This window comes from Prorops nasuta, unplaced genomic scaffold (assembly GCF_024137725.1).
Source record: "Prorops nasuta isolate Cenicafe-Biocafe unplaced genomic scaffold, Cenicafe_Pnas_1.2 PNAS00042, whole genome shotgun sequence".
NCBI lineage: Eukaryota > Metazoa > Arthropoda > Insecta > Hymenoptera > Bethylidae > Prorops > Prorops nasuta.
In genome coordinates, this window is record NW_027116839.1 from 594400 (window position 1) to 666488 (window position 72089).

Genomic DNA, 72089 nt, shown 5'->3' on the forward strand with positions numbered 1-72089 from the left:
TATGGGACGAGGGTAACTCACATGGGGATCAGTGTGTACTTTTATGGGACTTGGGTATCTCACTCGGAATCAGGGAGTACTTATATGGGACGAGGGTAACACACTTGGAGTCGGGGAGTACTTATATGGGACGAGGGTAACTCACTTGGGGTCAGGGAGTACTTATATGGGACGAGGGTAACTCACTTGGGGTCAGGGAGTACTTATATGGGACTAGTGTAACTCACTTGGAGATCAGTGAGTACTTATATGGGACGAGGATATCTCAATTAGGGTCAGGGAGTACTTATTTCGGACTAGGGTAATTCATACGGGGACAGGGAGTACTTATATGGGACGAGGGTAACTCACTTGGGGACCAGTGAATACTTATATGGGACGAGGGTAACTCACTTGGGGGTCAGGGAGTACTTATATGGGACGAGGGTAACTCACTTGGGGACAGGCAGTACTTATATGGGACGAGGGTAACGCACTTGGGGATCAGTGAGTACTTATATGGGACGAGGGTAACTCACTTGGGGTTAGGGAGTACTTATATGGGAAGAGGGTAACTCACACGGGGTCAGGGAGTACTTATATGGGACGAGGGTAACTCACTTGGGGATCAGTAAGTACTTATATGGGACTTGGGTAACTCACTCGGATTCAGGGAGTACTTATATGGGACGAGGGTAACACACTTGGAGATGGGGAGTACTTATATGGGACGAGGGTAACTCACTTGGGGTCAGGGAGTACTTATATGGGAAGAGGGTAACTCACACGGGGTCAGGGAGTACTTATATGGGACGAGGGTAACTCACTTGGGGATCAGTAAGTACTTATATGGGACTTGGGTAACTCACTCGGACTCAGGGAGTACTTATTAGGGACGAGGGTAACACACTTGGTGTCAGGGAGTACTTATATGGGACTAGGGTAACTCACTTGGGGATCAGTGAGTACTTATATGGGACGAGGGTAACTCACTTGGGGTTCAGTGAGTACTTATATGGGACGAGGGTAACTGACTTGTGGTCAGGGAGTACTTATATGGGACTAGTGTAACTCACTTGGGGATCAGTGAGTACTTATATGGGACGAGGGTATCTCAATTAGGGTCAGGGAGTACTTATTTCGGACTAGGGTAATTCACACGGGGACAGGGAGTGCTTATATGGGACGAGGGTATCTCAATTAGGGTCAGGGAGTACTTATTTCGGACTAGGGTAATTCACACGGGGACAGGGAGTGCTTATATGGGACGAGGGTAACTCACTTGGGGGTCACGGAGTACTTATATGGGACGAGGGTAACTCACTTGGGATCAGGGAGTACTGATATGGGACGAGGGTATCTCACATGGGGATCAGTGTGTACTTTTATGGGACTTGGGTAACTCACTCGGATTCAGGGAGTACTTATATGGGACGAGGGTAACACACTTGGAGTCGGGGAGTACTTATATGGGACGAGGGTAACTAACTTGGGGTCAGGGAGTACTTATATGGGAAGAGGGTAACTCACACGGGGTCAGGGAGTACTTATATGGGACTAGGGTAACTCACTTGGGGATCAGTAAGTACTTATATGGGACGAGGGTAACTCACTTGGGGTCAGGGAGTACTTATATGGGACGAGGGTAATTCGCACTGGGTCAGGGAGTACTTATATGGGACGAGGGTAACTCACTTGGGAATCAGTGAGTACTTATATGGGACGAGGGTAACTGACTTGTGGTCAGGGAGTACTTATATGGGACGAGGGTAACTCACTTGGGGATCAGTGAGTACTTATATGGGACTTGGGTAACTCACTCGGACTCAGGGAGTACTTATATGGGACGAGGGTAACACACTTGGAGTCGGGGAGTACTTATATGGGTCGAGGGTGAGTACTTATATGGGACGAGGGTAACACACTTGGAGTCGGGGAGTACTTATATGGGACGAGGGTAACTCACACGGGGTCAGGGAGTACTTATATGAGACGAGGGTAACTCACTTGGGGATCAGTGAGTACTTATATGGGACGAGGGTAACTCACTTGGGGTCAGGGAGTACTTATATGGGACGAGAGTAACTCACTTGGGGGCCAGGGAGTACTTATATGGGACGAGGGTAACTCACTTGGGGACAGGCAGTACTTATATGGGACGAGGGTAACTCACTTGGGGTCAGGGAGTACTTATATGGGACGAGGGTAACTGACTTGGGGTCAGGGAGTACTTATATGGGACGAGGTAACTCACTTGGTGACAGGGAGTACTTATATGGGACAAGGGTAACTAACACGGGGTCCGGGAGTACGTATATGGGAAGAGGGTAACTGACTTGGGGTCAGGGAGTACTTATATGGGACGAGGTAACTCACTTGGTGTCAGGGAGTACTTATATGGGACTAGTGTAACTCACTTGGGGATCAGTGAGTACTTATATGGGACGAGGGTATCTCAATTAGGGTCAGGGAGTACTTATTTCGGACTAGGGTAATTCACACGGGGACAGGGAGTGCTTATATGGGACGAGGGTAACTCACTTGGGGGCCAGTGAATACTTATATGGGACGAGGGTAACTCACTTGGGGGCCAGGGAGTACTTATATGGGACGAGGGTAACTCACTTGGGGACAGGCAGTACTTATATGGGACGAGGGTAACTCACTTGGGGTCAGGGAGTACTTATATGGGACGAGGGTAACTGACTTGGGGTCAGGGAGTACTTATATGGGACGAGGTAACTCACTTGGTGACAGGGAGTACTTATATGGGACGAGGGTAACTCACGCGGGGTCAGGGAGTATTTATATGGGACGAGGGTAACTCACTTGGGGATCAGTGAGTACTTATATGGGACTTGGGTAACTCAATCGGACTCAGGGAGTACTTATATGGGACGAGGGTAACACACTTGGGGTCGGGGAGTACTTATATGGGACGAGGGTAACTCACTTGGGAATCAGTGAGTACTTATATGGGACGAGGGTAACTCACTTGGGGTCAGGGAGCACTTATATGGGACGAGGGTAACTCACTTGGGGGTCAGGGAGTACTTATATGGGACGAGGGTAACTCACAAGGGGATCAGTGAGTACTTATATGGGACTTGGGTAACTCACTCGGACTCAGGGAGTACTTATATTGGACGAGGGTAACACACTTGGAGTCGGGGAGTACTTATATGGGACGAAGGTAATTCACTCGGAGTCAGGGAGTACTTATATGGGACGAGGGTAACACACTTGGAGTCGGGGAGTACTTATATGGGACGAGGGTAACTCACAAGGGGTCAGGGAGTACTTATATGGTACGAGGGTAACTCACTTAGGGTAAGGGAGTACTTATTTGGGACTAGGGTAATTCACGCGGGGTCAGGGAGTACTTATATGGGACAAGGGTAACTCACTTGAGGGTCAGGGAGTACTTATATGGGACGAGGGTAACTCACGCGGGGTCAGGGAGTATTTATATGGGACGAGGGTAACTCACTTGGGGAACAGTGAGTACTTATATGGGACATGGGTAACTCACTCGGACTCAGGTAGTACTTATATGGGACGAGGGTAACACACTTGGTGTCAGGGAGTACTTATATGGGACGAGGGTAACTCACGCGGGGTCAGGGAGTATTTATATGGGACGAGGGTAACTCACTTGGGGATCAGTGAGTACTTATATGGGACGAGGGTAACTCACTTAGGGTTAGGGAGTACTTATTTGGGACTAGGGTAATTCACGCGGGGTCAGGGAGTACTTATATGGGACAAGGGTAACTCACTTGAGGGTCAGGGAGTACTTATATGGGACGAGGGTAACTCAATTGGGATCAGGGAATACTGATATGGGACGAGGGTAACTCACATGGGAATCAGTGTGTACTTTTATGGGACTTGGGTAACTCACTCGGATTCAGGGAGTACTTATATGGGACGAGGGTAACACACTTGGAGTCGGGGAGTACTTATATGGGACGAGGGTAACTCACTTGGGGTCAGGGAGTACTTATATGGGAAGAGGGTAACTCACACGGGGTCAGGGTGTACTTATATGGGACGAGGGTAACTCACTTGGGCTCAGGGAGTACTTAAATGGGACGAGGGTAACTCACTTGGGGGTCAGGGAGTACTTATATGGGACGAGGGTAACTCACTTGGGGCAGGCAGTACTTATATGGGACGAGGGTAACTCACTTGGGGTCAGGGAGTACTTATATGGGACGAGGGTAACTCACTTGGGGATCAGTGAGTACTTATATGGGACGAGGGTAAATCACTTGGGGTCAGGGAGTACTTATATGGGACGAGGGTAACTGACACTGGGTCAGGGAGTACTTATATGGGACGAGGGTAACTGACTTGGGGTCAGGGAGTACTTATATAGGACGAGGTAACTCACTTGGTGTCAGGGAGTACTTATATGGGACGAGGGTAACTCACGCGTGGTCAGGGAGTATTTATATGGGACGAGGGTAACTCACTTGGGGATCAGTGAGTACTTATATGGGACGAGGGTAACTGACTTGTGGTCAGGGAGTACTTATATGGGACGAGGGTAACTCACTTGGGGATCAGTGAGTACTTATATGGGACTTGGGTAACTCACTCGGACTCAGGGAGTACTTATATGGGACGAGGGTAACACACTTGGAGTCGGGGAGTACTTATATGGGACGAGGGTAACTCACACGGGGTCAGGGAGTACTTATATGAGACGAGGGTAACTCACTTGGGGATCAGTGAGTACTTATATGGGACGAGGGTAACTCACTTGGGGTCAGGGAGTACTTATATGGGACGAGAGTAACTCACTAGGGGTCAGGGAGTACTTATATGGGACAAGGGTAACTAACACGGGGTCCGGGAGTACGTATATGGGAAGAGGGTAACTGACTTGGGGTCAGGGAGTACTTATATGGGACGAGGTAACTCACTTGGTGTCAGGGAGTACTTATATGGGACTAGTGTAACTCACTTGGGGATCAGTGAGTACTTATATGGGACGAGGGTATCTCAATTAGGGTCAGGGAGTACTTATTTCGGACTAGGGTAATTCACACGGGGACAGGGAGTGCTTATATGGGACGAGGGTAACTCACTTGGGGGCCAGTGAATACTTATATGGGACGAGGGTAACTCACTTGGGGGCCAGGGAGTACTTATATGGGACGAGGGTAACTCACTTGGGGACAGGCAGTACTTATATGGGACGAGGGTAACTCACTTGGGGTCAGGGAGTACTTATATGGGACGAGGGTAACTGACTTGGGGTCAGGGAGTACTTATATGGGACGAGGTAACTCACTTGGTGACAGGGAGTACTTATATGGGACGAGGGTAACTCACGCGGGGTCAGGGAGTATTTATATGGGACGAGGGTAACTCACTTGGGGATCAGTGAGTACTTATATGGGACTTGGGTGACTCAATCGGACTCAGGGAGTAATTATATGGGACGAGGGTAACACACTTGGGGTCGGGGAGTACTTATATGGGACGAGGGTAACTCACTTGGGAATCAGTGAGTACTTATATGGGACGAGGGTAACTCACTTGGGGTCAGGGAGCACTTATATGGGACGAGGGTAACTCACTTGTGGGTCAGGGAGTACTTATATGGGACGAGGGTAACTCACAAGGGGATCAGTGAGTACTTATATGGGACTTGGGTAACTCACAAGGGGTCAGGGAGTACTTATATGGGACGAGGGTAACTCACACGGGATCAGGGAGTACTTATATGGGACAAGTGTAACTCACTTGGGGTCAGGGAGTACTTATATGGGACGAGGGTAACTCACTTGGGGGTCAGTGTGTACTTATATGGGACAAGGGTAACTCACTTGGGGGCAGGAAGTACTTATATGGGACGAGGGTAACTCACTTGGGGAAAGGCAGTACTTATATGAGACGAGGGTAACTCACTTGGGGAACAGTGAGTACATATATGGGACATGGGTAACTCACTCGGACTCAGGTAGTACTTATATGGGACGAGGGTAACACACTTGGTGTCAGGGAGTACTTATATGGGACGAGGGTAACTCACTTGGGGGTCAGGGAGTACTTATATGGGTCGAGGGTAACTCACTTGGGGCAGGCAGTACTTATATGGGACGAGGGTAACTCACTTGGGGTCAGGGAGTACTTATATGGGACGAGGGTAACTCACTTGGGGATCAGTGAGTACTTATATGGGACGAGGGTAAATCACTTGGGGTCAGGGAGTACTTATATGGGACGAGGGTAACTGACACTGGGTCAGGGAGTACTTATATGGGACGAGGGTAACTGACTTGGGGTCAGGGAGTACTTATATGGGACGAGGTAACTCACTTGGTGTCAGGGAGTACTTATATGGGACGAGGGTAACTCACGCGTGGTCAGGGAGTATTTATATGGGACGAGGGTGACTCACTTGGGGATCAGTGAGTACTTATATGGGACGAGGGTAACTGACTTGTGGTCAGGGAGTACTTATATGGGACGAGGGTAACTCACTTGGGGATCAGTGAGTACTTATATGGGACTTGGGTAACTCACTCGGACTCAGGGAGTACTTATATGGGACGAGGGTAACACACTTGGAGTCGGGGAGTACTTATATGGGACGAGGGTAACTCACACGGGGTCAGGGAGTACTTATATGAGACGAGGGTAACTCACTTGGGGATCAGTGAGTACTTATATGGGACGAGGGTAACTCACTTGGGGTCAGGGAGTACTTATATGGGACGAGAGTAACTCACTAGGGGTCAGGGAGTACTTATATGGGACAAGGGTAACTAACACGGGGTCCGGGAGTACGTATATGGGAAGAGGGTAACTGACTTGGGGTCAGGGAGTACTTATATGGGACGAGGTAACTCACTTGGTGTCAGGGAGTACTTATATGGGACTAGTGTAACTCACTTGGGGATCAGTGAGTACTTATATGGGACGAGGGTATCTCAATTAGGGTCAGGGAGTACTTATTTCGGACTAGGGTAATTCACACGGGGACAGGGAGTGCTTATATGGGACGAGGGTAACTCACTTGGGGGCCAGTGAATACTTATATGGGACGAGGGTAACTCACTTGGGGGCCAGGGAGTACTTATATGGGACGAGGGTAACTCACTTGGGGTCAGGGAGCACTTATATGGGACGAGGGTAACTCACTTGTGGGTCAGGGAGTACTTATATGGGACGAGGGTAACTCACAAGGGGATCAGTGAGTACTTATATGGGACTTGGGTAACTCACTCGGACTCAGGGAGTACTTATATTGGACGAGGGTAACACACTTGGAGTCGGGGAGTACTTATATGGGACGAAGGTAATTCACTTGGAGTCGGGGAGTACTTATATGGGACGAGGGTAACTCACTTAGGGTTAGGGAGTACTTATTTGGGACTAGGGTAATTCACGCGGGGTCAGGGAGTACTTATATGGGAAAAGGGTAACTCACTTGAGGGTCAGGGAGTACTTATATGGGACAAGGGTAACTCACTTGGGGTCAGGGATTACTTATATGGGACGAGGTTAACTGACTTGTGGTCAGGGAGTATTTATATGGGACGAGGGTAACTCACTTGGGGATCAGTGAGTACTTATATGGGACTTGGGTAACTCAATCGGACTCAGGGAGTAATTATATGGGACGAGGGTAACACACTTGGGGTCGGGGAGTACTTATATGGGACGAGGGTAACTCACTTGGGAATCAGTGAGTACTTATATGGGACGAGGGTAACTCACTTGGGGTCAGGGAGCACTTATATGGGACGAGGGTAACTCACTTGTGGGTCAGGGAGTACTTATATGGGACGAGGGTAACTCACAAGGGGATCAGTGAGTACTTATATGGGACTTGGGTAACTCACTCGGACTCAGGGAGTACTTATATTGGACGAGGGTAACACACTTGGAGTCGGGGAGTACTTATATGGGACGAAGGTAATTCACTTGGAGTCGGGGAGTACTTATATGGGACGAGGGTAACTCACTTAGGGTTAGGGAGTACTTATTTGGGACTAGGGTAATTCACGCGGGGTCAGGGAGTACTTATATGGGAAAAGGGTAACTCACTTGAGGGTCAGGGAGTACTTATATGGGACAAGGGTAACTCACTTGGGGTCAGGGATTACTTATATGGGACGAGGTTAACTGACTTGTGGTCAGGGAGTACTTATATAGGACGAGGGTAACTCACTTGGGGATCAGTGAGTACTTATATGGGACGAGGGTAAATCACTTGGGGTCAGGGAGTACTTATATGGGACGAGGGTAACTGACACTGGGTTAGGGAGTACTTATATGGGACGAGGGTAACTCACTTGGGGTCAGGGAGTACTTATATGAGACGAGGGTAACTCACACGGGGTCAGGGAGTACTTATATGGGACGAGGGTAACTCACACGGGGTCAGGGAATACTTATATGGGACGAGGGTAACTCACTTGGGGATCAGTGAGTACTTATATGGGACGAGGGTAACACACTTGGGGTCGGGGAGTACTTATATGGGACGAGGGTAACTCACTTGGGAATCAGTGAGTACTTATATGGGACAAGGGTAACTGTCTTGGGGTCAGGGAGTACTTATATGGGACGAGTGTAACTCACTTGGGGGTCAGGGAGTACTTATATGGGACGAGGGTAACTCACTTGGGGATCAGTGAGTACTTATATGGGACTTGGGTAACTCACTCGGACCCAGGGAGTACTTATATGGGACGAGGGTAACACACTTGGAGTCGGGGAGTACTTATTTGGGACGAGGGTAACTCACTCGGACTCAGGGAGTACTTATATGGGACGAGGGTAACACACTTAGAGTCGGGGAGTACTTATATGGGACGAGGGTAACTCACACGGGGTCAGGGAGTACTTATATGGGACGAGGGTAACTCACTTGGGGATCAGTGAGTACTTATATGGGACGAGGGTAACTCACTTGGGGTCAGGGAGTACTTATATGGGACGAGGGTAACTCACTTGGGGTCAGGGAGTACTTATATGGGACAAGGGTAACTCACACGGGGTCAGGGAGTACTTATATGGGAAGAGGGTAACTGACTTGGGGTCAGGGAGTACTTATATGGGACGAGGTAACTAACTTGGTGTCAGGGAGTACTTATATGGGACTAGTGTAACTCACTTGGGGATCAGTGAGTACTTATATGGGACGAGGGTATCTCAATTAGGGTCAGGGAGTACTTATTTCGGACTAGGGTAATTCACACGGGGACAGGGAGTACTTATATGGGACGAGGGTAACTCACTTGGGGACCAGTGAATACTTATATGGGACGAGGGTAACTCACTTGGGGGTCAGGGAGCACTTATATGGGACGAGGGTAACTCACTTGGGGACAGGCAGTACTTACATGGGACGAGGGTAACTCACTTGGGGATCAGTGAGTACTTATATGGGACGAGGGTAACTCACTTGGGGTCAGGGAGTACTTATATGGGACGAGGGTAACTCACTAGGTGATCAGTGAGTACTTATATGGGACGAGGGTAAATCACTTGGGGTCAGGGAGTACTTATATGGGACGAGGGTAACTGACACTGGGTCAGGGAGTACTTATATGGGACGAGGGTAACTCACTTGGGGATCAGTGAGTATTTATATGGGACGAGGGTAAATCACTTGGGGTCAGGGAGTACTTATATGGGACGAGGGTAACTGACACTGGGTTAGGGAGTACTTATATGGGACGAGGGTAAATCACTTGGGGTCAGGGAGTACTTATATGGGACGAGGGTAACTCACACGGGGTCAGGGAGTACTTATATGGGACGAGGGTAACACACTTGGGGTCGGGGAGTACTTATATGGGACGAGGGAAACTCACTTGGGAATCAGTGAGTACTTATATGGGACGAGGGTAACTGACTTGGGGTCAGGGAGTACTTATATGGGACGAGTGTAACTCACTTGGGGGTCAGGGAGTACTTATATGGGACGAGGGTAACTCACTTGGGGATCAGTGAGTACTTATATGGGACTTGGGTAACTCACTCGGACTCAGGGAGTACTTATATGGTACGAGGGTAACACACTTGGAGTCGGGGAGTACTTATATGGGACGAGGGTAACTCACTCGGACTCAGGGAGTAATTATATGGGACGAGGATAACACACTTAGAGTTGGGGAGTACTTATATGGGACGAGGGTAACTCACACGTGGTCAGGGAGTACTTATATGGGACAAGGGTAACTCACACGGGGTCAGGGAGTACTTATATGGGAAGAGGGTAACTGACTTGGGGTCAGGGAGTACTTATTTGGGACGAGGTAACTCACTTGGTGTCAGGGAGTACTTATATGGGACTAGTGTAACTCACTTGGGGATCAGTGAGTACTTATATGGGACGAGGGTATCTCAATTAGGGTCAGGGAGTACTTATTTCGGACTAGGGTAATTCACACGGGGACAGGGAGTACTTATATGGGACGAGGGTAACTCACTTGGGGACCAGTGAATACTTATATGGGACGAGGGTAACTCACTTGGGGGTCAGGGAGCACTTATATGGGACGAGGGTAACTCACTTGGGGACAGGCAGTACTTACATGGGACGAGGGTAACTCACTTGGGGATCAGTGAGTACTTATATGGGACGAGGGTAACTCACTTGGGGTCAGGGAGTACTTATATGGGACGAGGGTAACTCACTTGGGGATCAGTGAGTACTTATATGGGACGAGGGTAAATCACTTGGGGTCAGGGAGTACTTATATGGGACGAGGTAACTCACTTGGTGTCAGGGAGTATTTATATGGGACTAGTGTAACTCACTTGGGGATCAGTGAGTACTTATATGGGACGAGGGTATCTCAATTAGGGTCAGGGAGTACTTATTTCGGACTAGGGTAATTCACACGGGGACAGGGAGTACTTATATGGGACGAGGGTAACTCACTTGGGGACCAGTGAATACTTATATGGGACGAGGGTAACTCACTTGGGGGTCAGGGAGCACTTATATGGGACGAGGGTAACTCACTTGGGGACAGGCAGTACTTACATGGGACGAGGGTAACTCACTTGGGGATCAGTGAGTACTTATATGGGACGAGGGTAACTCACTTGGGGTCAGGGAGTACTTATATGGGACGAGGGTAACTCACTTGGGGATCAGTGAGTACTTATATGGGACGAGGGTAAATCACTTGGGGTCAGGGAGTACTTATATGGGACGAGGGTAACTCACTTGGGGATCAGTGAGTACTTATATGGGACGAGGGTAAATCACTTGGGGTCAGGGAGTACTTATATGGGACGAGGGTAACTCACTTGGGGACAGGCAGTACTTACATGGGACGAGGGTAACTCACTTGGGGATCAGTGAGTACTTATATGGGACGAGGGTAACTCACTTGGGGTCAGGGAGTACTTATATGGGACGAGGGTAACTCACTTGGGGATCACTGAGTACTTATATGGGACGAGGGTAAATCACTTGGGGTCAGGGAGTACTTATATGGGACGAGGTAACTCACTTGGTGTCAGGGAGTACTTATATGGGACTAGTGTAACTCACTTGGGGATCAGTGAGTACTTATATGGGACGAGGGTATCTCAATTAGGGTCAGGGAGTACTTATTTCGGACTAGGGTAATTCACACGGGGACAGGGAGTACTTATATGGGACGAGGGTAACTCACTTGGGGTCAGGGAGTACTTATATGGCACAAGGGTAACTCACACGGGGTCAGGGAGTACTTATATGGGAAGAGGGTAACTGACTTGGGGTCAGGGAGTACTTATATGGGACGAGGTAACTAACTTGGTGTCAGGGAGTACTTATATGGGACTAGTGTAACTCACTTGGGGATCAGTGAGTACTTATATGGGACGAGGGTATCTCAATTAGGGTCAGGGAGTACTTATTTCGGACTAGGGTAATTCACACGGGGACAGGGAGTACTTATATGGGACGAGGGTAACTCACTTGGGGACCAGTGAATACTTATATGGGACGAGGGTAACTCACTTGGGGTCAGGGAGTACTTATATGGGACGAGGGTAACTCACTTGGTGATCAGTGAGTACTTATATGGGACGAGGGTAAATCACTTGGGGTCAGGGAGTACTTATATGGGACGAGGGTAACTGACACTGGGTCAGGGAGTACTTATATGGGACGAGGGTAACTCACTTGGGGATCAGTGAGTATTTATATGGGACGAGGGTAAATCACTTGGGGTCAGGGAGTACTTATATGGGACGAGGGTAACTGACACTGGGTTAGGGAGTACTTATATGGGACGAGGGTAAATCACTTGGGGTCAGGGAGTACTTATATGGGACGAGGGTAACTCACACGGGGTCAGGGAGTACTTATATGGGACGAGGGTAACTCACTTGGGGATCATTGAGTACTTATATGGGACGAGGGTAACACACTTGGGGTCGGGGAGTACTTATATGGGACGAGGGTAACTCACTTGGGAATCAGTGAGTACTTATATGGGACGAGGGTAACTGACTTGGGGTCAGGGAGTACTTATATGGGACGAGTGTAACTCACTTGGGGGTCAGGGAGTACTTATATGGGACGAGGGTAACTCACTTGGGGATCAGTGAGTACTTATATGGGACTTGGGTAACTCACTCGGACTCAGGGAGTACTTATATGGGACGAGGGTAACTCACACGGGGTCAGGGAGTACTTATATGGGACGAGGGTAACTCACTTGGGGATCATTGAGTACTTATATGGGACGAGGGTAACACACTTGGGGTCGGGGAGTACTTATATGGGACGAGGGTAACTCACTTGGGAATCAGTGAGTACTTATATGGGACGAGGGTAACTGACTTGGGAATCAGTGAGTACTTATATGGGACGAGGGTAACTGACTTGGGGTCAGGGAGTTCTTATATGGGACGAGTGTAACTCACTTGGGGGTCAGGGAGTACTTATATGGGACGAGGGTAACTGACACTGGGTCAGGGAGTACTTATATGGGACGAGGGTAAATCACTTGGGGTCAGGGAGTACTTATATGGGACGAGGGTAACTGACACTGGGTTATAGAGTACTTATATGGGACGAGGGTAAATCACTTGGGGTCAGGGAGTACTTATATGGGACGAGGGTAACTCACACGGGGTCAGGGAGTAGTTATATGGGACGAGGGTAACTCACTTGGGGTCGGAGAGTACTTATATGGGACGAGGGTAACTGACACTGGGTCAGGGAGTACTTATATGGGACGAGGGTAACTCACTTGGGAATCAGTGAGTACTTATATGGGACGAGGGTAACTGACTTGGGGTCAGGGAGTTCTTATATGGGACGAGTGTAACTCACTTGGGGGTCAGGGAGTACTTATATGGGACGAGGGTAACTGACACTGGGTCAGGGAGTACTTATATGGGACGAGGGTAACTCACTTGGGGATCAGTGAGTATTTATATGGGACGAGGGTAAATCACTTGGGGTCAGGGAGTACTTATATGGGACGAGGGTAACTGACACTGGGTTATGGAGTACTTATATGGGACGAGGGTAAATCACTTGGGGTCAGGGAGTACTTATATGGGACGAGGGTAACTCACACGGGGTCAGGGAGTAGTTATATGGGACGAGGGTAACTCACTTGGGGTCGGGGAGTACTTATATGGGACGAGGGTAACTCACTTGGGAATCAGTGAGTACTTATATGGGACGAGGGTAACTGACTTGGGGTCAGGGAGTACTTATATGGGACGAGTGTAACTCACTTGGGGGTCAGGGAGTACTTATATGGGACGAGGGTACCTCACTTGGGCATCAGTGAGTACTTATATGGGACTTGGGTAACTCACTCGGACTCAGGGAGTACTTATATGGGACGAGGGTAACTCACACGGGGTCAGGGAGTAGTTATATGGGACGAGGGTAACTCACTTGGGGTCGGGGAGTACTTATATGGGACGAGGGTAACTCACTTGGGAATCAGTGAGTACTTATATGGGACGAGGGTAACTGACTTGGGGTCAGGGAGTACTTATATGGGACGAGGGTAACTCACTTGGGGATCAGTGAGTACTTATATGGGACGAGGGTAAATCACTTGGGGTCAGGGAGTACTTATATGGGACGAGGGTAACTCACTTGGGGACAGGCAGTACTTACATGGGACGAGGGTAACTCACTTGGGGATCAGTGAGTACTTATATGGGACGAGGGTAACTCACTTGGGGTCAGGGAGTACTTATATGGGACGAGGGTAACTCACTTGGGGATCACTGAGTACTTATATGGGACGAGGGTAAATCACTTGGGGTCAGGGAGTACTTATATGGGACGAGGTAACTCACTTGGTGTCAGGGAGTACTTATATGGGACTAGTGTAACTCACTTGGGGATCAGTGAGTACTTATATGGGACGAGGGTATCTCAATTAGGGTCAGGGAGTACTTATTTCGGACTAGGGTAATTCACACGGGGACAGGGAGTACTTATATGGGACGAGGGTAACTCACTTGGGGTCAGGGAGTACTTATATGGCACAAGGGTAACTCACACGGGGTCAGGGAGTACTTATATGGGAAGAGGGTAACTGACTTGGGGTCAGGGAGTACTTATATGGGACGAGGTAACTAACTTGGTGTCAGGGAGTACTTATATGGGACTAGTGTAACTCACTTGGGGATCAGTGAGTACTTATATGGGACGAGGGTATCTCAATTAGGGTCAGGGAGTACTTATTTCGGACTAGGGTAATTCACACGGGGACAGGGAGTACTTATATGGGACGAGGGTAACTCACTTGGGGACCAGTGAATACTTATATGGGACGAGGGTAACTCACTTGGGGTCAGGGAGTACTTATATGGGACGAGGGTAACTCACTTGGTGATCAGTGAGTACTTATATGGGACGAGGGTAAATCACTTGGGGTCAGGGAGTACTTATATGGGACGAGGGTAACTGACACTGGGTCAGGGAGTACTTATATGGGACGAGGGTAACTCACTTGGGGATCAGTGAGTATTTATATGGGACGAGGGTAAATCACTTGGGGTCAGGGAGTACTTATATGGGACGAGGGTAACTGACACTGGGTTAGGGAGTACTTATATGGGACGAGGGTAAATCACTTGGGGTCAGGGAGTACTTATATGGGACGAGGGTAACTCACACGGGGTCAGGGAGTACTTATATGGGACGAGGGTAACTCACTTGGGGATCATTGAGTACTTATATGGGACGAGGGTAACACACTTGGGGTCGGGGAGTACTTATATGGGACGAGGGTAACTCACTTGGGAATCAGTGAGTACTTATATGGGACGAGGGTAACTGACTTGGGGTCAGGGAGTACTTATATGGGACGAGTGTAACTCACTTGGGGGTCAGGGAGTACTTATATGGGACGAGGGTAACTCACTTGGGGATCAGTGAGTACTTATATGGGACTTGGGTAACTCACTCGGACTCAGGGAGTACTTATATGGGACGAGGGTAACTCACACGGGGTCAGGGAGTACTTATATGGGACGAGGGTAACTCACTTGGGGATCATTGAGTACTTATATGGGACGAGGGTAACACACTTGGGGTCGGGGAGTACTTATATGGGACGAGGGTAACTCACTTGGGAATCAGTGAGTACTTATATGGGACGAGGGTAACTGACTTGGGAATCAGTGAGTACTTATATGGGACGAGGGTAACTGACTTGGGGTCAGGGAGTTCTTATATGGGACGAGTGTAACTCACTTGGGGGTCAGGGAGTACTTATATGGGACGAGGGTAACTGACACTGGGTCAGGGAGTACTTATATGGGACGAGGGTAAATCACTTGGGGTCAGGGAGTACTTATATGGGACGAGGGTAACTGACACTGGGTTATGGAGTACTTATATGGGACGAGGGTAAATCACTTGGGGTCAGGGAGTACTTATATGGGACGAGGGTAACTCACACGGGGTCAGGGAGTAGTTATATGGGACGAGGGTAACTCACTTGGGGTCGGAGAGTACTTATATGGGACGAGGGTAACTGACACTGGGTCAGGGAGTACTTATATGGGACGAGGGTAACTCACTTGGGAATCAGTGAGTACTTATATGGGACGAGGGTAACTGACTTGGGGTCAGGGAGTTCTTATATGGGACGAGTGTAACTCACTTGGGGGTCAGGGAGTACTTATATGGGACGAGGGTAACTGACACTGGGTCAGGGAGTACTTATATGGGACGAGGGTAACTCACTTGGGGATCAGTGAGTATTTATATGGGACGAGGGTAAATCACTTGGGGTCAGGGAGTACTTATATGGGACGAGGGTAACTGACACTGGGTTATGGAGTACTTATATGGGACGAGGGTAAATCACTTGGGGTCAGGGAGTACTTATATGGGACGAGGGTAACTCACACGGGGTCAGGGAGTAGTTATATGGGACGAGGGTAACTCACTTGGGGTCGGGGAGTACTTATATGGGACGAGGGTAACTCACTTGGGAATCAGTGAGTACTTATATGGGACGAGGGTAACTGACTTGGGGTCAGGGAGTACTTATATGGGACGAGTGTAACTCACTTGGGGGTCAGGGAGTACTTATATGGGACGAGGGTACCTCACTTGGGCATCAGTGAGTACTTATATGGGACTTGGGTAACTCACTCGGACTCAGGGAGTACTTATATGGGACGAGGGTAACTCACACGGGGTCAGGGAGTACTTATATGGGACGAGGGTAACTCACTTGGGGATCATTGAGTACTTATATGGGACGAGGGTAACACACTTGGGGTCGGGGAGTACTTATATGGGACGAGGGTAACTCACTTGGGAATCAGTGAGTACTTATATGGGACGAGGGTAACTGACTTGGGGTCAGGGAGTTCTTATATGGGACGAGTGTAACTCACTTGGGGGTCAGGGAGTACTTATATGGGACGAGGGTAACTGACACTGGGTCAGGGAGTACTTATATGGGACGAGGGTAACTCACTTGGGGATCAGTGAGTATTTATATGGGAAGAGGGTAAATCACTTGGGGTCAGGGAGTACTTATATGGGACGAGGGTAACTGACACTGGGTTATGGAGTACTTATATGGGACGAGGGTAAATCACTTGGGGTCAGGGAGTACTTATATGGGACGAGGGTAACTCACACGGGGTCAGGGAGTAGTTATATGGGACGAGGGTAACTCACTTGGGGTCGGGGAGTACTTATATGGGACGAGGGTAACTCACTTGGGAATCAGTGAGTACTTATATGGGACGAGGGTAACTGACTTGGGGTCAGGGAATACTTATATGGGACGAGTGTAACTCACTTGGGGGTCAGGGAGTACTTATATGGGACGAGGGTAACTCACTTGGGGATCAGTGAGTATTTATATGGGACGAGGGTAAATCACTTGGGGTCAGGGAGTACTTATATGGGACGAGGGTAACTGACACTGGGTTAGGGAGTACTTATATGGGACGAGGGTAACTGACACTGGGTTAGGGAGTACTTATATGGGACGAGGGTAACTCACTTGGGGTCAGGGAGTACTTATATGGGACGAGGGTAACTGACACTGGGTTAGGGAGTACTTATATGGGACGAGGGTAACTGACACTGGGTTAGGGAGTACTTATATGGGACGAGGGTAACTGACACTGGGTTAGGGAGTACTTATGTGGGACGAGGGTAACTCACTTGGGAATCAGTGAGTACTTATATGGGACGAGGGTAACTGACTTGGGGTCAGGGAATACTTATATGGGACGAGTGTAACTCACTTGGGGGTCAGGGAGTACTTATATGGGACGAGGGTAACTCACTTGGGGATCAGTGAGTATTTATATGGGACGAGGGTAAATCACTTGGGGTCAGGGAGTACTTATATGGGACGAGGGTAACTGACACTGGGTTAGGGAGTACTTATATGGGACGAGGGTAACTGACACTGGGTTAGGGAGTACTTATATGGGACGAGGGTAACTCACTTGGGGTCAGGGAGTACTTATATGGGACGAGGGTAACTGACACTGGGTTAGGGAGTACTTATATGGGACGAGGGTAACTGACACTGGGTTAGGGAGTACTTATATGGGACGAGGGTAACTGACACTGGGTTAGGGAGTACTTATATGGGACGAGGGTAACTGACACTGGGTTAGGGAGTACTTATATGGGACGAGGGTAACTGACACTGGGTTAGGGAGTACTTATGTGGGACAAGGGTAACTCACTTGGGAATCAGTGAGTACTTATATGGGACGAGGGTAACTGACTTGGGGTCAGGGAATACTTATATGGGACGAGTGTAACTCACTTGGGGGTCAGGGAGTACTTATATGGGACGAGGGTAACTCACTTGGGGATCAGTGAGTATTTATATGGGACGAGGGTAAATCACTTGGGGTCAGGGAGTACTTATATGGGACGAGGGTAACTGACACTGGGTTAGGGAGTACTTATATGGGACGAGGGTAACTGACACTGGGTTAGGGAGTACTTATATGGGACGAGGGTAACTCACTTGGGGTCAGGGAGTACTTATATGGGACGAGGGTAACTGACACTGGGTTAGGGAATACTTATATGGGACGAGGGTAACACACTTGGGGTCGGGGAGTACTTATATGGGACGAGGGTAACTCACTTGGGAATCAGTGAGTACTTATATGGGACGAGGGTAACTGACTTGGGGTCAGGGAGTTCTTATATGGGACGAGTGTAACTCACTTGGGGGTCAGGGAGTACTTATATGGGACGAGGGTAACTGACACTGGGTCAGGGAGTACTTATATGGGACGAGGGTAACTCACTTGGGGATCAGTGAGTATTTATATGGGAAGAGGGTAAATCACTTGGGGTCAGGGAGTACTTATATGGGACGAGGGTAACTGACACTGGGTTATGGAGTACTTATATGGGACGAGGGTAAATCACTTGGGGTCAGGGAGTACTTATATGGGACGAGGGTAACTCACACGGGGTCAGGGAGTAGTTATATGGGACGAGGGTAACTCACTTGGGGTCGGGGAGTACTTATATGGGACGAGGGTAACTCACTTGGGAATCAGTGAGTACTTATATGGGACGAGGGTAACTGACTTGGGGTCAGGGAATACTTATATGGGACGAGTGTAACTCACTTGGGGGTCAGGGAGTACTTATATGGGACGAGGGTAACTCACTTGGGGATCAGTGAGTATTTATATGGGACGAGGGTAAATCACTTGGGGTCAGGGAGTACTTATATGGGACGAGGGTAACTGACACTGGGTTAGGGAGTACTTATATGGGACGAGGGTAACTGACACTGGGTTAGGGAGTACTTATATGGGACGAGGGTAACTCACTTGGGGTCAGGGAGTACTTATATGGGACGAGGGTAACTGACACTGGGTTAGGGAGTACTTATATGGGACGAGGGTAACTGACACTGGGTTAGGGAGTACTTATATGGGACGAGGGTAACTGACACTGGGTTAGGGAGTACTTATGTGGGACGAGGGTAACTCACTTGGGAATCAGTGAGTACTTATATGGGACGAGGGTAACTGACTTGGGGTCAGGGAATACTTATATGGGACGAGTGTAACTCACTTGGGGGTCAGGGAGTACTTATATGGGACGAGGGTAACTCACTTGGGGATCAGTGAGTATTTATATGGGACGAGGGTAAATCACTTGGGGTCAGGGAGTACTTATATGGGACGAGGGTAACTGACACTGGGTTAGGGAGTACTTATATGGGACGAGGGTAACTGACACTGGGTTAGGGAGTACTTATATGGGACGAGGGTAACTCACTTGGGGTCAGGGAGTACTTATATGGGACGAGGGTAACTGACACTGGGTTAGGGAGTACTTATATGGGACGAGGGTAACTGACACTGGGTTAGGGAGTACTTATATGGGACGAGGGTAACTGACACTGGGTTAGGGAGTACTTATATGGGACGAGGGTAACTCACTTGGGGTCAGGGAGTACTTATATGAGACGAGGGTAATTCACACGGGGTCAGCGAGTACTTATATGGGACGAGGGTAACTCACACGGGGTCAGGGAATACTTATATGGGACGAGGGTAACTCACTTGGGGATCAGTGAGTACTTATATGGGACGAGGGTAACACACTTCGGGTCGGGGAGTACTTATATGGGACGAGGGTAACTCACTTGGGAATCAGTGAGTACTTATATGGGACGAGGGTAACTGTCTTGGGGTCAGGGAGTACTTATATGGGACGAGTGTAACTCACTTGGGGGTCAGGGAGTACTTATATGGGACGAGGGTAACTCACTTGGGGATCAGTGAGTACTTATATGGGACTTGGGTAACTCACTCGGACTCAGGGAGTACTTATATGGGACGAGGGTAACACACTTGGAGTCGGGGAGTACTTATATGGGACGAGGGTAACTCACTCGGACTCAGGGAGTACTTATATGGGACGAGGGTAACACACTTAGAGTCGGGGAGTACTTATATGGGACGAGGGTAACTCACACGGGGTCAGGGAGTACTTATATGGGACGAGGGTAACTCACTTGGGGATCAGTGAGTACTTATATGGGACGAGGGTAACTTACTTGGGGTCAGGGAGTACTTATATGGGACGAGGGTAACTCACATGGGGTCAGGGATTACTTATATGGGACGAGGGTAACTCACACGGGGTCAGGGAGTACTTATATGGGACGAGGGTAACTGACTTGGGGTCAGGGAGTACTTATATGGGACGAGGTTAACTGACTTGGGGTCAGGGAGTACTTATATGGGACGAGGGTAACTCACTTGGGGATCAGTGAGTACTTATATGGGACGAGGGTAAATCACTTGGGGTCAGGGAGTACTTATATGGGACGAGGGTAACTGACACTGGGTTAGGGAGTACTTATATGGGACGAGGGTAACTCACTTGGGGTCAGGGAGTACTTATATGAGACGAGGGTAACTCACACGGGGTCAGGGAGTACTTATATCGGACCAGGGTAACTCACACGGGGTCAGGGAATACTTATATGGGACGAGGATAACTCACTTGGGGATCAGTGAGTACTTATATGGGACGAGGGTAACACACTTGGGGTCGGGGAGTACTTATATGGGACGAGGGTAACTCACTTGGGAATCAGTGAGTACTTATATGGGACTTGGGTAACTCACTCGGACTCAGGGAGTACTTATATGGGACGAGGGTAACACACTTGGAGTCGGGGAGTACTTATTTGGGACGAGGGTAACTCACTCGGACTCAGGGAGTACTTATATGGGACGAGGGTAACACACTCAGAGTCGGGGAGTACTTATATGGGACGAGGGTAACTCACACGGGGTCAGGGAGTACTTATATGGGACGAGGGTAACACACTTGGAGTCGGGGAGTACTTATTTGGGACGAGGGTAACTCACTTGGGGGTCAGGGAGTACTTATATGGGACGAGGGTAACTCACTTGGGGATCAGTGAGTACTTATATGGGACTTGGGTAACTCACTCGGACTCAGGGAGTACTTATATGGGACGAGGGTAACACACTTGGAGTCGGGGAGTACTTATTTGGGACGAGGGTAACTCACTCGGACTCAGGGAGTACTTATATGGGACGAGGGTAACACACTCAGAGTCGGGGAGTACTTATATGGGACGAGGGTAACTCACACGGGGTCAGGGAGTACTTATATGGGACGAGGGTAACTCACTTGGGGATCAGTGAGTACTTATATGGGACGAGGGTAACTCACTTGGGGTCAGGGAGTACTTATATGGGACGAGGGTAACTCACTTGGGGTCAGGGAGTACTTATATGGGACAAGGGTAACTCACACGGGGTCAGGGAGTACTTATATGGGAAGAGGGTAACTGACTTGGGGTCAGGGAGTACTTATATGGGACGAGGTAACTAACTTGGTGTCAGGGAGTACTTATATGGGACTAGTGTAACTCACTTGGGGATCAGTGAGTACTTATATGGGACGAGGGTATCTCAATTAGGGTCAGGGAGTACTTATTTCGGACTAGGGTAATTCACACGGGGACAGGGAGTACTTATATGGGACGAGGGTAACTCACTAGGGGACCAGTGAATACTTATATGGGACGAGGGTAACTCACTTGGGGGTCAGGGAGCACTTATATGGGACGAGGGTAACTCACTTGGGGACAGGCAGTACTTACATGGGACGAGGGTAACTCACTTGGTGATCAGTGAGTACTTATATGGGACGAGGGTAAATCACTTGGGGTCAGGGAGTACTTATATGGGACGAGGGTAACTGACACTGGATCAGGGAGTACTTATATGGGACGAGGGTAACTCACTTGGGGATCAGTGAGTATTTATATGGGACGAGGGTAAATCACTTGGGGTCAGGGAGTACTTATATGGGACGAGGGTAACTCACACGGGGTCAGGGAGTACTTATATGGGACGAGGGTAACTCACTTGGGGATCATTGAGTACTTATATGGGACGAGGGTAACACACTTGGGGTCGGGGAGTACTTATATGGGACGAGGGTAACTCACTTGGGAATCAGTGAGTACTTATATGGGACGAGGGTAACTGACTTGGGGTCAGGGAGTACTTATATGGGACGAGTGTAACTCACTTGGGGGTCAGGGAGTACTTATATGGGACGAGGGTAACTCACTTGGGGATCAGTGAGTACTTATATGGGACTTGGGTAACTCACTCGGACTCAGGGAGTACTTATATGGGACGAGGGTAACACACTTGGAGTCGGGGAGTACTTATATGGGACGAGGGTAACTCACTCGGACTCAGGGAGTAATTATATGGGACGAGGATAACACACTTAGAGTCGGGGAGTACTTATATGGGACGAGGGTAACTCACACGTGGTCAGGGAGTACTTATATGGGACAAGGGTAACTCACTTGGTGTCAGGGAGTACTTATATGGGACTAGTGTAACTCACTTGGGGATCAGTGAGTACTTATATGGGACGAGGGTATCTCAATTAGGGTCAGGGTGTACTTATTTCGGACTAGGGTAATTCACACGGGGACAGGGAGTACTTATATGGGACGAGGGTAACTCACTTGGGGACCAGTGAATACTTATATGGGACGAGGGTAACTCACTTGGGGGTCAGGGAGCACTTATATGGGACGAGGGTAACTCACTTGGGGACAGGCAGTACTTACATGGGACGAGGGTAACTCACTTGGGGATCAGTGAGTACTTATATGGGACGAGGGTATCTCAATTAGGGTCAGGGAGTACTTATTTCGGACTAGGGTAATTCACACGGGGACAGGGAGTACTTATATGGGACGAGGGTAACTCACTTGGGGACCAGTGAATACTTATATGGGACGAGGGTAACTGACTTGGGGGTCAGGGAGCACTTATATGGGACGAGGGTAACTCACTTGGGGACAGGCAGTACTTACATGGGACGAGGGTAACTCACTTGGGGATCAGTGAGTACTTATATGGGACGAGGGTAACTCACTTGGAGTCAGGGAGTACTTATATGGGACGAGGGTAACTCACTTGGGGATCAGTGAGTACTTATATGGGACGAGGGTAAATCACTTGGGGTCAGGGAGTACTTATATGGGACGAGGGTAACTCACTTGGGGATCAGTGAGTACTTATATGGGACGAGGGTAAATCACTTGGGGTCAGGGAGTACTTATATGGGACGAGGGTAACTCACTTGGGGACAGGCAGTACTTACATGGGACGAGGGTAACTCACTTGGGGATCAGTGAGTACTTATATGGGACGAGGGTAACTCACTTGGGGTCAGGGAGTACTTATATGGGACGAGGGTAACTCACTTGGGGATCAGTGAGTACTTATATGGGACGAGGGTAAATCACTTGGGGTCAGGGAGTACTTATATGGGACGAGGTAACTCACTTGGTGTCAGGGAGTACTTATATGGGACTAGTGTAACTCACTTGGGGATCAGTGAGTACTTATATGGGACGAGGGTATCTCAATTAGGGTCAGGGAGTACTTATTTCGGACTAGGGTAATTCACACGGGGACAGGGAGTACTTATATGGGACGAGGGTAACTCACTTGGGGTCAGGGAGTACTTATATGGGACAAGGGTAACTCACACGGGGTCAGGGAGTACTTATATGGGAAGAGGGTAACTGACTTGGGGTCAGGGAGTACTTATATGGGACGAGGTAACTAACTTGGTGTCAGGGAGTACTTATATGGGACTAGTGTAACTCACTTGGGGATCAGTGAGTACTTATATGGGACGAGGGTATCTCAATTAGGGTCAGGGAGTACTTATTTCGGACTAGGGTAATTCACACGGGGACAGGGAGTACTTATATGGGACGAGGGTAACTCACTTGGGGACCAGTGAATACTTATATGGGACGAGGGTAACTCACTTGGGGGTCAGGGAGCACTTATATGGGACGAGGGTAACTCACTTGGGGACAGGCAGTACTTACATGGGAGGAGGGTAACTCACTTGGGGATCAGTGAGTACTTATATGGGACGAGGGTAACTCACTTGGGGTCAGGGAGTACTTATATGGGACGAGGGTAACTCACTTGGTGATCAGTGAGTACTTATATGGGACGAGGGTAAATCACTTGGGGTCAGGGAGTACTTATATGGGACGAGGGTAACTGACACTGGGTCAGGGAGTACTTATATGGGACGAGGGTAACTCACTTGGGGATCAGTGAGTATTTATATGGGACGAGGGTAAATCACTTGGGGTCAGGGAGTACTTATATGGGACGAGGGTAACTGACACTGGGTTAGGGAGTACTTATATGGGACGAGGGTAAATCACTTGGGGTCAGGGAGTACTTATATGGGACGAGGGTAACTCACACGGGGTCAGGGAGTACTTATATGGGACGAGGGTAACTCACTTGGGGATCATTGAGTACTTATATGGGACGAGGGTAACACACTTGGGGTCGGGGAGTACTTATATGGGACGAGGGTAACTCACTTGGGAATCAGTGAGTACTTATATGGGACGAGGGTAACTGACTTGGGGTCAGGGAGTACTTATATGGGACGAGTGTAACTCACTTGGGGGTCAGGGAGTACTTATATGGGACGAGGGTAACTCACTTGGGGATCAGTGAGTACTTATATGGGACTTGGGTAACTCACTCGGACTCAGGGAGTACTTATATGGGACGAGGGTAACTCACACGGGGTCAGGGAGTACTTATATGGGACGAGGGTAACTCACTTGGGGATCATTTAGTACTTATATGGGACGAGGGTAACACACTTGGGGTCGGGGAGTACTTATATGGGACGAGGGTAACTCACTTGGGAATCAGTGAGTACTTATATGGGACGAGGGTAACTGACTTGGGGTCAGGGAGAACTTATATGGGACGAGTGTAACTCACTTGGGGGTCAGGGAGTACTTATATGGGACGAGGGTAACTGACACTGGGTCAGGGAGTACTTATATGGGACGAGGGTAACTCACTTGGGGATCAGTGAGTATTTATATGGGACGAGGGTAAATCACTTGGGGTCAGGGAGTACTTATATGGGACGAGGGTAACTGACACTGGGTTATGGAGTACTTATATGGGACGAGGGTAAATCACTTGGGGTCAGGGAGTACTTATATGGGACGAGGGTAACTCACACGGGGTCAGGGAGTACTTATATGGGACGAGGGTAACTCACTTGGGGATCATTGAGTACTTATATGGGACGAGGGTAACACACTTGGGGTCGGGGAGTACTTATATGGGACGAGGGTAACTCACTTGGGAATCAGTGAGTACTTATATGGGACGAGGGTAACTGACTTGGGGTCAGGGAGTACTTACATGGGACGAGTGTAACTCACTTGGGGGTCAGGGAGTACTTATATGGGACGAGGGTAACTCACTTGGGGATCAGTGAGTATTTATATGGGACAAGGGTAAATCACTTGGGGTCAGGGAGTACTTATATGGGACGAGGGTAACTGACACTGGGTTAGGGAGTACTTATATGGGACGAGGGTAACTGACACTGGGTTAGGGAGTACTTATATGGGACGAGGGTAACTCACTTGGGGTCAGGGAGTACTTATATGAGACGAGGGTAACTCACACGGGGTCAGGGAGTTCTTATATGGGACGAAGGTAACTCACACGGGGTCAGGGAATACTTATATGGGACGAGGGTAACTCACTTGGGGATCAGTGAGTACTTATATGGGACGAGGGTAACACACTTGGGGTCGGGGAGTACTTATATGGGACGAGGGTAACTCACTTGGGAATCAGTGAGTACTTATATGGGACGAGGGTAACTGTCTTGGGGTCAGGGAGTACTTATATGGGACGAGTGTAACTCACTTGGGGGTCAGGGAGTACTTATATGGGACGAGGGTAACTCACTTGGGGATCAGTGAGTACTTATATGGGACTTGGGTAACTCACTCGGACTCAGGGAGTACTTATATGGGACGAGGGTAACACACTTGGGAATCAGTGAGTACTTATATGGGACGAGGGTAACTGACTTGGGGTCAGGGAGTACTTATATGGGACGAGTGTAACTCACTTGGGGGTCAGGGAGTACTTATATGGGACGAGGGTAACTCACTTGGGGATCAGTGAGTACTTATATGGGACTTGGGTAACTCACTCGGACTCAGGGAGTACTTATATGGGACGAGGGTAACTCACACGGGGTCAGGGAGTACTTATATGGGACGAGGGTAACTCACTTGGGGATCATTTAGTACTTATATGGGACGAGGGTAACACACTTGGGGTCGGGGAGTACTTATATGGGACGAGGGTAACTCACTTGGGAATCAGTGAGTACTTATATGGGACGAGGGTAACTGACTTGGGGTCAGGGAGAACTTATATGGGACGAGTGTAACTCACTTGGGGGTCAGGGAGTACTTATATGGGACGAGGGTAACTGACACTGGGTCAGGGAGTACTTATATGGGACGAGGGTAACTCACTTGGGGATCAGTGAGTATTTATATGGGACGAGGGTAAATCACTTGGGGTCAGGGAGTACTTATATGGGACGAGGGTAACTGACACTGGGTTATGGAGTACTTATATGGGACGAGGGTAAATCACTTGGGGTCAGGGAGTACTTATATGGGACGAGGGTAACTCACACGGGGTCAGGGAGTACTTATATGGGACGAGGGTAACTCACTTGGGGATCATTGAGTACTTATATGGGACGAGGGTAACACACTTGGGGTCGGGGAGTACTTATATGGGACGAGGGTAACTCACTTGGGAATCAGTGAGTACTTATATGGGACGAGGGTAACTGACTTGGGGTCAGGGAGTACTTACATGGGACGAGTGTAACTCACTTGGGGGTCAGGGAGTACTTATATGGGACGAGGGTAACTCACTTGGGGATCAGTGAGTATTTATATGGGACAAGGGTAAATCACTTGGGGTCAGGGAGTACTTATATGGGACGAGGGTAACTGACACTGGGTTAGGGAGTACTTATATGGGACGAGGGTAACTGACACTGGGTTAGGGAGTACTTATATGGGACGAGGGTAACTCACTTGGGGTCAGGGAGTACTTATATGAGACGAGGGTAACTCACACGGGGTCAGGGAGTTCTTATATGGGACGAAGGTAACTCACACGGGGTCAGGGAATACTTATATGGGACGAGGGTAACTCACTTGGGGATCAGTGAGTACTTATATGGGACGAGGGTAACACACTTGGGGTCGGGGAGTACTTATATGGGACGAGGGTAACTCACTTGGGAATCAGTGAGTACTTATATGGGACGAGGGTAACTGTCTTGGGGTCAGGGAGTACTTATATGGGACGAGTGTAACTCACTTGGGGGTCAGGGAGTACTTATATGGGACGAGGGTAACTCACTTGGGGATCAGTGAGTACTTATATGGGACTTGGGTAACTCACTCGGACTCAGGGAGTACTTATATGGGACGAGGGTAACACACTTGGAGTCGGGGAGTACTTATTTGGGACGAGGGTAACTCACTCGGACTCAGGGAGTACTTATATGGGACGAGGGTAACACACTTAGAGTCGGGGAGTACTTATATGGGACGAGGGTAACTCACACGGGGTCAGGGAGTACTTATATGGGACGAGGGTAACTCACTTGGGTATCAGTGAGTACTTATATGGGACGAGGGTAACTCACTTGGGGTCAGGGAGTACTTATATGGGACGAGGGTAACTCACTTGGGGTCAAGGAGTACTTATATGGGACAAGGGTAACTCACACGGGGTCAGGGAGTACTTATATGGGAAGAGGGTAACTGACTTGGGGTCAGGGAGTACTTATATGGGACGAGGTAACTAACTTGGTGTCAGGGAGTACTTATATGGGACTAGTGTAACTCACTTGGGGATCAGTGAGTACTTATATGGGACGAGGGTATCTCAATTAGGGTCAGGGAGTACTTATTTCGGACTAGGGTATTTCACACGGGGACAGGGAGTACTTATATGGGACGAGGGTAACTCACTTGGGGACCAGTGAATACTTATATGGGACGAGGGTACCTCACTTGGGGATCAGTGAGTACTTATATGGGACTTGGGTAACTCACTCGGACTCAGGGAGTACTTATATGGGACGAGGGTAACTCACACGGGGTCAGGGAGTACTTATATGGGACGAGGGTAACTCACTTGGGGATCATTGAGTACTTATATGGGACGAGGGTAACACACTTGGGGTCGGGGAGTACTTATATGGGACGAGGGTAACTCACTTGGGAATCAGTGAGTACTTATATGGGACGAGGGTAACTGACTTGGGGTCAGGGAGTTCTTATATGGGACGAGTGTAACTCACTTGGGGGTCAGGGAGTACTTATATGGGACGAGGGTAACTGACACTGGGTCAGGGAGTACTTATATGGGACGAGGGTAACTCACTTGGGGATCAGTGAGTATTTATATGGGAAGAGGGTAAATCACTTGGGGTCAGGGAGTACTTATATGGGACGAGGGTAACTGACACTGGGTTATGGAGTACTTATATGGGACGACGGTAAATCACTTGGGGTCAGGGAGTACTTATATGGGACGAGGGTAACTCACACGGGGTCAGGGAGTAGTTATATGGGACGAGGGTAACTCACTTGGGGTCGGGGAGTACTTATATGGGACGAGGGTGACTCACTTGGGAATCAGTGAGTACTTATATGGGACGAGGGTAACTGACTTGGGGTCAGGGAATACTTATATGGGACGAGTGTAACTCACTTGGGGGTCAGGGAGTACTTATATGGGACGAGGGTAACTCACTTGGGGATCAGTGAGTATTTATATGGGACGAGGGTAAATCACTTGGGGTCAGGGAGTACTTATATGGGACGAGGGTAACTGACACTGGGTTAGGGAGTACTTATATGGGACGAGGGTAACTGACACTGGGTTAGGGAGTACTTATATGGGACGAGGGTAACTCACTTGGGGTCAGGGAGTACTTATATGGGACGAGGGTAACTGACACTGGGTTAGGGAGTACTTATATGGGACGAGGGTAACTGACACTGGGTTAGGGAGTACTTATATGGGACGAGGGTAACTGACACTGGGTTAGGGAGTACTTATATGGGACGAGGGTAACTCACTTGGGAATCAGTGAGTACTTATATGGGACGAGGGTAACTGACTTGGGGTCAGGGAATACTTATATGGGACGAGTGTAACTCACTTGGGGGTCAGGGAGTACTTATATGGGACGAGGGTAACTCACTTGGGGATCAGTGAGTATTTATATGGGACGAGGGTAAATCACTTGGGGTCAGGGAGTACTTATATGGGACGAGGGTAACTGACACTGGGTTAGGGAGTACTTATATGGGACGAGGGTAACTGACACTGGGTTAGGGAGTACTTATATGGGACGAGGGTAACTCACTTGGGGTCAGGGAGTACTTATATGGGACGAGGGTAACTGACACTGGGTTAGGGAGTACTTATATGGGACGAGGGTAACTGACACTGGGTTAGGGAGTACTTATATGGGACGAGGGTAACTGACACTGGGTTAGGGAGTACTTATATGGGACGAGGGTAACTCACTTGGGGTCAGGGAGTACTTATATGAGACGAGGGTAACTCACACGGGGTCAGCGAGTACTTATATGGGACGAGGGTAACTCACACGGGGTCAGGGAATACTTATATGGGACGAGGGTAACTCACTTGGGGATCAGTGAGTACTTATATGGGACGAGGGTAACACACTTCGGGTCGGGGAGTACTTATATGGGACGAGGGTAACTCACTTGGGAATCAGTGAGTACTTATATGGGACGAGGGTAACTGTCTTGGGGTCAGGGAGTACTTATATGGGACGAGTGTAACTCACTTGGGGGTCAGGGAGTACTTATATGGGACGAGGGTAACTCACTTGGGGATCAGTGAGTACTTATATGGGACTTGGGTAACTCACTCGGACTCAGGGAGTACTTATATGGGACGAGGGTAACACACTTGGAGTCGGGGAGTACTTATATGGGACGAGGGTAACTCACTCGGACTCAGGGAGTACTTATATGGGACGAGGGTAACACACTTAGAGTCGGGGAGTACTTATATGGGACGAGGGTAACTCACACGGGGTCAGGGAGTACTTATATGGGACGAGGGTAACTCACTTGGGGATCAGTGAGTACTTATATGGGACGAGGGTAACTCACTTGGGGTCAGGGAGTACTTATATGGGACGAGGGTAACTCACATGGGGTCAGGGATTACTTATATGGGACGAGGGTAACTCACACGGGGTCAGGGAGTACTTATATGGGACGAGGGTAACTGACTTGGGGTTAGGGAGTACTTATATGGGACGAGGTTAACTGACTTGGGGTCAGGGAGTACTTATATGGGACGAGGGTAACTCACTTGGGGATCAGTGAGTACTTATATGGGACGAGGGTAAATCACTTGGGGTCAGGGAGTACTTATATGGGACGAGGGTAACTCACTTGGGGTCAGGGAGTACTTATATGAGACGAGGGTAACTCACACGGGGTCAGGGAGTACTTATATCGGACCAGGGTAACTCACACGGGGTCAGGGAATACTTATATGGGACGAGGGTAACTCACTTGGGGATCAGTGAGTACTTATATGGGACGAGGGTAACACACTTGGGGTCGGGGAGTACTTATATGGGACGAGGGTAACTCACTTGGGAATCAGTGAGTACTTATATGGGACGAGGGTAACTGTCTTGGGGTCAGGGAGTACTTATATGGGACGAGTGTAACTCACTTGGGGGTCAGGGAGTACTTATATGGGACGAGGGTAACTCACTTGGGGATCAGTGAGTACTAATATGGGACTTGGGTAACTCACTCGGACTCAGGGAGTACTTATATGGGACGAGGGTAACACACTTGGAGTCGGGGAGTACTTATTTGGGACGAGGGTAACTCACTCGGACTCAGGGAGTACTTATATGGGACGAGGGTAACACACTTAGAGTCGGGGAGTACTTATATGGGACGAGGGTAACTCACACGGGGTCAGGGAGTACTTATATGGGACGAGGGTAACTCACTTGGGGATCAGTGAGTACTTATATGGGACGAGGGTAACTCACTTGGGGTCAGGGAGTACTTATATGGGACGAGGGTAACTCACTTGGGGTCAGGGAGTACTTATATGGGACAAGGGTAACTCACACGGGGTCAGGGAGTACTTATATGGGAAGAGGGTAACTGACTTGGGGTCAGGGAGTACTTATATGGGACGAGGTAACTAACTTGGTGTCAGGGAGTACTTATATGGGACTAGTGTAACTCACTTGGGGATCAGTGAGTACTTATATGGGACGAGGGTATCTCAATTAGGGTCAGGGAGTACTTATTTCGGACTAGGGTAATTCACACGGGGACAGGGAGTACTTATATGGGACGAGGGTAACTCACTAGGGGACCAGTGAATACTTATATGGGACGAGGGTAACTCACTTGGGGGTCAGGGAGCACTTATATGGGACGAGGGTAACTCACTTGGGGACAGGCAGTACTTACATGGGACGAGGGTAACTCACTTGGTGATCAGTGAGTACTTATATGGGACGAGGGTAAATCACTTGGGGTCAGGGAGTACTTATATGGGACGAGGGTAACTGACACTGGGTCAGGGAGTACTTATATGGGACGAGGGTAACTCACTTGGGGATCAGTGAGTATTTATATGGGACGAGGGTAAATCACTTGGGGTCAGGGAGTACTTATATGGGACGAGGGTAACTGACACTGGGTTAGGGAGTACTTATATGGGACGAGGGTAAATCACTTGGGGTCAGGGAGTACTTATATGGGACGAGGGTAACTCACACGGGGTCAGGGAGTACTTATATGGGACGAGGGTAACTCACTTGGGGATCATTGAGTACTTATATGGGACGAGGGTAACACACTTGGGGTCGGGGAGTACTTATATGGGACGAGGGTAACTCACTTGGGAATCAGTGAGTACTTATATGGGACGAGGGTAACTGACTTGGGGTCAGGGAGTACTTATATGGGACGAGTGTAACTCACTTGGGGGTCAGGGAGTACTTATATGGGACGAGGGTAACTCACTTGGGGATCAGTGAGTACTTATATGGGACTTGGGTAACTCACTCGGACTCAGGGAGTACTTATATGGGACGAGGGTAACACACTTGGAGTCGGGGAGTACTTATATGGGACGAGGGTAACTCACTCGGACTCAGGGAGTAATTATATGGGACGAGGATAACACACTTAGAGTCGGGGAGTACTTATATGGGACGAGGGTAACTCACACGTGGTCAGGGAGTACTTATATGGGACAAGGGTAACTCACTTGGTGTCAGGGAGTACTTATATGGGACTAGTGTAACTCACTTGGGGATCAGTGAGTACTTATATGGGACGAGGGTATCTCAATTAGGGTCAGGGTGTACTTATTTCGGACTAGGGTAATTCACACGGGGACAGGGAGTACTTATATGGGACGAGGGTAACTCACTTGGGGACCAGTGAATACTTATATGGGACGAGGGTAACTCACTTGGGGGTCAGGGAGCACTTATATGGGACGAGGGTAACTCACTTGGGGACAGGCAGTACTTACATGGGACGAGGGTAACTCACTTGGGGATCAGTGAGTACTTATATGGGACGAGGGTATCTCAATTAGGGTCAGGGAGTACTTATTTCGGACTAGGGTAATTCACACGGTGACAGGGAGTACTTATATGGGACGAGGGTAACTCACTTGGGGACCAGTGAATACTTATATGGGACGAGGGTAACTCACTTGGGGGTCAGGGAGCACTTATATGGGACGAGGGTAACTCACTTGGGGACAGGCAGTACTTACATGGGACGAGGGTAACTCACTTGGGGATCAGTGAGTACTTATATGGGACGAGGGTAACTCACTTGGAGTCAGGGAGTACTTATATGGGACGAGGGTAACTCACTTGGGGATCAGTGAGTACTTATATGGGACGAGGGTAAATCACTTGGGGTCAGGGAGTACTTATATGGGACGAGGGTAACTCACTTGGGGATCAGTGAGTACTTATATGGGACGAGGGTAAATCACTTGGGGTCAGGGAGTACTTATATGGGACGAGGGTAACTCACTTGGGGACAGGCAGTACTTACATGGGACGAGGGTAACTCACTTGGGGATCAGTGAGTACTTATATGGGACGAGGGTAACTCACTTGGGGTCAGGGAGTACTTATATGGGACGAGGGTAACTCACTTGGGGATCAGTGAGTACTTATATGGGACGAGGGTAAATCACTTGGGGTCAGGGAGTACTTATATGGGACGAGGTAACTCACTTGGTGTCAGGGAGTACTTATATGGGACTAGTGTAACTCACTTGGGGATCAGTGAGTACTTATATGGGACGAGGGTATCTCAATTAGGGTCAGGGAGTACTTATTTCGGACTAGGGTAATTCACACGGGGACAGGGAGTACTTATATGGGACGAGGGTAACTCACTTAGGGTCAGGGAGTACTTATATGGGACAAGGGTAACTCACACGGGGTCAGGGAGTACTTATATGGGAAGAGGGTAACTGACTTGGGGTCAGGGAGTACTTATATGGGACGAGGTAACTAACTTGGTGTCAGGGAGTACTTATATGGGACTAGTGGAACTCACTTGGGGATCAGTGAGTACTTATATGGGACGAGGGTATCTCAATTAGGGTCAGGGAGTACTTATTTCGGACTAGGGTAATTCACACGGGGACAGGGAGTACTTATATGGGACGAGGGTAACTCACTTGGGGACCAGTGAATACTTATATGGGACGAGGGTAACTCACTTGGGGGTCAGGGAGCACTTATATGGGACGAGGGTAACTCACTTGGGGACAGGCAGTACTTACATGGGAGGAGGGTAACTCACTTGGGGATCAGTGAGTACTTATATGGGACGAGGGTAACTCACTTGGGGTCAGGGAGTACTTATATGGGACGAGGGTAACTCACTTGGTGATCAGTGAGTACTTATATGGGACGAGGGTAAATCACTTGGGGTCAGGGAGTACTTATATGGGACGAGGGTAACTGACACTGGGTCAGGGAGTACTTATATGGGACGAGGGTAACTCACTTGGGGATCAGTGAGTATTTATATGGGACGAGGGTAAATCACTTGGGGTCAGGGAGTACTTATATGGGACGAGGGTAACTGACACTGGGTTAGGGAGTACTTATATGGGACGAGGGTAAATCACTTGGGGTCAGGGAGTACTTATATGGGACGAGGGTAACTCACACGGGGTCAGGGAGTACTTATATGGGACGAGGGTAACTCACTTGGGGATCATTGAGTACTTATATGGGACGAGGGTAACACACTTGGGGTCGGGGAGTACTTATATGGGACGAGGGTAACTCACTTGGGAATCAGTGAGTACTTATATGGGACGAGGGTAACTGACTTGGGGTCAGGGAGTACTTATATGGGACGAGTGTAACTCACTTGGGGGTCAGGGAGTACTTATATGGGACGAGGGTAACTCACTTGGGGATCAGTGAGTACTTATATGGGACTTGGGTAACTCACTCGGACTCAGGGAGTACTTATATGGGACGAGGGTAACTCACACGGGGTCAGGGAGTACTTATATGGGACGAGGGTAACTCACTTGGGGATCATTGAGTACTTATATGGGACGAGGGTAACACACTTGGGGTCGGGGAGTACTTATATGGGACGAGGGTAACTCACTTGGGAATCAGTGAGTACTTATATGGGACGAGGGTAACTGACTTGGGGTCAGGGAGAACTTATATGGGACGAGTGTAACTCACTTGGGGGTCAGGGAGTACTTATATGGGACGAGGGTAACTGACACTGGGTCAGGGAGTACTTATATGGGACGAGGGTAACTCACTTGGGGATCAGTGAGTATTTATATGGGACGAGGGTAAATCACTTGGGGTCAGGGAGTACTTATATGGGACGAGGGTAACTGACACTGGGTTATGGAGTACTTATATGGGACGAGGGTAAATCACTTGGGGTCAGGGAGTACTTATATGGGACGAGGGTAACTCACACGGGGTCAGGGAGTACTTATATGGGACGAGGGTAACTCACTTGGGGATCATTGAGTACTTATATGGGACGAGGGTAACACACTTAGAGTCGGGGAGTACTTATATGGGACGAGGGTAACTCACACGGGGTCAGGGAGTACTTATATGGGACGAGGGTAACTCACTTGGGGATCATTGAGTACTTATATGGGACGAGGGTAACACACTTGGGGTCAGGGAGTACTTATATGGGACGAGGGTAACTCACATGGGGTCAGGGATTACTTATATGGGACGAGGGTAACTCACACGGGGTCAGGGAGTACTTATATGGGACGAGGGTAACTGACTTGGGGTTAGGGAGTACTTATATGGGACGAGGTTAACTGACTTGGGGTCAGGGAGTACTTATATGGGACGAGGGTAACTCACTTGGGGATCAGTGAGTACTTATATGGGACGAGGGTAAATCACTTGGGGTCAGGGAGTACTTATATGGGACGAGGGTAACTCACTTGGGGTCAGGGAGTACTTATATGAGACGAGGGTAACTCACACGGGGTCAGGGAGTACTTATATCGGACCAGGGTAACTCACACGGGGTCAGGGAATACTTATATGGGACGAGGGTAACTCACTTGGGGATCAGTGAGTACTTATATGGGACGAGGGTAACACACTTGGGGTCGGGGAGTACTTATATGGGACGAGGGTAACTCACTTGGGAATCAGTGAGTACTTATATGGGACGAGGGTAACTGTCTTGGGGTCAGGGAGTACTTATATGGGACGAGTGTAACTCACTTGGGGGTCAGGGAGTACTTATATGGGACGAGGGTAACTCACTTGGGGATCAGTGAGTACTAATATGGGACTTGGGTAACTCACTCGGACTCAGGGAGTACTTATATGGGACGAGGGTAACACACTTGGAGTCGGGGAGTACTTATTTGGGACGAGGGTAACTCACTCGGACTCAGGGAGTACTTATATGGGACGAGGGTAACACACTTAGAGTCGGGGAGTACTTATATGGGACGAGGGTAACTCACACGGGGTCAGGGAGTACTTATATGGGACGAGGGTAACTCACTTGGGGATCAGTGAGTACTTATATGGGACGAGGGTAACTCACTTGGGGTCAGGGAGTACTTATATGGGACGAGGGTAACTCACTTGGGGTCAGGGAGTACTTATATGGGACAAGGGTAACTCACACGGGGTCAGGGAGTACTTATATGGGAAGAGGGTAACTGACTTGGGGTCAGGGAGTACTTATATGGGACGAGGTAACTAACTTGGTGTCAGGGAGTACTTATATGGGACTAGTGTAACTCACTTGGGGATCAGTGAGTACTTATATGGGACGAGGGTATCTCAATTAGGGTCAGGGAGTACTTATTTCGGACTAGGGTAATTCACACGGGGACAGGGAGTACTTATATGGGACGAGGGTAACTCACTAGGGGACCAGTGAATACTTATATGGGACGAGGGTAACTCACTTGGGGGTCAGGGAGCACTTATATGGGACGAGGGTAACTCACTTGGGGACAGGCAGTACTTACATGGGACGAGGGTAACTCACTTGGTGATCAGTGAGTACTTATATGGGACGAGGGTAAATCACTTGGGGTCAGGGAGTACTTATATGGGACGAGGGTAACTGACACTGGGTCAGGGAGTACTTATATGGGACGAGGGTAACTCACTTGGGGATCAGTGAGTATTTATATGGGACGAGGGTAAATCACTTGGGGTCAGGGAGTACTTATATGGGACGAGGGTAACTGACACTGGGTTAGGGAGTACTTATATGGGACGAGGGTAAATCACTTGGGGTCAGGGAGTACTTATATGGGACGAGGGTAACTCACACGGGGTCAGGGAGTACTTATATGGGACGAGGGTAACTCACTTGGGGATCATTGAGTACTTATATGGGACGAGGGTAACACACTTGGGGTCGGGGAGTACTTATATGGGACGAGGGTAACTCACTTGGGAATCAGTGAGTACTTATATGGGACGAGGGTAACTGACTTGGGGTCAGGGAGTACTTATATGGGACGAGTGTAACTCACTTGGGGGTCAGGGAGTACTTATATGGGACGAGGGTAACTCACTTGGGGATCAGTGAGTACTTATATGGGACTTGGGTAACTCACTCGGACTCAGGGAGTACTTATATGGGACGAGGGTAACACACTTGGAGTCGGGGAGTACTTATATGGGACGAGGGTAACTCACTCGGACTCAGGGAGTAATTATATGGGACGAGGATAACACACTTAGAGTCGGGGAGTACTTATATGGGACGAGGGTAACTCACACGTGGTCAGGGAGTACTTATATGGGACAAGGGTAACTCACTTGGTGTCAGGGAGTACTTATATGGGACTAGTGTAACTCACTTGGGGATCAGTGAGTACTTATATGGGACGAGGGTATCTCAATTAGGGTCAGGGTGTACTTATTTCGGACTAGGGTAATTCACACGGGGACAGGGAGTACTTATATGGGACGAGGGTAACTCACTTGGGGACCAGTGAATACTTATATGGGACGAGGGTAACTCACTTGGGGGTCAGGGAGCACTTATATGGGACGAGGGTAACTCACTTGGGGACAGGCAGTACTTACATGGGACGAGGGTAACTCACTTGGGGATCAGTGAGTACTTATATGGGACGAGGGTATCTCAATTAGGGTCAGGGAGTACTTATTTCGGACTAGGGTAATTCACACGGTGACAGGGAGTACTTATATGGGACGAGGGTAACTCACTTGGGGACCAGTGAATACTTATATGGGACGAGGGTAACTCACTTGGGGGTCAGGGAGCACTTATATGGGACGAGGGTAACTCACTTGGGGACAGGCAGTACTTACATGGGACGAGGGTAACTCACTTGGGGATCAGTGAGTACTTATATGGGACGAGGGTAACTCACTTGGAGTCAGGGAGTACTTATATGGGACGAGGGTAACTCACTTGGGGATCAGTGAGTACTTATATGGGACGAGGGTAAATCACTTGGGGTCAGGGAGTACTTATATGGGACGAGGGTAACTCACTTGGGGATCAGTGAGTACTTATATGGGACGAGGGTAAATCACTTGGGGTCAGGGAGTACTTATATGGGACGAGGGTAACTCACTTGGGGACAGGCAGTACTTACATGGGACGAGGGTAACTCACTTGGGGATCAGTGAGTACTTATATGGGACGAGGGTAACTCACTTGGGGTCAGGGAGTACTTATATGGGACGAGGGTAACTCACTTGGGGATCAGTGAGTACTTATATGGGACGAGGGTAAATCACTTGGGGTCAGGGAGTACTTATATGGGACGAGGTAACTCACTTGGTGTCAGGGAGTACTTATATGGGACTAGTGTAACTCACTTGGGGATCAGTGAGTACTTATATGGGACGAGGGTATCTCAATTAGGGTCAGGGAGTACTTATTTCGGACTAGGGTAATTCACACGGGGACAGGGAGTACTTATATGGGACGAGGGTAACTCACTTAGGGTCAGGGAGTACTTATATGGGACAAGGGTAACTCACACGGGGTCAGGGAGTACTTATATGGGAAGAGGGTAACTGACTTGGGGTCAGGGAGTACTTATATGGGACGAGGTAACTAACTTGGTGTCAGGGAGTACTTATATGGGACTAGTGGAACTCACTTGGGGATCAGTGAGTACTTATATGGGACGAGGGTATCTCAATTAGGGTCAGGGAGTACTTATTTCGGACTAGGGTAATTCACACGGGGACAGGGAGTACTTATATGGGACGAGGGTAACTCACTTGGGGACCAGTGAATACTTATATGGGACGAGGGTAACTCACTTGGGGGTCAGGGAGCACTTATATGGGACGAGGGTAACTCACTTGGGGACAGGCAGTACTTACATGGGAGGAGGGTAACTCACTTGGGGATCAGTGAGTACTTATATGGGACGAGGGTAACTCACTTGGGGTCAGGGAGTACTTATATGGGACGAGGGTAACTCACTTGGTGATCAGTGAGTACTTATATGGGACGAGGGTAAATCACTTGGGGTCAGGGAGTACTTATATGGGACGAGGGTAACTGACACTGGGTCAGGGAGTACTTATATGGGACGAGGGTAACTCACTTGGGGATCAGTGAGTATTTATATGGGACGAGGGTAAATCACTTGGGGTCAGGGAGTACTTATATGGGACGAGGGTAACTGACACTGGGTTAGGGAGTACTTATATGGGACGAGGGTAAATCACTTGGGGTCAGGGAGTACTTATATGGGACGAGGGTAACTCACACGGGGTCAGGGAGTACTTATATGGGACGAGGGTAACTCACTTGGGGATCATTGAGTACTTATATGGGACGAGGGTAACACACTTGGGGTCGGGGAGTACTTATATGGGACGAGGGTAACTCACTTGGGAATCAGTGAGTACTTATATGGGACGAGGGTAACTGACTTGGGGTCAGGGAGTACTTATATGGGACGAGTGTAACTCACTTGGGGGTCAGGGAGTACTTATATGGGACGAGGGTAACTCACTTGGGGATCAGTGAGTACTTATATGGGACTTGGGTAACTCACTCGGACTCAGGGAGTACTTATATGGGACGAGGGTAACTCACACGGGGTCAGGGAGTACTTATATGGGACGAGGGTAACTCACTTGGGGATCATTGAGTACTTATATGGGACGAGGGTAACACACTTGGGGTCGGGGAGTACTTATATGGGACGAGGGTAACTCACTTGGGAATCAGTGAGTACTTATATGGGACGAGGGTAACTGACTTGGGGTCAGGGAGAACTTATATGGGACGAGTGTAACTCACTTGGGGGTCAGGGAGTACTTATATGGGACGAGGGTAACTGACACTGGGTCAGGGAGTACTTATATGGGACGAGGGTAACTCACTTGGGGATCAGTGAGTATTTATATGGGACGAGGGTAAATCACTTGGGGTCAGGGAGTACTTATATGGGACGAGGGTAACTGACACTGGGTTATGGAGTACTTATATGGGACGAGGGTAAATCACTTGGGGTCAGGGAGTACTTATATGGGACGAGGGTAACTCACACGGGGTCAGGGAGTACTTATATGGGACGAGGGTAACTCACTTGGGGATCATTGAGTACTTATATGGGACGAGGGTAACACACTTGGGGTCGGGGAGTACTTATATGGGACGAGGGTAACTCACTTGGGAATCAGTGAGTACTTATATGGGACGAGGGTAACTGACTTGGGGTCAGGGAGTACTTACATGGGACGAGTGTAACTCACTTGGGGGTCAGGGAGTACTTATATGGGACGAGGGTAACTCACTTGGGGATCAGTGAGTATTTATATGGGACGAGGGTAAATCACTTGGGGTCAGGGAGTACTTATATGGGACGAGGGTAACTGACACTGGGTTAGGGAGTACTTATATGGGACGAGGGTAACTGACACTGGGTTAGGGAGTACTTATATGGGACGAGGGTAACTCACTTGGGGTCAGGGAGTACTTATATGAGACGAGGGTAACTCACACGGGGTCAGGGAGTTCTTATATGGGACGAGGGTAACTCACACGGGGTCAGGGAATACTTATATGCGACGAGGGTAACTCACTTGGGGATCAGTGAGTACTTATATGGGACGAGGGTAACACACTTGGGGTCGGGGAGTACTTATATGGGACGAGGGTAACTCACTTGGGAATCAGTGAGTACTTATATGGGACGAGGGTAACTGTCTTGGGGTCAGGGAGTACTTATATGGGACGAGTGTAACTCACTTGGGGGTCAGGGAGTACTTATATGGGACGAGGGTAACTCACTTGGGGATCAGTGAGTACTTATATGGGACTTGGGTACCTCACTCGGACTCAGGGAGTACTTATATGGGACGAGGGTAACACACTTGGAGTCGGGGAGTACTTATTTGGGACGAGGGTAACTCACTCGGACTCAGGGAGTACTTATATGGGACGAGGGTAACACACTTAGAGTCGGGGAGTACTTATATGGGACGAGGGTAACTCACACGGGGTCAGGGAGTACTTATATGGGACGAGGGTAACTCACTTGGGGATCAGTGAGTACTTATATGGGACGAGGGTAACTCACTTGGGGTCAGGGAGTACTTATATGGGACGAGGGTAACTCACTTGGGGTCAAGGAGTACTTATATGGGACAAGGGTAACTCACACGGGGTCAGGGAGTACTTATATGGGAAGAGGGTAACTGACTTGGGGTCAGGGAGTACTTATATGGGACGAGGTAACTAACTTGGTGTCAGGGAGTACTTATATGGGACTAGTGTAACTCACTTGGGGATCAGTGAGTACTTATATGGGACGAGGGTATCTCAATTAGGGTCAGGGAGTACTTATTTCGGACTAGGGTATTTCACACGGGGACAGGGAGCACTTATATGGGACGAGGGTAACTCACTTGGGGACCAGTGAATACTTATATGGGACGAGGGTAACTCACTTGGGGGTCAGGGAGCACTTATATGGGACGAGGGTAACTCACTTGGGGACAGGCAGTACTTACATGGGACGAGGGTAACTCACTTGGGGATCAGTGAGTACTTATATGGGACGAGGGTAACTGACTTGGGGTCAGGGAGTACTTACATGGGACGAGTGTAACTCACTTGGGGGTCAGGGAGTACTTATATGGGACGAGGGTAACTCACTTGGGGATCAGTGAGTATTTATATGGGACGAGGGTAAATCACTTGGGGTCAGGGAGTACTTATATGGGACGAGGGTAACTGACACTGGGTTAGGGAGTACTTATATGGGACGAGGGTAACTGACACTGGGTTAGGGAGTACTTATATGGGACGAGGGTAACTCACTTGGGGTCAGGGAGTACTTATATGAGACGAGGGTAACTCACACGGGGTCAGGGAGTACTTATATGGGACGAGGGTAACTCACACGGGGTCAGGGAATACTTATATGGGACGAGGGTAACTCACTTGGGGATCAGTGAGTACTTATATGGGACGAGGGTAACACACTTGGGGTCGGGGAGTACTTATATGGGACGAGGGTAACTCACTTGGGAATCAGTGAGTACTTATATGGGACGAGGGTAACTGTCTTGGGGTCAGGGAGTACTTATATGGGACGAGTGTAACTCACTTGGGGGTCAGGGAGTACTTATATGGGACGAGGGTAACTCACTTGGGGATTAGTGAGTACTTATATGGGACTTGGGTAACTCACTCGGACTCAGGGAGTACTTATATGGGACGAGGGTAACACACTTGGAGTCGGGGAGTACTTATTTGGGACGAGGGTAACTCACTCGGACTCAGGGAGTACTTATATGGGACGAGGGTAACACACTTAGAGTCGGGGAGTACTTATATGGGACGAGGGTAACTCACACGGGGTCAGGGAGTACTTATATGGGACGAGGGTAACTCACTTGGGGATCAGTGAGTACTTATATGGGACGAGGGTAACTCACTTGGGGTCAGGGAGTACTTATATGGGACGAGGGTAACTCACTTGGGGTCAAGGAGTACTTATATGGGACAAGGGTAACTCACACGTGGTCAGGGAGTACTTATATGGGAAGAGGGTAACTGACTTGGGGTCAGGGAGTACTTATATGGGACGAGGTAACTAACTTGGTGTCAGGGAGTACTTATATGGGACTAGTGTAACTCACTTGGGGATCAGTGAGTACTTATATGGGACGAGGGTATCTCAATTAGGGTCAGGGAGTACTTATTTCGGACTAGGGTAATTCACACGGGGACAGGGAGTACTTATATGGGACGAGGGTAACTCACTTGGGGACCAGTGAATACTTATATGGGACGAGGGTAACTCACTTGGGGGTCAGGGAGCACTTATATGGGACGAGGGTAACTCACTTGGGGACAGGCAGTACTTACATGGGACGAGGGTAACTCACTTGGGGATCAGTGAGTACTTATATGGGACGAGGGTAACTCACTTGGGGTCAGGGAGTACTTATATGGGACGAGGGTAACTCACTTGGTGATCAGTGAGTACTTATATGGGACGAGGGTAAATCACTTGGGGTCAGGGAGTACTTATATGGGACGAGGGTAACTGACACTGGGTCAGGGAGTACTTATATGGGACGAGGGTAACTCACTTGGGGATCAGTGAGTATTTATATGGGACGAGGGTAAATCACTTGGGGTCAGGGAGTACTTATATGGGACGAGGGTAACTGACACTGGGTTAGGGAGTACTTATATGGGACGAGGGTAAATCACTTGGGGTCAGGGAGTACTTATATGGGACGAGGGTAACTCACACGGGGTCAGGGAGTACTTATATTGGACGAGGGTAACTCACTTGGGGATCATTGAGTACTTATATGGGACGAGGGTAACACACTTGGGGTCGGGGAGTACTTATATGGGACGAGGGTAACTCACTTGGGAATCAGTGAGTACTTATATGGGACGAGGGTAACTCACTTGGGGTCAGGGAGTACTTATATGGGACGAGGGTAACTCACTTGGGGATCAGTGAGTACTTATATGGGACGAGGGTAAATCACTTGGGGTCAGGGAGTACTTATATGGGACGAGGTAACTCACTTCGTGTCAGGGAGTACTTATATGGGACTAGTGTAACTCACTTGGGGATCAGTGAGTACTTATATGGGACGAGGGTATCTCAATTAGGGTCAGGGAGTACTTATTTCGGACTAGGGTAATTCACACGGGGACAGGGAGTACTTATATGGGACGAGGGTAACTCACTTGGGGGTCAGGGAGCACTTATATGGGACGAGGGTAACTCACTTGGGGACAGGCAGTACTTACATGGGACGAGGGTAACTCACTTGGGGATCAGTGAGTACTTATATGGGACGAGGGTAACTCACTTGGGGTCAGGGAGTACTTATATGGGACGAGGGTAACTCACTTGGGGATCAGTGAGTACTTATATGGGACGAGGGTAAATCACTTGGGGTCAGGGAGTACTTATATGGGACGAGGGTAACTCACTTGGGGATCAGTGAGTACTTATATGGGACGAGGGTAAATCACTTGGGGTCAGGGAGTACTTATATGGGACGAGGGTAACTCACTTGAGGACAGGCAGTACTTACATGGGACGAGGGTAACTCACTTGGGGATCAGTGAGTACTTATATGGGACGAGGGTAACTCACTTGGGGTCAGGGAGTACTTATATGGGACGAGGGTAACTCACTTGGGGATCAGTGAGTACTTATATGGGACGAGGGTAAATCACTTGGGGTCAGGGAGTACTTATATGGGACGAGGTAACTCACTTGGTGTCAGGGAGTACTTATATGGGACTAGTGTAACTCACTTGGGGATCAGTGAGTACTTATATGGGACGAGGGTATCTCAATTAGGGTCAGGGATTACTTATTTCGGACTAGGGTAATTCACACGGGGACAGGGAGTACTTATATGGGACGAGGGTAACTCACTTGGGGTCAGGGAGTACTTATATGGGACAAGGGTAACTCACACGGGGTCAGGGAGTACTTATATGGGAATAGGGTAACTGACTTGGGGTCGGGGAGTACTTATATGGGACGAGGTAACTAACTTGGTGTCAGGGAGTACTTATATGGGACTAGTGTAACTCACTTGGGGATCAGTGAGTACTTATATGGGACGAGGGTATCTCAATTAGGGTCAGGGAGTACTTATTTCGGACTAGGGTAATTCACACGGGGACAGGGAGTACTTATATGGGACGAGGGTAACTCACTTGGGGACCAGTGAATACTTATATGGGACGAGGGTAACTCACTTGGGGGTCAGGGAGCACTTATATGGGACGAGGGTAACTCACTTGGGGACAGGCAGTACTTACATGGGACGAGGGTAACTCACTTGGGGATCAGTGAGTACTTATATGGGACGAGGGTAACTCACTTGGGGTCAGGGAGTACGTATATGGGACGAGGGTAACTCACTTGGTGATCAGTGAGTACTTATATGGGACGAGGGTAAATCACTTGGGGTCAGGGAGTACTTATATGGGACGAGGATAACTGACACTGGGTCAGGGAGTACTTATATGGGACGAGGGTAACTCACTTGGGGATCAGTGAGTATTTATATGGGACGAGGGTAAATCACTTGGGGTCAGGGAGTACTTATATGGGACGAGGGTAACTGACACTGGGTTAGGGAGTACTTATATGGGACGAGGGTAAATCACTTGGGGTCAGGGAGTACTTATATGGGACGAGGGTAACTCACACGGGGTCAGGGAGTACTTATATGGGACGAGGGTAACTCACTTGGGGATCATTGAGTACTTATATGGGACGAGGGTAACACACTTGGGGTCGGGGAGTACTTATATGGGACGAGGGTAACTCACTTGGGAATCAGTGAGTACTTATATGGGACGAGGGTAACACACTTGGAGTCGGGGAGTACTTATATGGGACGAGGGTAACTCACTCGGACTCAGGGAGTAATTATATGGGACGAGGATAACACACTTAGAGTCGGGGAGTACTTATATGGGACGAGGGTAACTCACACGTGGTCAGGGAGTACTTATATGGGACAAGGGTAACTCACACGGGGTCAGGGAGTACTTATATGGGAAGAGGGTAACTGACTTGGGGTCAGGGAGTACTTATATGGGACGAGGTAACTAACTTGGTGTCAGGGAGTACTTATATGGGACTAGTGTAACTCACTTGGGGATCAGTGAGTACTTATATGGGACGAGGGTATCTCAATTAGGGTCAGGGAGTACTTATTTCGGACTAGGGTAATTCACACGGGGACAGGGAGTACTTATATGGGACGAGGGTAACTCACTTGGGGACCAGTGAATACTTATATGGGACGAGGGTAACTCACTTGGGGGTCAGGGAGCACTTATATGGGACGAGGGTAACTCACTTGGGGACAGGCAGTACTTACATGGGACGAGGGTAACTCACTTGGGGATCAGTGAGTACTTATATGGGACGAGGGTAACTCACTTGGGGTCAGGGAGTACTTATATGGGACGAGGGTAACTCACTTGGTGATCAGTGAGTACTTATATGGGACGAGGGTAAATCACTTGGGGTCAGGGAGTACTTATATGGGACGAGGGTAACTGACACTGGGTCAGGGAGTACTTATATGGGACGAGGGTAACTCACTTGGGGATCAGTGAGTATTTATATGGGACGAGGGTAAATCACTTGGGGTCAGGGAGTACTTATATGGGACGAGGGTAACTGACACTGGGTTAGGGAGTACTTATATGGGACGAGGGTAAATCACTTGGGGTCAGGGAGTACTTATATGGGACGAGGGTAACTCACACGGGGTCAGGGAGTACTTATATGGGACGAGGGTAACTCACTTGGGGATCATTGAGTACTTATATGGGACGAGGGTAACACACTTGGGGTCGGGGAGTACTTATATGGGACGAGGGTAACTCACTTGGGAATCAGTGAGTACTTATATGGGACGAGGGTAACTGACTTGGGGTCAGGGAGTACTTATATGGGACGAGTGTAACTCACTTGGGGGTCAGGGAGTACTTATTTGGGACGAGGGTAACTCACTTGGGGATCAGTGAGTACTTATATGGGACTTGGGTAACTCACTCGGACTCAGGGAGTACTTATATGGGACGAGGGTAACTCACACGGGGTCAGGGAGTACTTATATGGGACGAGGGTAACTCACTTGGGGATCATTGAGTACTTATATGGGACGAGGGTAACACACTTGGGGTCGGGGAGTACTTATATGGGACGAGGGTAACTGACACTGGGTCAGGGAGTACTTATATGGGACGAGGGTAACTCACTTGGGGATCAGTGAGTATTTATATGGGACGAGGGTAAATCACTTGGGGTCAGGGAGTACTTATATGGGACGAGGGTAACTGACACTGGGTTATGGAGTACTTAAATGGGACGAGGGTAAATCACTTGGGGTCAGGGAGTACTTATATGGGACGAGGGTAGCTCACACGGGGTCAGGGAGTACTTATATGGGACGAGGGTAACTCACTTGGACTCAGGGAGTACTTATATGGGACGAGGGTAACACACTTGGAGTCGGGGAGTACTTATATGGGACGAGGGTAACTCACTCGGACTCAGGGAGTAATTATATGGGACGAGGATAACACACTTAGAGTCGGGGAGTACTTATATGGGACGAGGGTAACTCACACGTGGTCAGGGAGTACTTATATGGGACAAGGGTAACTCACACGGGGTCAGGGAGTACTTATATGGGAAGAGGGTAACTGACTTGGGGTCAGGGAGTACTTATTTGGGACGAGGTAACTCACTTGGTGTCAGGGAGTACTTATATGGGACGAGGGTAACTCACTTGGGGACAGGCAGTACTTACATGGGACGAGGGTAACTCACTTGGGGATCAGTGAGTACTTATATGGGACGAGGGTAACTCACTTGGGGTCAGGGAGTACTTATATGGGACGAGGGTAACTCACTTGGTGATCAGTGAGTACTTATATGGGACGAGGGTAAATCACTTGGGGTCAGGGAGTACTTATATGGGACGAGGGTAACTGACACTGGGTCAGGGAGTACTTATATGGGACGAGTGTAACTCACTTAAGGATCAGTGAGTATTTATATGGGACGAGGGTAAATCACTTGGGGTCAGGGAGTACTTATATGGGACGAGGGTAACTGACACTGGGTTAGGGAGTACTTATATGGGACGAGGGTAAATCACTTGGGGTCAGGGAGTACTTATATGGGACGAGGGTAACTCACACGGGGTCAGGGAGTACTTATATGGGACGAGGGTAACTCACTTGGGGATCATTGAGTACTTATATGGGACGAGGGTAACACACTTGGGGTCGGGGAGTACTTATATGGGACGAGGGTAACTCACTTGGGAATCAGTGAGTACTTATATGGGACGAGGGTAACTGACTTGGGGTCAGGGAGTACTTATATGGGACGAGTGTAACTCACTTGGGGGTCAGGGAGTACTTATATGGGACGAGGGTAACTCACTTGGGGATCAGTGAGTACTTATATGGGACTTGGGTAACTCACTCGGACTCAGGGAGTACTTATATGGGACGAGGGTAACTCACACGGGGTCAGGGAGTACTTATATGGGACGAGGGTAACTCACTTGGGGATCATTGAGTACTTATATGGGACGAGGGTAACACACTTGGGGTCGGGGAGTACTTATATGGGACGAGGGTAACTCACTTGGGAATCAGTGAGTACTTATATGGGACGAGGGTAACTGACTTGGGGTCAGGGAGTACTTATATGGGACGAGTGTAACTCACTTGGGGGTCAGGGAGTACTTATATGGGACGAGGGTAACTGACACTGGGTCAGGGAGTACTTATATGGGACGAGGGTAACTCACTTGGGGATCAGTGAGTATTTATATGGGACGAGGGTAAATCACTTGGGGTCAGGGAGTACTTATATGGGACGAGGGTAACTGACACTGGGTCAGGGAGTACTTATATGGGACGAGGGTAACTCACTTGGGGATCATTGAGTACTTATATGGGACGAGGGTAACACACTTGGGGTCGGGGAGTACTTATATGGGACGAGGGTAACTCACTTGGGAATCAGTGAGTACTTATATGGGACGAGGGTAACTGACTTGGGGTCAGGGAGTACTTATATGGGACGAGTGTAACTCACTTGGGGGTCAGGGAGTACTTATATGGGACGAGGGTAACTCACTTGGGGATCAGTGAGTACTTATATGGGACTTGGGTAACTCACTCGGACTCAGGGAGTACTTATATGGGACGAGGGTAACACACTTGGAGTCGGGGAGTACTTATATGGGACGAGGGTAACTCACTCGGACTCAGGGAGTAATTATATGGGACGAGGATAACACACTTAGAGTCGGGGAGTACTTATATGGGACGAGGGTAACTCACACGTGGTCAGGGAGTACTTATATGGGACAAGGGTAACTCACACGGGGTCAGGGAGTACTTATATGGGAAGAGGGTAACTGACTTGGGGTCAGGGAGTACTTATATGGGACGAGGGTAACTCACTAGGGGATCAGTGAGTATTTATATGGGACGAGGGTAAATCACTTGGGGTCAGGGAGTACTTATATGGGACGAGGGTAACTGACACTGGGTCAGGGAGTACTTATATGGGACGAGGGTAACTCACTAGGGGATCAGTGAGTATTTATATGGGACGAGGGTAAATCACTTGGGGTCAGGGAGTACTTATATGGGACGAGGGTAACTCACTTGGTGATCAGTGAGTACTTATATGGGACGAGGGTAAATCACTTGGGGTCAGGGAGTACTTATATGGGACGAGGGTAACTGACACTGGGTTAGGGAGTACTTATATGGGACGAGGGTAAATCACTTGGGGTCAGGGAGTACTTATATGGGACGAGGGTAACTCACACGGGGTCAGGGAGTACTTATATGGGACGAGGGTAACTCACTTGGGGATCATTGAGTACTTATATGGGACGAGGGTAACACACTTGGGGTCGGGGAGTACTTATATGGGACGAGGGTAACTCACTTGGGAATCAGTGAGTACTTATATGGGACGAGGGTAACTGACTTGGGGTCAGGGAGTACTTATATGGGACGAGTGTAACTCACTTGGGGGTCAGGGAGTACTTATATGGGACGAGGGTAACTCACTTGGTGATCAGTGAGTACTTATATGGGACGAGGGTAAATCACTTGGGGTCAGGGAGTACTTATATGGGACGAGGGTAACTGACACTGGGTCAGGGAGTACTTATATGGGACGAGGGTAACTCACTAGGGGATCAGTGAGTATTTATATGGGACGAGGGTAAATCACTTGGGGTCAGGGAGTACTTATATGGGACGAGGGTAACTGACACTGGGTTAGGGAGTACTTATATGGGACGAGGGTAAATCACTTGGGGTCAGGGAGTACTTATATGGGACGAGGGTAACTCACACGGGGTCAGGGAGTACTTATATGGGACGAGGGTAACTCACTTGGGGATCATTGAGTACTTATATGGGACGAGGGTAACACACTTGGGGTCGGGGAGTACTTATATGGGACGAGGGTAACTCACTTGGGAATCAGTGAGTACTTATATGGGACGAGGGTAACTGACTTGGGGTCAGGGAGTACTTATATGGGACGAGTGTAACTCACTTGGGGGTCAGGGAGTACTTATTTGGGACGAGGGTAACTCACTTGGGGATCAGTGAGTACTTATATGGGACTTGGGTAACTCACTCGGACTCAGGGAGTACTTATATGGGACGAGGGTAACTCACACGGGGTCAGGGAGTACTTATATGGGACGAGGGTAACTCACTTGGGGATCATTGAGTACTTATATGGGACGAGGGTAACACACTTGGGGTCGGGGAGTACTTATATGGGACGAGGGTAACTCACTTGGGAATCAGTGAGTACTTATATGGGACGAGGGTAACTGACTTGGGGTCAGGGAGTACTTATATGGGACAAGGGTAACTCACACGTGGTCAGGGAGTACTTATATGGGAAGAGGGTAACTGACTTGGGGTCAGGGAGTACTTATATGGGACGAGGTAACTAACTTGGTGTCAGGGAGTACTTATATGGGACTAGTGTAACTCACTTGGGGATCAGTGAGTACTTATATGGGACGAGGGTATCTCAATTAGGGTCAGGGAGTACTTATTTCGGACTAGGGTAATTCACACGGGGACAGGGAGTACTTATATGGGACGAGGGTAACTCACTTGGGGACCAGTGAATACTTATATGGGACGAGGGTAACTCACTTGGGGGTCAGGGAGCACTTATATGGGACGAGGGTAACTCACTTGGGGACAGGCAGTACTTACATGGGACGAGGGTAACTCACTTGGGGATCAGTGAGTACTTATATGGGACGAGGGTAACTCACTTGGGGTCAGGGAGTACTTATATGGGACGAGGGTAACTCACTTGGTGATCAGTGAGTACTTATATGGGACGAGGGTAAATCACTTGGGGTCAGGGAGTACTTATATGGGACGAGGGTAACTGACACTGGGTCAGGGAGTACTTATATGGGACGAGGGTAACTCACTTGGGGATCAGTGAGTATTTATATGGGACGAGGGTAAATCACTTGGGGTCAGGGAGTACTTATATGGGACGAGGGTAACTGACACTGGGTTAGGGAGTACTTATATGGGACGAGGGTAAATCACTTGGGGTCAGGGAGTACTTATATGGGACGAGGGTAACTCACACGGGGTCAGGGAGTACTTATATTGGACGAGGGTAACTCACTTGGGGATCATTGAGTACTTATATGGGACGAGGGTAACACACTTGGGGTCGGGGAGTACTTATATGGGACGAGGGTAACTCACTTGGGAATCAGTGAGTACTTATATGGGACGAGGGTAACTCACTTGGGGTCAGGGAGTACTTATATGGGACGAGGGTAACTCACTTGGGGATCAGTGAGTACTTATATGGGACGAGGGTAAATCACTTGGGGTCAGGGAGTACTTATATGGGACGAGGTAACTCACTTCGTGTCAGGGAGTACTTATATGGGACTAGTGTAACTCACTTGGGGATCAGTGAGTACTTATATGGGACGAGGGTATCTCAATTAGGGTCAGGGAGTACTTATTTCGGACTAGGGTAATTCACACGGGGACAGGGAGTACTTATATGGGACGAGGGTAACTCACTTGGGGGTCAGGGAGCACTTATATGGGACGAGGGTAACTCACTTGGGGACAGGCAGTACTTACATGGGACGAGGGTAACTCACTTGGGGATCAGTGAGTACTTATATGGGACGAGGGTAACTCACTTGGGGTCAGGGAGTACTTATATGGGACGAGGGTAACTCACTTGGGGATCAGTGAGTACTTATATGGGACGAGGGTAAATCACTTGGGGTCAGGGAGTACTTATATGGGACGAGGGTAACTCACTTGGGGATCAGTGAGTACTTATATGGGACGAGGGTAAATCACTTGGGGTCAGGGAGTACTTATATGGGACGAGGGTAACTCACTTGAGGACAGGCAGTACTTACATGGGACGAGGGTAACTCACTTGGGGATCAGTGAGTACTTATATGGGACGAGGGTAACTCACTTGGGGTCAGGGAGTACTTATATGGGACGAGGGTAACTCACTTGGGGATCAGTGAGTACTTATATGGGACGAGGGTAAATCACTTGGGGTCAGGGAGTACTTATATGGGACGAGGTAACTCACTTGGTGTCAGGGAGTACTTATATGGGACTAGTGTAACTCACTTGGGGATCAGTGAGTACTTATATGGGACGAGGGTATCTCAATTAGGGTCAGGGATTACTTATTTCGGACTAGGGTAATTCACACGGGGACAGGGAGTACTTATATGGGACGAGGGTAACTCACTTGGGGTCAGGGAGTACTTATATGGGACAAGGGTAACTCACACGGGGTCAGGGAGTACTTATATGGGAATAGGGTAACTGACTTGGGGTCGGGGAGTACTTATATGGGACGAGGTAACTAACTTGGTGTCAGGGAGTACTTATATGGGACTAGTGTAACTCACTTGGGGATCAGTGAGTACTTATATGGGACGAGGGTATCTCAATTAGGGTCAGGGAGTACTTATTTCGGACTAGGGTAATTCACACGGGGACAGGGAGTACTTATATGGGACGAGGGTAACTCACTTGGGGACCAGTGAATACTTATATGGGACGAGGGTAACTCACTTGGGGGTCAGGGAGCACTTATATGGGACGAGGGTAACTCACTTGGGGACAGGCAGTACTTACATGGGACGAGGGTAACTCACTTGGGGATCAGTGAGTACTTATATGGGACGAGGGTAACTCACTTGGGGTCAGGGAGTACGTATATGGGACGAGGGTAACTCACTTGGTGATCAGTGAGTACTTATATGGGACGAGGGTAAATCACTTGGGGTCAGGGAGTACTTATATGGGACGAGGATAACTGACACTGGGTCAGGGAGTACTTATATGGGACGAGGGTAACTCACTTGGGGATCAGTGAGTATTTATATGGGACGAGGGTAAATCACTTGGGGTCAGGGAGTACTTATATGGGACGAGGGTAACTGACACTGGGTTAGGGAGTACTTATATGGGACGAGGGTAAATCACTTGGGGTCAGGGAGTACTTATATGGGACGAGGGTAACTCACACGGGGTCAGGGAGTACTTATATGGGACGAGGGTAACTCACTTGGGGATCATTGAGTACTTATATGGGACGAGGGTAACACACTTGGGGTCGGGGAGTACTTATATGGGACGAGGGTAACTCACTTGGGAATCAGTGAGTACTTATATGGGACGAGGGTAACACACTTGGAGTCGGGGAGTACTTATATGGGACGAGGGTAACTCACTCGGACTCAGGGAGTAATTATATGGGACGAGGATAACACACTTAGAGTCGGGGAGTACTTATATGGGACGAGGGTAACTCACACGTGGTCAGGGAGTACTTATATGGGACAAGGGTAACTCACACGGGGTCAGGGAGTACTTATATGGGAAGAGGGTAACTGACTTGGGGTCAGGGAGTACTTATATGGGACGAGGTAACTAACTTGGTGTCAGGGAGTACTTATATGGGACTAGTGTAACTCACTTGGGGATCAGTGAGTACTTATATGGGACGAGGGTATCTCAATTAGGGTCAGGGAGTACTTATTTCGGACTAGGGTAATTCACACGGGGACAGGGAGTACTTATATGGGACGAGGGTAACTCACTTGGGGACCAGTGAATACTTATATGGGACGAGGGTAACTCACTTGGGGGTCAGGGAGCACTTATATGGGACGAGGGTAACTCACTTGGGGACAGGCAGTACTTACATGGGACGAGGGTAACTCACTTGGGGATCAGTGAGTACTTATATGGGACGAGGGTAACTCACTTGGGGTCAGGGAGTACTTATATGGGACGAGGGTAACTCACTTGGTGATCAGTGAGTACTTATATGGGACGAGGGTAAATCACTTGGGGTCAGGGAGTACTTATATGGGACGAGGGTAACTGACACTGGGTCAGGGAGTACTTATATGGGACGAGGGTAACTCACTTGGGGATCAGTGAGTATTTATATGGGACGAGGGTAAATCACTTGGGGTCAGGGAGTACTTATATGGGACGAGGGTAACTGACACTGGGTTAGGGAGTACTTATATGGGACGAGGGTAAATCACTTGGGGTCAGGGAGTACTTATATGGGACGAGGGTAACTCACACGGGGTCAGGGAGTACTTATATGGGACGAGGGTAACTCACTTGGGGATCATTGAGTACTTATATGGGACGAGGGTAACACACTTGGGGTCGGGGAGTACTTATATGGGACGAGGGTAACTCACTTGGGAATCAGTGAGTACTTATATGGGACGAGGGTAACTGACTTGGGGTCAGGGAGTACTTATATGGGACGAGTGTAACTCACTTGGGGGTCAGGGAGTACTTATTTGGGACGAGGGTAACTCACTTGGGGATCAGTGAGTACTTATATGGGACTTGGGTAACTCACTCGGACTCAGGGAGTACTTATATGGGACGAGGGTAACTCACACGGGGTCAGGGAGTACTTATATGGGACGAGGGTAACTCACTTGGGGATCATTGAGTACTTATATGGGACGAGGGTAACACACTTGGGGTCGGGGAGTACTTATATGGGACGAGGGTAACTGACACTGGGTCAGGGAGTACTTATATGGGACGAGGGTAACTCACTTGGGGATCAGTGAGTATTTATATGGGACGAGGGTAAATCACTTGGGGTCAGGGAGTACTTATATGGGACGAGGGTAACTGACACTGGGTTATGGAGTACTTAAATGGGACGAGGGTAAATCACTTGGGGTCAGGGAGTACTTATATGGGACGAGGGTAGCTCACACGGGGTCAGGGAGTACTTATATGGGACGAGGGTAACTCACTTGGACTCAGGGAGTACTTATATGGGACGAGGGTAACACACTTGGAGTCGGGGAGTACTTATATGGGACGAGGGTAACTCACTCGGACTCAGGGAGTAATTATATGGGACGAGGATAACACACTTAGAGTCGGGGAGTACTTATATGGGACGAGGGTAACTCACACGTGGTCAGGGAGTACTTATATGGGACAAGGGTAACTCACACGGGGTCAGGGAGTACTTATATGGGAAGAGGGTAACTGACTTGGGGTCAGGGAGTACTTATTTGGGACGAGGTAACTCACTTGGTGTCAGGGAGTACTTATATGGGACGAGGGTAACTCACTTGGGGACAGGCAGTACTTACATGGGACGAGGGTAACTCACTTGGGGATCAGTGAGTACTTATATGGGACGAGGGTAACTCACTTGGGGTCAGGGAGTACTTATATGGGACGAGGGTAACTCACTTGGTGATCAGTGAGTACTTATATGGGACGAGGGTAAATCACTTGGGGTCAGGGAGTACTTATATGGGACGAGGGTAACTGACACTGGGTCAGGGAGTACTTATATGGGACGAGTGTAACTCACTTAAGGATCAGTGAGTATTTATATGGGACGAGGGTAAATCACTTGGGGTCAGGGAGTACTTATATGGGACGAGGGTAACTGACACTGGGTTAGGGAGTACTTATATGGGACGAGGGTAAATCACTTGGGGTCAGGGAGTACTTATATGGGACGAGGGTAACTCACACGGGGTCAGGGAGTACTTATATGGGACGAGGGTAACTCACTTGGGGATCATTGAGTACTTATATGGGACGAGGGTAACACACTTGGGGTCGGGGAGTACTTATATGGGACGAGGGTAACTCACTTGGGAATCAGTGAGTACTTATATGGGACGAGGGTAACTGACTTGGGGTCAGGGAGTACTTATATGGGACGAGTGTAACTCACTTGGGGGTCAGGGAGTACTTATATGGGACGAGGGTAACTCACTTGGGGATCAGTGAGTACTTATATGGGACTTGGGTAACTCACTCGGACTCAGGGAGTACTTATATGGGACGAGGGTAACTCACACGGGGTCAGGGAGTACTTATATGGGACGAGGGTAACTCACTTGGGGATCATTGAGTACTTATATGGGACGAGGGTAACACACTTGGGGTCGGGGAGTACTTATATGGGACGAGGGTAACTCACTTGGGAATCAGTGAGTACTTATATGGGACGAGGGTAACTGACTTGGGGTCAGGGAGTACTTATATGGGACGAGTGTAACTCACTTGGGGGTCAGGGAGTACTTATATGGGACGAGGGTAACTGACACTGGGTCAGGGAGTACTTATATGGGACGAGGGTAACTCACTTGGGGATCAGTGAGTATTTATATGGGACGAGGGTAAATCACTTGGGGTCAGGGAGTACTTATATGGGACGAGGGTAACTGACACTGGGTCAGGGAGTACTTATATGGGACGAGGGTAACTCACTTGGGGATCATTGAGTACTTATATGGGACGAGGGTAACACACTTGGGGTCGGGGAGTACTTATATGGGACGAGGGTAACTCACTTGGGAATCAGTGAGTACTTATATGGGACGAGGGTAACTGACTTGGGGTCAGGGAGTACTTATATGGGACGAGTGTAACTCACTTGGGGGTCAGGGAGTACTTATATGGGACGAGGGTAACTCACTTGGGGATCAGTGAGTACTTATATGGGACTTGGGTAACTCACTCGGACTCAGGGAGTACTTATATGGGACGAGGGTAACACACTTGGAGTCGGGGAGTACTTATATGGGACGAGGGTAACTCACTCGGACTCAGGGAGTAATTATATGGGACGAGGATAACACACTTAGAGTCGGGGAGTACTTATATGGGACGAGGGTAACTCACACGTGGTCAGGGAGTACTTATATGGGACAAGGGTAACTCACACGGGGTCAGGGAGTACTTATATGGGAAGAGGGTAACTGACTTGGGGTCAGGGAGTACTTATATGGGACGAGGGTAACTCACTAGGGGATCAGTGAGTATTTATATGGGACGAGGGTAAATCACTTGGGGTCAGGGAGTACTTATATGGGACGAGGGTAACTGACACTGGGTCAGGGAGTACTTATATGGGACGAGGGTAACTCACTAGGGGATCAGTGAGTATTTATATGGGACGAGGGTAAATCACTTGGGGTCAGGGAGTACTTATATGGGACGAGGGTAACTCACTTGGTGATCAGTGAGTACTTATATGGGACGAGGGTAAATCACTTGGGGTCAGGGAGTACTTATATGGGACGAGGGTAACTGACACTGGGTTAGGGAGTACTTATATGGGACGAGGGTAAATCACTTGGGGTCAGGGAGTACTTATATGGGACGAGGGTAACTCACACGGGGTCAGGGAGTACTTATATGGGACGAGGGTAACTCACTTGGGGATCATTGAGTACTTATATGGGACGAGGGTAACACACTTGGGGTCGGGGAGTACTTATATGGGACGAGGGTAACTCACTTGGGAATCAGTGAGTACTTATATGGGACGAGGGTAACTGACTTGGGGTCAGGGAGTACTTATATGGGACGAGTGTAACTCACTTGGGGGTCAGGGAGTACTTATATGGGACGAGGGTAACTCACTTGGTGATCAGTGAGTACTTATATGGGACGAGGGTAAATCACTTGGGGTCAGGGAGTACTTATATGGGACGAGGGTAACTGACACTGGGTCAGGGAGTACTTATATGGGACGAGGGTAACTCACTAGGGGATCAGTGAGTATTTATATGGGACGAGGGTAAATCACTTGGGGTCAGGGAGTACTTATATGGGACGAGGGTAACTGACACTGGGTTAGGGAGTACTTATATGGGACGAGGGTAAATCACTTGGGGTCAGGGAGTACTTATATGGGACGAGGGTAACTCACACGGGGTCAGGGAGTACTTATATGGGACGAGGGTAACTCACTTGGGGATCATTGAGTACTTATATGGGACGAGGGTAACACACTTGGGGTCGGGGAGTACTTATATGGGACGAGGGTAACTCACTTGGGAATCAGTGAGTACTTATATGGGACGAGGGTAACTGACTTGGGGTCAGGGAGTACTTATATGGGACGAGTGTAACTCACTTGGGGGTCAGGGAGTACTTATTTGGGACGAGGGTAACTCACTTGGGGATCAGTGAGTACTTATATGGGACTTGGGTAACTCACTCGGACTCAGGGAGTACTTATATGGGACGAGGGTAACTCACACGGGGTCAGGGAGTACTTATATGGGACGAGGGTAACTCACTTGGGGATCATTGAGTACTTATATGGGACGAGGGTAACACACTTGGGGTCGGGGAGTACTTATATGGGACGAGGGTAACTCACTTGGGAATCAGTGAGTACTTATATGGGACGAGGGTAACTGACTTGGGGTCAGGGAGTACTTATATGGGACGAGTGTAACTCACTTGGGGGTCAGGGAGAACTTATATGGGACGAGGGTAACTGACACTGGGTCAGGGAGTACTTATATGGGACGAGGGTAACTCACTTGGGGATCAGTGAGTATTTATATGGGACGAGGGTAAATCACTTGGGGTCAGGGAGTACTTATATGGGACGAGGGTAACTGACACTGGGTTATGGAGTACTTATATGGGACGAGGGTAAATCACTTGGGGTCAGGGAGTACTTATATGGGACGAGGGTAACTCACACGGGGTCAGGGAGTACTTATATGGGACGAGGGTAACTCACTTGGGGATCATTGAGTACTTATATGGGACGAGGGTAACACACTTGGGGTCGGGGAGTACTTATATGGGACGAGGGTAACTCACTTGGGAATCAGTGAGTACTTATATGGGACGAGGGTAACTGACTTGGGGTCAGGGAGTACTTAAATGGGACTTGGGTAACTCACTGGGACTCAGGGAGTACTTATATGGGACGAGGGTAACACACTTGGAGTCGGGGAGTACTTATATGGGACGAGGGTAACTCACTCGGACTCAGGGAGTAATTATATGGGACGAGGATAACACACTTAGAGTCGGGGAGTACTTATATGGGACGAGGGTAACTCACACGTGGACAGGGAGTACTTATATGGGACAAGGGTAACTCACACGGGGTCAGGGAGAACTTATATGGGAAGAGGGTAACTGACTTGGGGTCAGGGAGTACTTATTTGGGACGAGGTAACTCACTTGGTGTCAGGGAGTACTTATATGGGACTAGTGTAACTCACTTGGGGATCAGTGAGTACTTACATGGGACGAGGGTATCTCAATTAGGGTCAGGGAGTACTTATTTCGGACTAGGGTAATTCACACGGGGACAGGGAGTACTTATATGGGACGAGGGTAACTCACTTGGGGACCAGTGAATACTTATATGGGACGAGGGTAACTCACTTGGGGGTCAGGGAGCACTTATATGGGACGAGGGTAACTCACTTGGGGACAGGCAGTACTTACATGGGACGAGGGTAACTCACTTGGGGATGAGTGAGTACTTATATGGGACGAGGGTAACTCACTTGGGGTCAGGGAGTACTTATATGGGACGAGGGTAACTCACTTGGGGATCAGTGAGTACTTATATGGGACGAGGGTAAATCACTTGGGGTCAGGGAGTACTTATATGGGACGAGGGTAACTGACACTGGGTCAGGGAGTACTTATATGGGACGAGGGTAACTCACTTGGGATCAGTGAGTACTTATATGGGACGAGGGTAAATCACTTGGGGATCAGTGAGTACTTATATGGGACGAGGGTATCTCACTTGGGGACCAGTGAATACTTATATGGGACGAGGGTAACTCACTCGGACTCAGGGAGTAATTATATGGGACGAGGATAACACACTTAGAGTCGGGGAGTACTTATATGGGACGAGGGTAACTCACACGTGGTCAGGGAGTACTTATATGGGACAAGGGTAACTCACACGGGGTCAGGGAGTACTTATATGGGAAGAGGGTAACTGACTTGGGGTCAGGGAGTACTTATATGGGACGAGGTAACTAACTTGGTGTCAGGGAGTACTTATATGGGACTAGTGTAACTCACTTGGGGATCAGTGAGTACTTATATGGGACGAGGGTATCTCAATTAGGGTCAGGGAGTACTTATTTCGGACTAGGGTAATTCACACGGGGACAGGGAGTACTTATATGGGACGAGGGTAACTCACTTGGGGACCACTGAATACTTATATGGGACGAGGGTAACTCACTTGGGGGTCAGGGAGCACTTATATGGGACGAGGGTAACTCACTTGGGGACAGGCAGTACTTACATGGGACGAGGGTAACTCACTTGGGGATCAGTGAGTACTTATATGGGACGAGGGTAACTCACTTGGGGTCAGGGAGTACTTATATGGGACGAGGGTAACTCACTTGGTGATCAGTGAGTACTTATATGGGACGAGGGTAAATCACTTGGGGTCAGGGAGTACTTATATGGGACGAGGGTAACTGACACTGGGTCAGGGAGTACTTATATGGGACGAGGGTAACTCACTTGGGGATCAGTGAGTATTTATATGGGACTAGGGTAAATCACTTGGGGTCAGGGAGTACTTATATGGGACGAGGGTAACTGACACTGGGTTAGGGAGTACTTATATGGGACGAGGGTAAATCACTTGGGGTCAGGGAGTACTTATATGGGACGAGGGTAACTCACACGGGGTCAGGGAGTACTTATATGGGACGAGGGTAACTCACTTGGGGATCATTGAGTACTTATATGGGACGAGGGTAACTGACTTGGGGTCAGGGAGTACTTATATGGGACGAGTGTAACTCACTTGGGGGTCAGGGAGTACTTATTTGGGACGAGGGTAACTCACTTGGGGATCAGTGAGTACTTATATGGGACTTGGGTAACTCACTCGGACTCAGGGAGTACTTATATGGGACGAGGGTAACTCACACGGGGTCAGGGAGTACTTATATGGGACGAGGGTAACTCACTTGGGGATCATTGAGTACTTATATGGGACGAGGGTAACACACTTGGGGTCGGGGAGTACTTATATGGGACGAGGGTAACTCATTTGGGAATCAGTGAGTACTTATATGGGACGAGGGTAACTGACTTGGGGTCAGGGAGTACTTATATGGGACGAGTGTAACTCACTTGGGGGTCAGGGAGAACTTATATGGGACGAGGGTAACTGACACTGGGTCAGGGAGTACTTATATGGGACGAGGGTAACTCACTTGGGGATCAGTGAGTATTTATATGGGACGAGGGTAAATCACTTGGGGTCAGGGAGTACTTATATGGGACGAGGGTAACTGACACTGGGTTATGGAGTACTTATATGGGACGAGGGTAAATCACTTGGGGTCAGGGAGTACTTATATGGGACGAGGGTAACTCACACGGGGTCAGGGAGTACTTATATGGGACGAGGGTAACTCACTTGGGGATCATTGAGTACTTATATGGGACGAGGGTAACACACTTGGGGTCGGGGAGTACTTATATGGGACGAGGGTAACTGACTTGAGGTCAGGGAGTACTTAAATGGGACGAGTGTAACTCACTTGGGGGTCAGGGAGTACTTATATGGGACGAGGGTAACTCACTTGGGGATCAGTGAGTACTTATATGGGACTTGGGTAACTCACTCGGACTCAGGGAGTACTTATATGGGACGAGGGTAACACACTTGGAGTCGGGGAGTACTTATATGGGACGAGGGTAACTCACTCGGACTCAGGGAGTAATTATATGGGACGAGGATAACACACTTAGAGTCGGGGAGTACTTATATGGGACGAGGGTAACTCACACGTGGTCAGGGAGTACTTATATGGGACAAGGGTAACTCACACGGGGTCAGGGAGTACTTATATGGGAAGAGGGTAACTGACTTGGGGTCAGGGAGTACTTATTTGGGACGAGGTAACTCACTTGGTGTCAGGGAGTACTTATATGGGACTAGTGTAACTCACTTGGGGATCAGTGAGTACTTATATGGGACGAGGGTATCTCAATTAGGGTCAGGGAGTACTTATTTCGGACTAGGGTAATTCACACGGGGACAGGGAGTACTTATATGGGACGAGGGTAACTCACTTGGGGACCAGTGAATACTTATATGGGACGAGGGTAACTCACTTGGGGGTCAGGGAGCACTTATATGGGACGAGGGTAACTCACTTGGGGACAGGCAGTACTTACATGGGACGAGGGTAACTCACTTAGGGATCAGTGAGTACTTATATGGGACGAGGGTAACTCACTTGGGGATCAGTAAGTAATTATATGGGACTTGGGTAACTCACTCGGACTCAGGGAGTACTTATATGGGACGAGGGAAACACACTTGGAGTCGGGGAGTACTTATATGGGACGAGGGTAACTCACTCGGACTCAGGGAGTAATTATATGGGACGAGGATAACACACTTAGAGTCGGGGAGTACTTATATGGGTCGAGGGTAACTCACACGGGGTCAGGGTGTACTTATATGGGACGAGGGTAACTCACTTGGGGATCAGTGTGTACTTATATGGGACGAGGGTAACTCACTTGGGGACAGGGAGTACTTATTTGGGACGAGGGTAACTCACTTGGGGTCAGGGAGTACTTATATGGGACAAGGGTAACTCACACGGGGTCAGAGAGTACTTATATGGGAAGAGGGTAACTGACTTGGGGTCAGGGAGTACTTATATGGGACGAGGTAACTCACTTGGTGTCAGGGAGTACTTATATGGGACTAGTGTAACTCACTTGGGGATCAGTGAGTACTTATATGGGACGAGGGTATCTCAATTAGGGTCAGGGAGTACTTATTTCGGACTAGGGTAATTCACACGGGGACAGGGAGTACTTATATGGGACGAGGGTAACTCACTTGGGGACCAGTGAATACTTATATGGGACGAGGGTAACTCACTTGGGGGTCAGGGAGCACTTATATGGGACGAGGGTAACTCACTTGGGGACAGGCAGTACTTATATGGGACGAGGGTATCTCACTTGGGGATCAGTGAGAACTTATATGGGACGAGGGTAACTCACTTGGGGTCAGTGAGTACTTATATGGGACGAGGGTAACTCACTTGGGGATCAGTGAGTACTTATATGGGACGAGGGTAAATCACTTGGGGTCAGGGAGTACTTATATGGGACGAGGGTAACTGACACTGGGTCAGGGAGTACTTATATGGGACGAGGGTAAATGACTTGGGGTCAGGGAGTACTTATATGGGACGAGGTAACTAACTTGGTGTCAGGGAGTACTTATATGGGACTAGTGTAACTCACTTGGGGATCAGTGAGTACTTATATGGGACGAGGGTATCTCAATTAGGGTCAGGGAGTACTTATTTCGGACTAGGGTAATTCACACGGGGACAGGGAGTACTTATATGGGACGAGGGTAACTCACTTGGGGGTCAGGGAGCACTTATATGGGACGAGGGTAACTCACTTGGGGACAGGCAGTACTTACATGGGACGAGGGTAACTCACTTGGGGATCAGTGAGTACTTATATGGGACGAGGGTAACTCACTTGGGGTCAGGGAGTACTTATATGGGACGAGGGTAACTCACTTGGTGATCAGTGAGTACTTATATGGGACGAGGGTAAATCACTTGGGGTCAGGGAGTACTTATATGGGACGAGGGTAACTGACACTGGGTCAGGGAGTACTTATATGGGACGAGGGTAACTCACTAGGGGATCAGTGAGTATTTATATGGGACGAGGGTAAATCACTTGGGGTCAGGGAGTACTTATATGGGACGAGGGTAACTGACACTGGGTTAGGGAGTACTTATATGGGACGAGGGTAAATCACTTGGGGTCAGGGAGTACTTATATGGGACGAGGGTAACTCACACGGGGTCAGGGAGTACTTATATGGGACGAGGGTAACTCACTTGGGGATCATTGAGTACTTATATGGGACGAGGGTAACACACTTGGGGTCGGGGAGTACTTATATGGGACGAGGGTAACTCACTTGGGAATCAGTGAGTACTTATATGGGACGAGGGTAACTGACTTGGGGTCAGGGAGTACTTATATGGGACGAGTGTAACTCACTTGGGGGTCAGGGAGTACTTATTTGGGACGAGGGTAACTCACTTGGGGATCAGTGAGTACTTATATGGGACTTGGGTAACTCACTCGGACTCAGGGAGTACTTATATGGGACGAGGGTAACTCACACGGGGTCAGGGAGTACTTATATGGGACGAGGGTAACTCACTTGGGGATCATTGAGTACTTATATGGGACGAGGGTAACACACTTGGGGTCGGGGAGTACTTATATGGGACGAGGGTAACTCACTTGGGAATCAGTGAGTACTTATATGGGACGAGGGTAACTGACTTGGGGTCAGGGAGTACTTATATGGGACGAGTGTAACTCACTTGGGGGTCAGGGAGAACTTATATGGGACGAGGGTAACTGACACTGGGTCAGGGAGTACTTATATGGGACGAGGGTAACTCACTTGGGGATCAGTGAGTATTTATATGGGACGAGGGTAAATCACTTGGGGTCAGGGAGTACTTATATGGGACGAGGGTAACTGACACTGGGTTATGGAGTACTTATATGGGACGAGGGTAAATCACTTGGGGTCAGGGAGTACTTATATGGGACGAGGGTAACTCACACGGGGTCAGGGAGTACTTATATGGGACGAGGGTAACTCACTTGGGGATCATTGAGTACTTATATGGGACGAGGGTAACACACTTGGGGTCGGGGAGTACTTATATGGGACGAGGGTAACTCACTTGGGAATCAGTGAGTACTTATATGGGACGAGGGTAACTGACTTGGGGTCAGGGAGTACTTAAATGGGACTTGGGTAACTCACTCGGACTCAGGGAGTACTTATATGGGACGAGGGTAACACACTTGGAGTCGGGGAGTACTTATATGGGACGAGGGTAACTCACTCGGACTCAGGGAGTAATTATATGGGACGAGGATAACACACTTAGAGTCGGGGAGTACTTATATGGGACGAGGGTAACTCACACGTGGTCAGGGAGTACTTATATGGGACAAGGGTAACTCACACGGGGTCAGGGAGAACTTATATGGGAAGAGGGTAACTGACTTGGGGTCAGGGAGTACTTATTTGGGACGAGGTAACTCACTTGGTGTCAGGGAGTACTTATATGGGACTAGTGTAACTCACTTGGGGATCAGTGAGTACTTACATGGGACGAGGGTATCTCAATTAGGGTCAGGGAGTACTTATTTCGGACTAGGGTAATTCACACGGGGACAGGGAGTACTTATATGGGACGAGGGTAACTCACTTGGGGACCAGTGAATACTTATATGGGACGAGGGTAACTCACTTGGGGGTCAGGGAGCACTTATATGGGACGAGGGTAACTCACTTGGGGACAGGCAGTACTTACATGGGACGAGGGTAACTCACTTGGGGATGAGTGAGTACTTATATGGGACGAGGGTAACTCACTTGGGGTCAGGGAGTACTTATATGGGACGAGGGTAACTCACTTGGGGATCAGTGAGTACTTATATGGGACGAGGGTAAATCACTTGGGGTCAGGGAGTACTTATATGGGACGAGGGTAACTGACACTGGGTCAGGGAGTACTTATATGGGACGAGGGTAACTCACTTGGGGATCAGTGAGTACTTATATGGGACGAGGGTAAATCACTTGGGGATCAGTGAGTACTTATATGGGACGAGGGTATCTCACTTGGGGACCAGTGAATACTTATATGGGACGAGGGTAACTCACTCGGACTCAGGGAGTAATTATATGGGACGAGGATAACACACTTAGAGTCGGGGAGTACTTATATGGGACGAGGGTAACTCACACGTGGTCAGGGAGTACTTATATGGGACAAGGGTAACTCACACGGGGTCAGGGAGTACTTATATGGGAAGAGGGTAACTGACTTGGGGTCAGGGAGTACTTATATGGGACGAGGTAACTAACTTGGTGTCAGGGAGTACTTATATGGGACTAGTGTAACTCACTTGGGGATCAGTGAGTACTTATATGGGACGAGGGTATCTCAAATAGGGTCAGGGAGTACTTATTTCGGACTAGGGTAATTCACACGGGGACAGGGAGTACTTATATGGGACGAGGGTAACTGACACTGGGTCAGGGAGTACTTATATGGGACGAGGGTAACTCACTTGGGGATCAGTGAGTATTTATATGGGACTAGGGTAAATCACTTGGGGTCAGGGAGTACTTATATGGGACGAGGGTAACTCACTTGGGGACCAGTGAATACTTATATGGGACGAGGGTAACTCACTTGGGGGTCAGGGAGCACTTATATGGGACGAGGGTAACTCACTTGGGGACAGGCAGTACTTACATGGGACGAGGGTAACTCACTTGGGGATCAGTGAGTACTTATATGGGATGAGGGTAACTCACTTGGGGTCAGGGAGTACTTATATGGGACGAGGATAACTCACTTGGGGATCAGTGAGTACTTATATGGGACGAGGGTAAATCACTTGGGGTCAGAAAGTACTTATATGGGACGAGGTAACTCACTTGGTGTCAGGGAGTACTTATATGGGACTAGTGTTACTCACTTGGGGATCAGTGAGTACTTATATGGGACGAGGGTATCTCAATTAGGGTCAGGGAGTACTTATTTCGGACTAGGGTAATTCACACGGGGACAGGGAGTACTTATATGGGACGAGGGTAACTCACTTGGGGACCAGTGAATACTTATATGGGACGAGGGTAACTCACTTGGGGGTCAGGGAGCACTTATATGGGACGAGGGTAACTCACTTGGGGACAGGCAGTACTTACATGGGACGAGGGTAACTCACTTGGGGATGAGTGAGTACTTATATGGGACGAGGGTAACTCACTTGGGGTCAGGGAGTACTTATATGGGACGAGGGTAACTCACTTGGGGTCAGGGAGTACTTATATGGGACGAGTGTAACTCACTTGGGGGTCAGGGAGTACTTATTTGGGACGAGGGTAACTCACTTGGGGATCAGTGAGTACTTATATGGGACTTGGGTAACTCACTCGGACTCAGGGAGTACTTATATGGGACGAGGGTAACTCACACGGGGTCAGGGAGTACTTATATGGGACGAGGGTAACTCACTTGGGGATCATTGAGTACTTATATGGGACGAGGGTAACACACTTGGGGTCGGGGAGTACTTATATGGGACGAGGGTAACTCACTTGGGAATCAGTGAGTACTTATATGGGACGAGGGTAACTGACTTGGGGTCAGGGAGTACTTATATGGGACGAGTGTAACTCACTTGGGGGTCAGGGAGAACTTATATGGGACGAGGGTAACTGACACTGGGTCAGGGAGTACTTATATGGGACGAGGGTAACTCACTTGGGGATCAGTGAGTATTTATATGGGACGAGGGTAAATCACTTGGGGTCAGGGAGTACTTATATGGGACGAGGGTAACTGACACTGGGTTATGGAGTACTTATATGGGACGAGGGTAAATCACTTGGGGTCAGGGAGTACTTATATGGGACGAGGGTAACTCACACGGGGTCAGGGAGTACTTATATGGGACGAGGGTAACTCACTTGGGGATCATTGAGTACTTATATGGGACGAGGGTAACACACTTGGGGTCGGGGAGTACTTATATGGGACGAGGGTAACTCACTTGGGAATCAGTGAGTACTTATATGGGACGAGGGTAACTGACTTGGGGTCAGGGAGTACTTAAATGGGACTTGGGTAACTCACTCGGACTCAGGGAGTACTTATATGGGACGAGGGTAACACACTTGGAGTCGGGGAGTACTTATATGGGACGAGGGTAACTCACTCGGACTCAGGGAGTAATTATATGGGACGAGGATAACACACTTAGAGTCGGGGAGTACTTATATGGGACGAGGGTAACTCACACGTGGTCAGGGAGTACTTATATGGGACAAGGGTAACTCACACGGGGTCAGGGAGAACTTATATGGGAAGAGGGTAACTGACTTGGGGTCAGGGAGTACTTATTTGGGACGAGGTAACTCACTTGGTGTCAGGGAGTACTTATATGGGACTAGTGTAACTCACTTGGGGATCAGTGAGTACTTACATGGGACGAGGGTATCTCAATTAGGGTCAGGGAGTACTTATTTCGGACTAGGGTAATTCACACGGGGACAGGGAGTACTTATATGGGACGAGGGTAACTCACTTGGGGACCAGTGAATACTTATATGGGACGAGGGTAACTCACTTGGGGGTCAGGGAGCACTTATATGGGACGAGGGTAACTCACTTGGGGACAGGCAGTACTTACATGGGACGAGGGTAACTCACTTGGGGATCAGTGAGTACTTATATGGGATGAGGGTAACTCACTTGGGGTCAGGGAGTACTTATATGGGACGAGGATAACTCACTTGGGGATCAGTGAGTACTTATATGGGACGAGGGTAAATCACTTGGGGTCAGAAAGTACTTATATGGGACGAGGTAACTCACTTGGTGTCAGGGAGTACTTATATGGGACTAGTGTTACTCACTTGGGGATCAGTGAGTACTTATATGGGACGAGGGTATCTCAATTAGGGTCAGGGAGTACTTATTTCGGACTAGGGTAATTCACACGGGGACAGGGAGTACTTATATGGGACGAGGGTAACTCACTTGGGGACCAGTGAATACTTATATGGGACGAGGGTAACTCACTTGGGGGTCAGGGAGCACTTATATGGGACGAGGGTAACTCACTTGGGGACAGGCAGTACTTACATGGGACGAGGGTAACTCACTTGGGGATGAGTGAGTACTTATATGGGACGAGGGTAACTCACTTGGGGTCAGGGAGTACTTATATGGGACGAGGGTAACTCACTTGGGGATCAGTGAGTACTTATATGGGACGAGGGTAAATCACTTGGGGTCAGGGAGTACTTATATGGGACGAGGGTAACTGACACTGGGTCAGGGAGTACTTATATGGGACGAGGGTAACTCACTTGGGGATCAGTGAGTACTTATATGGGACGAGGGTAAATCACTTGGGGATCAGTGAGTACTTATATGGGACGAGGGTATCTCACTTGGGGACCAGTGAATACTTATATGGGACGAGGGTAACTCACTCGGACTCAGGGAGTAATTATATGGGACGAGGATAACACACTTAGAGTCGGGGAGTACTTATATGGGACGAGGGTAACTCACACGTGGTCAGGGAGTACTTATATGGGACAAGGGTAACTCACACGGGGTCAGGGAGTACTTATATGGGAAGAGGGTAACTGACTTGGGGTCAGGGAGTACTTATATGGGACGAGGTAACTAACTTGGTGTCAGGGAGTACTTATATGGGACTAGTGTAACTCACTTGGGGATCAGTGAGTACTTATATGGGACGAGGGTATCTCAATTAGGGTCAGGGAGTACTTATTTCGGACTAGGGTAATTCACACGGGGACAGGGAGTACTTATATGGGACGAGGGTAACTCACTTGGGGACCACTGAATACTTATATGGGACGAGGGTAACTCACTTGGGGGTCAGGGAGCACTTATATGGGACGAGGGTAACTCACTGGGGGACAGGCAGTACTTACATGGGACGAGGGTAACTCACTTGGGGATCAGTGAGTACTTATATGGGACGAGGGTAACTCACTTGGGGTCAGGGAGTACTTATATGGGACGAGGGTAACTCACTTGGTGATCAGTGAGTACTTATATGGGACGAGGGTAAATCACTTGGGGTCAGGGAGTACTTATATGGGACGAGGGTAACTGACACTGGGTCAGGGAGTACTTATATGGGACGAGGGTAACTCACTTGGGGATCAGTGAGTATTTATATGGGACTAGGGTAAATCACTTGGGGTCAGGGAGTACTTATATGGGACGAGGGTAACTCACTTGGGGACCAGTGAATACTTATATGGGACGAGGGTAACTCACTTGGGGGTCAGGGAGCACTTATATGGGACGAGGGTAACTCACTTGGGGACAGGCAGTACTTACATGGGACGAGGGTAACTCACTTGGGGATCAGTGAGTACTTATATGGGATGAGGGTAACTCACTTGGGGTCAGGGAGTACTTATATGGGACGAGGATAACTCACTTGGGGATCAGTGAGTACTTATATGGGACGAGGGTAAATCACTTGGGGTCAGAAAGTACTTATATGGGACGAGGTAACTCACTTGGTGTCAGGGAGTACTTATATGGGACTAGTGTTACTCACTTGGGGATCAGTGAGTACTTATATGGGACGAGGGTATCTCAATTAGGGTCAGGGAGTACTTATTTCGGACTAGGGTAATTCACACGGGGACAGGGAGTACTTATATGGGACGAGGGTAACTCACTTGGGGACCAGTGAATACTTATATGGGACGAGGGTAACTCACTTGGGGGTCAGGGAGCACTTATATGGGACGAGGGTAACTCACTTGGGGACAGGCAGTACTTACATGGGACGAGGGTAACTCACTTGGGGATGAGTGAGTACTTATATGGGACGAGGGTAACTCACTTGGGGTCAGGGAGTACTTATATGGGACGAGGGTAACTCACTTGGGGATCAGTGAGTACTTATATGGGACGAGGGTAAATCACTTGGGGTCAGGGAGTACTTATATGGGACGAGGGTAACTGACACTGGGTCAGGGAGTACTTATATGGGACGAGGGTAACTCACTTGGGGATCAGTGAGTACTTATATGGGACGAGGGTAAATCACTTGGGGATCAGTGAGTACTTATATGGGACGAGGGTATCTCACTTGGGGACCAGTGAATACTTATATGGGACGAGGGTAACTCACTCGGACTCAGGGAGTAATTATATGGGACGAGGATAACACACTTAGAGTCGGGGAGTACTTATATGGGACGAGGGTAACTCACACGTGGTCAGGGAGTACTTATATGGGACAAGGGTAACTCACACGGGGTCAGGGAGTACTTATATGGGAAGAGGGTAACTGACTTGGGGTCAGGGAGTACTTATATGGGACGAGGTAACTAACTTGGTGTCAGGGAGTACTTATATGGGACTAGTGTAACTCACTTGGGGATCAGTGAGTACTTATATGGGACGAGGGTATCTCAATTAGGGTCAGGGAGTACTTATTTCGGACTAGGGTAATTCACACGGGGACAGGGAGTACTTATATGGGACGAGGGTAACTCACTTGGGGACCACTGAATACTTATATGGGACGAGGGTAACTCACTTGGGGGTCAGGGAGCACTTATATGGGACGAGGGTAACTCACTGGGGGACAGGCAGTACTTACATGGGACGAGGGTAACTCACTTGGGGATCAGTGAGTACTTATATGGGACGAGGGTAACTCACTTGGGGTCAGGGAGTACTTATATGGGACGAGGGTAACTCACTTGGTGATCAGTGAGTACTTATATGGGACGAGGGTAAATCACTTGGGGTCAGGGAGTACTTATATGGGACGAGGGTAACTCACTTGGGGTCAGGGAGTACTTATATGGGACGAGGGTAACTCACTTGGTGATCAGTGAGTACTTATATGGGACGAGGGTAAATCACTTGGTGTCAGGGAGTACTTATATGGGACTAGTGTAACTCACTTGGGGATGAGTGAGTACTTATATGGGACGAGGGTAACTCACTT